Here is a 71,633-nt window from a genome sequence, read left to right as displayed (position 1 = left end):
TTGTCAGTCGAGGCATCGGCTACCCTCCCTTCTTCTGCCTTATCTCTCCGTTCGTCTATCTTTGCGTTGGGAAAGAGGAGCAGAGTGGGAAAGCCACAGCCTTCTCCGGCTCACTGATTCTCCCCAACCACGCATTTTTCCTCCTTTCCAGCTGGGTGGCGGGAGCGCCTGGGATCTCCCTAGGTCAAAGCCGAGAGGAAGGGGGGAGATTCCATATGAAGGCATCCCGAGGCTCTACTTTAACCCATGCGGGAAGTTGGGGGGGGGGGTTGCATCTTTTCCCTGGCTTCTCCGAGCTTCGTTCCTCCCGCTTCTGCTCCTTCAGCTGGAGACAATTACACAACACACACTCCAAAGAATCCCAGGCACACAAACAAGCAGCGTGCCGAGCTGTCATCGGGGCTGCTGAAGCTTGTGAGGGAGATCTAGAAGCAGATGGGATAGGACTTGGAGTCCTACGATCTTGGCGATTGGGGATTCCTGCGATGGGATTTGGAGTCCTAAGACACTGGCCATTGGGGGCTGCTGCGATGGGATTTGGAGTCCCCTGTTGACTTGGAAGCTGGGAAGGTCACACATGGCGATCACATGATCTGGGACACTGCAGCCATTGTAAATACATGTTGGTTGCCAAGCCCCCTTGATCATGAAGATGCTGCAATGGTCCTAAGCGAGAGCTGCTCGTGTCACTTTTTTCAATGCCTTTGTAACTTTGAATGGTCATTAAATGAATGGTTATAAGTTGATTCCCTGCAGGCTAATCAATTACGAATGTAATGGTCTAACTTGGTTTAAGAATGCAAGGGCAGACGAAAGTATGTTTAATAGGCTTCAAAGTCCTGTAAGAAGCTACAATTGTTAGATTGCAGCCATGTAACTTTGCTTGCTGCTAAGCCCAAACCCTAACCCTAACATACGCCTGAGTTACCGAATGTGTGAAGTTCTGATGGACTTACTGGAGGAATAGTTACAATGCAGATTCAATTTAACTGGAGTCAAATGAGCAAGAGAGGGTGTGCAGCATGGGATATGTTGCCTCAGCTACCCAGTTTTTCTTTTTTGGGATCTTATTCATGACTCTTAAGAAATTTGGATGCAACCATAGACCTGGGCTAAACCTCCATCCTTAACTGCACAAGGATTACCAGTTCTGGTCTCGACAAGATTTGGCCAATCATATGAATCCCAGAGGCTATATATATATATATATATATATATATATATATATATATATATATATATATATTCAAATATATATATATATATATTCAAATCACTGGATTAACTCAATTCATTGCTGGAGAATATGCAGATGTGCAGTGAGGGTAGCAAGCAGCAGCCAGGAAGGGAAAGGGTGTATGCATACACACACTTAACACATTTTTTGCTTTATTGACCTGGAGTCTGTGTTGATACCTGACAATTACTAGGAAAAATAGAAGTCTATTTTTTTTTTTTTTACAAATATACAACATAGGAATACCTATGGTTTGCTCAGAAGGGGGGAAGTGCCCAGCCAGATGCAAGCCCAGCGCCGGATTTAGGGTCCCACAGTCACAGATAGGGTGGAGGTGGTGGGCAGTTAGAGGGGCGGGCAGCTGGGCACCCTTCCTGATGAAAATGGAGCTTGGGAGGGCCGGGCACTGTTTTTGGCCTTGACAGCCTCCTGCAGCCCTCTGCCAGCAGCTCTGCAAGCCTCCCGGTGTTCTCCTTTGAGTTGCTCCGCCAATGGAACGCGGGTTGCGGCATTGTGCCACTAGTGGAACGAGGATCGCAACATTCTGCCTGGAGGCCTTGGACTCCTCCGCCCAATCCCTCTCACTGTCTCCCCCCCCCCACAACAAAATCTCCCACAACGCCAAACACCACATTCCGAAGTCTGAAAAACTGAAAAGAGTTTTCTTGGTTTTTGTTTTGGAAACTGGGGGTCTCTGCGTTCCAGTCATTGTTCGTTGCCGAAAAAAGTCTTATTTAGCTTTTGCCTGTCTGGAGTTCACAGTACTTCTCTCATCTGTCTCATAAGTCTTGAACATTATTAGAGATTCCCTAGCTTGCACACCCGTTCCTTCAAGTACAAGTATCCTTGCTTAAAGACCTTTCAAAATGCGGCAAGACCCCCCCCCCCCTAAAAAGTGCTTATAACCTAGTTCCCAAGTTCCAATAGTAATGTTTCCTGGTTAGGTGGCCACATTTCAGGAGCTCGGCAACTGGCCCGTATTTAGGTCTGTTTGCAGCATCCTGTGGCCGTGATTTAAATGTTTTTTTGCCAGTTTTGCTTATGGTTTCCAGCAAAAACGTGACTGAGCAAATAATGGGTTTCCCGCTGCAGCGCTCACTTAACAACTACTGCAAAAGGTGTCCAATTGTTTCAGACTTTTACAACTGTCCCAATTTAAAAACACGCTCCATTAATCCTCAGTCCAGGACTACCTGTATCCCAAGAGGTCCCTACGGGTTCACTATTGCAGGAGTAGAAGTTGCTCATTTAGGGATTGAATCTCACTTAGGGAGACTGGGTGTGCCAAATTCTGGCAACTGGCTGAGCAGTTCAGCACTTTTTCAGGCGATCTGCTTGAAAAGAGACATTGGCAGCAAGATTGGCATCTCCTTGGCCCTCCGTAGATCCAGTTGCAGCCGCTGATCTTTATTCGTTGTTCCTTGTATTATATTTTCCAATTTTTGATCAAAAAAATTGGTTATGATCGAATATTTGCCTCATCTCCTTATGTTGTTCCTTTATAAGTTCCTTAATGTTTTGATGCATCAGCTGTCAAGTTTCCAAAAAATGCCCTAATTGATTCATGAGCCCAAACTTCACAAGAAAATTAGTCATTCATTAGGATCATTTTTTTTGGCAAGATCTTTTTGCAGTCAGATCTTAGCCTTTTTTGAATTATAGCTGAACTTTACCCCTGTTCCTTCCCTCCTCTCAGTCTGTGTCATAAATCACATTCCCCAATGAGGTGCACCCCTCCCAAGCCTGCTGCAGTAATGAGATCCGACTCTAGCCGAAAGTATGCATGGAATGAGCTCCCCCGCTTTCCTCACCATGGCAACTTTAGGAGTTGACATCAGCTCCATTCCGTTCTCTCCACTTACTTCCAGTACGTCCTTGCTAACAAATCTCCTTTTGAGCCAATTGTCCAGAAATTGTTAAAATCACAATTTTTGGGAGCAGATTTTTTATTGTTTTTTCCTCCATAACATCTTAGAATCATCACATCGACATTGTTACGTCATCATACCTGTACATACCAATCTTATATTGCTTCTATATTTATATACATTTATCTACAGTTTTATACATTTCTCTATTGTTTCTCGGCTGAATTACTTGCATTCCTGTTTTGCAACCATTTGTACCAATTATCCCATAGTTCATAATATTCAGACTCCTCTTTGTCTTTTAAGTTTAGTGTTAACTTGTCCATTTCTGCACAATCCAAATTTTTCTGAATCACTAATTCATCTGGGGGAGTATTACTTTGTTTCCAACATTGGGCAAACGTTATTCTAGGTGTAGTCAGAAGATGTATGTCAGCCTCTGCTTCGTGCTTTGCTTTCGGCTGTCATTGAAACAGGGAGGGGGAGGCATGGTATTTGGGAGGGGAAGTTTTAAGTACAGGAGTGATTGTAAGAAAAGGGAGTTTTGTTCTCACCATCTACTGTGCATGCCTCAAGGCCAACTGTCCGGCATACCAATCTGATGATGCTTTCGAAGAAGGAACCCACATGACACCTGAGGGGTGTGCGGATTGGACTATGGGATGGGGTTACCAGGGGGAGGGAGTTTGGGTCACATTGATATCTATGATTACGCGCGCTTTTGCCTCAGATCTTGCTTTGCTTAGCTGTTATCTACTCATAACCAGTAAAAGTACTCTTTAATTCTGCAAAATGGAGTTGAGTGGTTTCTTTCTTGGTTACTGAGGGAGGCTGCCCTGACAATGTATTAGTATGTATTTAATTTTCTTTCTATATTTCCCCTTGGTTATTCCCAGCAGAAAGAGTTCAGGTTTATATTCTATTTGTTCCTCTGTAATTTGTTGCACCCATTTCCAAATTTTCTTCCAATATTTTTTAGTTTCCGGGCAGGTCCACCATATATGATAGAAGGTCCCTTGTGGTTTTTTTGCACTTCCAGCAAGTCAGATTCATGTTTGAGTACATTTTGGCCAAACTCATTGGTGGTAAATACCAACGATAGAACATTTTATACATGTTTCCTTTGAATGCTACTGATCGTGTTAGTTTATAATTTGTGTTCACAAATTATAAACTAAAATCACAATTTTAAATGTCAAATTATCAAGCTGTCAAAACCAATTTAGAAAGAAAACCAAGATGTTATCTACGTCTCTTCCAATCACTTATTTGTTCAATATTCAGGGGTCTCGACTAAATTTCTTGTTTGATGTTTAAATCTCCAGTGATTTTAAAGTAAATGCTTGTAATCTGATTATTCCCAGGGTTGCACAGTTCTCCTTTTAGCAGCAGATGGCGCTCTAGGCTTCAACTTGCCATAGTCTCTAATGTTATTGCTGACAATTCTGACTTTAATTATTTTAAATTGTAAATCCAATAAGTGGGGGGAAATTAATTTTTTAAAAAAGCATTAACAATGCCTTGTCGATACCACATCTCTTACTTTGAGAGTTCAATGTTTTTGTTTTTAAAGAAATTTTCTCTTCTTAATTCCTCCGGTATTTTTTCAATGTGCTTATCCACAGCTAGCAAATGGTTCTAAGTATGCTTCCCCCTTGGGGATTCCTTGGGATCATTTTTCAATAAGTTTTCTCTCACCCAGTTCACACAGCACTCACTTTCTCTGCTCCAGCACAGGTGTTCATGGCAGCCATTTTTGCTGCTGCTGTCCTAGTCAGGGAGGAGAGATGCGGCTCTCCTTGACCTGCCAGCTGGTCCCCCTTTTACTTCACCACCCCTCCAGGGTGACTATGGCTCAATTTGAGCCCTCCGATGAGAGAGAACGGGGCCATGGAGCTCGCAGTCCTTGCTTCCGAAGGCGCCAGAAGTACAATCAGAACAGCTGGAAATATATATAGTCTGGATCCAAAAACCACTCAGAGTGAGGGCTTCAGGACACCTTCCCCCCCCCCCCCCAGTCCTTGCTTTGTAGGTGGGAGGGGGCGCTTCCCATGTGCTTAATTCCAACTTCTTTTGTAGTTGTTGTTTCCTTGATGACTAGATTCCTTCCTGGCATGCTTGCTTGCTTTACTTTTAGATAGGGTGGCTTAGGCCTCGTCTCCCCCCGCCCCCCTTCTCAAGTGCCACGTTCGGTGCTGGCGAGTGTTCCAAACAAGCCCCCCATGCTTGTCCATGGGATGTTTCAGTGCTCTCCAACACCTGGCAGGAAGCTCCATGATCCATCTACAGGTGGCGGTTTGCAAAAGAGGGAAGGCAGCTTGTGGGTTGGGGGTGTCAAGCTTCGAACGGCTTACCATTTTCCCAAGGGGGGGAAACGAAGCTCAATTGATTGGAGATTGGAGGCCAGATGGAGACTGGAAGGCACTGGATGGTGGACTGCTTATGAGAAATGGAGTGCTGACTTCCTCTCAAGTGTCCAGTCCTCAGCCTTATGAACTCCGAAAACGAACACGCTCTGGAAACGGTTGGTAACGTTTTATTCAAACATGAGATCTGGCGCAAATGAGTGTTTGACAGTTGCAAAGTCAGCACTGGCAGTTACTGCCTCCCAGCGTTCTCTATATAGGCAAGACCACGTCCCTTCCCACCCGCCATGGGCTTATATCCCAATCTGATGGCAATCGGGGCGTTTTGGGGGGAATGACCCCCCCCCTGCATGCAAGGGAGCAGCTTCTCCAAACCTTTTCTTGGCTTCTCCCTCCCTCTCAGCCCCTGTTCGCTCCGTGAAGAAACCGGAGCCAGTTGTTTTGCTGCTTTCCAAGGATCTTCCCAGATGGGCTGCATTCCCACATCACCTGGGAGGTTGGGACATGGCTAGTCCAGCTGGAGAGACTCCAGACTTCGGTGTGCCGCCTTACTCCTCTCTCCGTTAGCCAGGGGTCTCCACTCCCCCAATGGCCTGTCTGGGAGCCTCTTTGGCCTCAAATGTTGCACTGGGCTCGAATCTTTGCTGGGCTGTTTCCATCTGCTGGGTTGGCGTTGACTCTGCAAAGCTTCTGGCTTTTTGTCTGCTGCTTTTTTTGTCCCCTGCCTTTTATCCTCGGAGCTCAGATGTGGCTTCGCTAGCAGTGGTGGCTCTTCCATCCCAAGGACCGGCCCATCGATTTCCACTGCTCTCCTCTCCTCTGCCTTCTGTGCATCCGTTTGTCAGGCACTGGACCGAGCTGTTCTTCCTCTTCAGCCACCTCCAGACCTGACTCTCCATCTGAGGGCTGATGGATGGCCCAGGCTATGCCTCTCTCTCTGCCAGCTCCATTCCCCCTTTCCCTCTGATGGTTTGGACGATGTTGCGGATGGCGAAAGTCATGAACATTATGACCAGTGCTCTCACAATGCAACACAAGGGCATCCTGAGCTAAAACGTCATCCGACAAAACAGCGATCGTCAAAATAGCGCCGTCATAAGGGCGCCCACAACTTCACATTGATATAAGCGCACCGACGAAACCGTGATGAAGGAAAACCACACACCATTTAGAAGTAAAAGTTTATTATGTCAGTAAATAAGTTAAAAAGTCAGCAGTAAAATGCAGTAATAAAAGTTTATTATGTCAGTAAATAAGATAAAAAGTCAGCAGTAAAACCTATAGAGCACTTGTTTCCCTTTCTGTGACTTTATAATATCCATCGAGTCATTTTACTTTAAAGTAATATTGAGTTGGTGAGTGTTGACTGCATTTTAACGTACTTAGATGCGTTCTTCCAGCACGCGATTTTGATTAAGATTTGATTATTCAGGTGGGGGATGTTGACTGCGTTTTAATGTTTTAAGGAGTGTTGACTGCGATTTGATTTTAAAGGCACAACGCGCGATTATGTTGGCGTTTTAATGAGTGTTGACTGCGTTTTGATTTTAAAGGCACAGCGTGCTATTGTGTCGGCACGCTACTGTCACATAACAATTAGCGGTTAAGACGGCATGGATTTGACCCCTGCGGTTCTGTCAGCGTGGAAAAGTCTTTCGCACATTTGTCGATGAACCGAGCTAAAAGAGAAAAAGAAAGTCCACTTGCCTCCTGAAAAACATCTTTGTGACATGACATCCTGAGCTAAGAAAATCTCTTGGCAGCCTAGTCAGATCTGCGGTGAATTTCCCACAGTGGGCATGATGATGATGTACGTCCATTGTGTTCGAAGAGCACCCTGACATCTAACAGGTTGTGGGCTATCCACTATGCATCCACAGGTGGCTGGTATACGGGCACGAAATATTCTGCCACACGTTGGGCAGACGAGTTGGCAGTATTTGCAGCTCTGGCTTTGCGGAGTGCTTGCTTCTCTTGTACTATGGTTGTTCTTCTGTCCTCAGATGTTTGGCAGCCTTGGGCATAAGGGTTATCTAGACGAGAGTCGGACAGCTAATATGCTCTCCAGGTGCCCCATCTCTACCTTGCCATCCTAATTTTCTACATGCCATCTTCTCCAGTGTTCGGTGGCTGTGGAAGTAAAACCCATATGCCATCCCAACACGCTAAGCGTAGAAGGGGATAACTGGGTCCCATTAATCCAGGCTGTATCTTTTAACTGGTTTATTGGCCGGGTGGACTGACTCTTGATTCCTGAAATCAAGACAAAATATGACAGTGTGTATTTCTACTGTGATATAGACACTTTTGCATTGTCAGTACACGGATAACCTAAAGGTGTAAAAAGAAACTTTCACCATTGATTCCACTCGGAGGAAAATTTCCCTCCCATTTGGTTTCCTAGCAATATAATTTATCTGTTAATATGCACATTGTCGAGAATTGGTATTCCTTGTGCAGTCAAGGATTGAGGCTGGAAACGTCTCTCTGGCTGCCTCCAAGCTCTCAGTAGCCACAAATTGGATCCCAATGAAGAAAAGTTGGGTAGCAGAGGTGGATAACAGGTACCATGCTTTACATTTCCTCTTGCTCATTTGACCCCCATTAAGGATGTGTTCTGACCCCCCCTCTCCATCCGGTGAGTAATGCCGATGCAAGCTTACTGTTAGGCACGCTTTATTCACAGTAATTACTCACAGACGTTAGCAGCAACCCAGACTCCCACACATAAGAGAGATACACAAGAGCTTCTCCAGCTTAGTATAAATGGTTGTGTCCTGCAAAAGGTCTCCTCCCAAAGTCTCTTCTTATATACTCTCTTGGGAGGAGCCAAATCACAACTACCTGGGCCTGATTATCTCCTCTGAGTCTGTCTCCGAAATTGCTGCCTTCGTTTCTCCGCCCTCCTCTGCCTGGTGTCAGGGACAAACTCCCTTTGATCTTCACCACTGCTCCATGCCTCAGGTGCCTCCTGGTGGCCAACCAACCTCTCTGGTCCCTGCTCGGAGTCTGAACCCTGCCCAAGGTCCTCAACATCTTCCACAGCCGACTCATAAGGTCCCTCGCTATCGGAGTCTGTCAGCAGCTCCAACGGTTCCTGCTGGGCCACAACAAGGATGTCTTGGGAAATGGCAGCCAACCCTGGGGATGACTCTATGCGGTTACCAAACAGCCACCTCCATCTTTTGTTCCCTTTGGAGGCTGGCGGAGAAGGTCGCTGCATTGCAAGAGTTCTCTGCAGGTAGCATGGGGCTACTTGTAGGAAAATGCAGCACTGATGAAAGGAAGAGGAGGGAGGGAAAGGTGGCAAGGCAGGGGAGGGGTGAGAACCCCTCCGCCGAATCAAATGAGTCTAGCCGATAATGCTTCCTAAATGGTGATGGTGAGGCCTGAATTGCCCAGGTGGCAGTAATGGCAGCACTACATGTCGAATGAGCCGTGATACGATGAGGGCCAGCCCTCAACCATCTACCGATCGTAGCTGGTGAAACCTCCTTGCACATTGTGGCAGGCTGGAATCAGTGCACTTCCTGAGCGCCTTCCGTCATTTCTCTTTCCTTCTTTTGCCAGCCCGTTGCGCCGGTGATGTCAGCCTCTGTTTTGCTGCTTGCTTTCGGCTGCCATTGAAACGGGGAGGGGGGGCATTGTGTGTGATCATGGTGTCTCCCCTGCCAGGTAAGTATGGGGCATTGTATGTGGGTGGGGCAGTGTCAGCACAGGAGTGACTGTAAAAGGGAGGTGTTCTCACCGTCTACTGCGCATGCGGCAGATAAAGGATTTGCCACCAAGGCCAACTGTCCGGCATACCAGCCTGATGATGCTTTTTGAAGATGTCTCCCACATGACACCTGGAGGGTGTACTGATTGGACTATGGGCTGAGGTTACCAGGGGGAAGGGGTTGGGTCACATATTGATATCTATGCTTACGCACGCTTTTGCCCCAGACCTTGCTTTGCTTAGCTACTATCTACTCATGAGCAGTAAAAGTGCATTTAATTCTGCAAACTGGAATTGAGTGGTTCCTTCCTCGTTTACTGAGTGAAGTGGCCCTGACAGGTGGATCCATTCATGTTAGAGAAGATTCCCCCCCCCCCCTTAGGGTTGCTCAGAAAAAGGAATTTGCAAAGCCACGGGAAAACTTGCAGGAGAGCAAGGAAAACCTGCTTCACATAGCAGCAGTTAGGCTTGTTGCGCCGGGGAGCTGCTCAGGGCCGAATGCCGTGAGGCTCGTTGCGCCATTGAAGCCGCTCGTGGTAAAGAAGTTTTTCCTTGGGTTGCTCAGAAAAAGCAATTTGCAAAGCCACGGGAAAAGGTCCCCGGGGTAGGGTCACAGAGTAGGTGGGGGAAGACGCAGGAGCACAGTGCTTGCTGCCCATGGCTTTCTGAGTCGAACATTGGCTGGTGTCTGGAGCAGGAGTGTGGTTTTCCTGGGTTAATTCTGGTCATGGAGGTTTTGGCAGTACTGTTCTTTTCGGCAATGGCTTTTGAAGTCGAAGGATGGATGGTTAGCAGTGGTTTTTGGGATAAATTGATGCCAGCTGGATGTCAGGGACCTTGCATAAAGGCATGTCCCAATGATCCGGTGGGGATCCATGAACGGGCGAATGGGGGGCATCAGAAGACGCATCATTCAGGGTTCTTCCCATGGGCACGGCTGAACTCCTGTGCTCTGCCAGTGGTTCCAGCCAATGTTTGCCAGCTAATGGCTGCTTCAAGTGGCTGGTGTGTTCCATTCAGCAGCCCCTAAGCTGTGGTCTTTTGAAGCCTAAAGGCTGTGGGATGCGGGTGAAGCATGTGGTGGAGTGGGTGGCCAGCTGAAGGTATTTCTGAGAGTCTGTCAGGCAGATGAAGCTTTTCACTTCTGAATGTGGAGTTTAGTGTTGGCAGAAGATTTTGTTGGGGGCGATGAGGGGGATTAGGGGGAGAACCTCTGGGGGAGCGTGCAGGAATCCAAGGCCTACAGGCTGCGGCTTTCGGTGTCGAAAGACAACTGGAGAGAGGTGGTGGGAGATTGTGGCAGGGGAGCTAAGAATCCCATGGTCTTTGTGGAAGGGTGCAGTACGGTGCTTGCTGCTCTTGACTTTCTTCCTTTAAAGATCACTAGACTCACTGGAAGTTTGGGAAAGTTTTTCTGGGAGGAATTCTTTGCTGTCCTTGGCTTTCTTTGTGAAAAGATTGCGGTGTGTGTGTGTGTGTGGAAGCTGGGGAAGTTTTTCTCAGGTTAGGTCATGAGCATTGAACTTGGTGGTTTTGCCAGCATGCTTTTTGTGGGGTTTTGAAGTCAAAGGATTGAGGATGGGCAGCGGTTCTTGGCATAAATTGCGGCCGAGTGGACAGCAGGGTTCTCACATAGAGGCGCCCCCCCAAAGATGCATCTTTCAGGGCTCTGCCCTTAGGCATGGCTGAGCTCTTTGCTTGCCCACTCATCCCCACTCAACGGATCCCCACCGGATCTTTGGAGTGTCCCTTTATGTGAGGCCCCTCACCCCAGCCTCAATTTATCCCAACAATCGCTCCATTTTCACAAGTAGGGGCACCACTGGCCCCCAGCATCAACATCATATATCAACTCTGAAGCGAACCTGGCTGAAGCCCTCTTGTGCTGCCTCAAAGTTGCCAGGAAGCCTTGAGAGGGGGGTCACAGATAGGCCTAGTTAACAGTCAAAACAAAAGGTTTTCCTGCGCGGAACCAAGGTCATTGAATTGTGACTGTTGAAAGAGAAGAGGAGCCTGCCTTCCATTTTCATTGGACAATGTGACCGATGATAACTGGGAGAGGCGGATTTTACTCTTAATTACATGAAAACCGAGGGAATTGTTAGAGTTGGTTTACACCAGCTGTGCCGATACGATGTATCTGGTGATGGAATTCAAATAATTTAACCACCGGTTCTCTGCCCTAATGACCAGCTGGGTAGGCGTTGCTCAGTGGTCATGTGACAGGGTGGGCATGGCCAACTCAACATCATTCAGCTTGATGGGCGCTTCGCCTTAGCTGTTACAATGTAATAAGGTTAAGTGAAGAGGCATTTTCTGTAAGCTTGTTAATAAAGATCGTGACCCAACAAAATAGCAATCAACAAAATAACGCCGATTACACCGCGATGTCATAATCGTGGCGACAAAAGCGTGATAAAGAAAACCGCACAACATTTAAAAGAAGTAGAAATTTATTATGTCAATAAATAATTTAAAAACTCAGCAGTAAAAGTTTATTATGTCACTAAATAAATTAAAAATTCTGCAGTAAAAATTTTCTTCCCAGTAATCATAAACATTCTGAAGATTGTCTGGTTTACTATCGTTCAATTCGTCGAAGGCGGACCCAACATCTTCCAGAGGAACGAAACTCGGTGCAATTAGCATTTTTGAGTACAGTTTAATGTTCACATTGTCGCGATACAAATTAGATAAGCCTTCATTTTGTATACGACGCCATAAGGACTGACCAAGGTGAAACAGACAAACAAGTACGGTAGCATGTGGAAATACAGTTGCCAGTGCATTCATAGTCCCTTTTTCAAAATCAATTAGAATGATGTCGGGCGCGACAGAAGATAGCAGTTCAATCACTTTGGAGAAAACCCTCATAGTCAGCCTGTGTTTTTGTTCTCATGAGCACATATATTAATAGAATTGAGCGATTGTCGTAAATACCTGTAGAAATATTTCAGGAGCTACCTTGAATGTTCCGTCCATAAACCAGTGTGGATATTGCTCCAACAATTGCAAATTTGTTGCAGTCCCGAACATGAACATTCTGTTTGTGTCTTGATCACCCGAATCCCACAGAAGAAAATTTTCACAACGTGTTGTCACCTTCAGAGTGTCCGGAAGAATAATGTCTTGAACAGATTGCGGCCTAGGATTGGTGACATCAGGCCTCTTCCGTTTATGCTCGACAGTCCGTTGGCTTGCTGAATACGACGGCAAAAGATGGGCTGCTTCCAGCGAGACTCCTGCTGTGCTGTTCACAATAATTTGACGAGGTTTTTCCACACCATTTTCAGCTCATTCGCGTGTAGTCGCTTTTATTTTTTCACTTTCATTTTTTGCGGTATCTGGAGCGTGCATGTGTTCAGTACTTTTGTCCTACAAGTCCTACAAATACTCAACCATCTCCTGGTTTTTGCTCCAAAATAACCAAGGGACCTTTCCTGTATGAAGTGAATTTCTGCAAATACTCACTCTCCTGGTTTTTTCTCTCCAAAATTACGTAGGGACCTTTCCTATATAAAGAAAATCCTACAAATACTCACCATCTCCTGGTTTTTTCTCTCCAAAATCACGAAGGGACCTTTCCTATATAAAGAAAATCCTACAAATACTTACCATCTCCTGAGGTTTTCACTATCTCCTGTGTCTTTTTCCCCAAAATCACAAACGGACCTTTCCTGTATAAAGAAAATTCAATCAAATACTCAACCATCTCCTGCGTTTTTTTCTCCAAAATAACCAAGGGACCTTTCCTGTATAAAGTGAATTTCTACAAATACTCACTCTCAACATCTTCCGGAGGAACGAAACTCAGTGCAATTAGCATTTTTGAGTACAGTTTAATGTTCTCGTCGTCGCGATACAAATTAGATAAGCCTTCATTTTGTATACAACGCCATAAGGACTGACCAAGGTGAAACAGACAAACGGTAGCATGTGGAAATACAGTTGCCAGTGCATTCATAGTTCCTTGTTCAAAATCAATTAGAAAGATGTCGGGCGCGACAGAAGGTCGCAGTTCGATCACTTTGTGGAAAACCCTCTCCTACTCAGCCTGTATTTTTGTTCTCATGAGCACATATATTAATAGAATTGAGCGATTGTCGTAAATACCTGTAGAAATATTTCAGGAGCTACCTTGAATGTTCCGTCCATAAACCAGTGTGGATATTGCTCCAAGAATTGCAAATTTGCTGCAGTGCCGAACGTGAACATTCTGTTTGTGTCTTGATCACCCGAATCCCACAGAAGAAAATTTTCACAACGTGTTGTCACCTTCAGAGTGTCCGGAAGAATAATGTCTTGAACAGATTGCGGCCTAGGATTGGTGACATCAGGCCTCTTCCGTTTATGCTCGACAGTCCGTTGGCTTGCTGAATACGACGGCAAAAGATGGGCTGCTTCCAGCGAGACTCCTGCTGTGCTGTTCACAATAATTTGACGAGGTTTTTCCACACCATTTTCAGCTCATTCGCGTGTAGTCGCTTTTATTTTTTCACTTTCATTTTTTGCGGTATCTGGAGCGTGCATGTGTTCAGTACTTTTGTCCTACAAGTCCTACAAATACTCAACCATCTCCTGGTTTTTGCTCCAAAATAACCAAGGGACCTTTCCTGTATGAAGTGAATTTCTGCAAATACTCACTCTCCTGGTTTTTTCTCTCCAAAATTACGTAGGGACCTTTCCTATATAAAGAAAAGTCCTACAAATACTCACCATTTCCTAGTTTTTTCTCTCTAAAATCACGAAGGGACCTTTCCTGTATAAAGAAAATCCTACAAATATTCACAATCTCCTGAGGTTTTCACTATCTCCTGGTTTTATTTCCCACAATCACGAAGGGACCTTTCCTGTATAAAGAAAATCCTACAAATACTCAACCCTCCTGCATTTTTTCTCCAAAATAACCAAGGGTCCTTTCCTGTATAAAGTGAATTTCTGCAAATACTCACTCCTGGTTATTTTCTCCAAAATAATGAAGGGACCTTTCCTGTATAAAGAAAATCCTACAAATACTCACCATCTCCTGGTTTTTTCTCTCCAAAATCACGAAGGGACCTTTCCTATATAAAGAAAATCCTACAAATACTCACCATCTCCTGAGGTTTTCACTATCTCCTGTGTCTTTTTCCCAAAAATCACAAACGGACCTTTCCTGTATAAAGAAAATCCAATCAAATACTCACCCATCTCCTGCGTTTTCCCCCCAAAATAACCAAGAGACCTTTCCTGTATAAAGTGAATTTCTGCAAATACTCTCTCCTGGTTATTTTCTCCAAAATAATGAAGGGACCTTTCCTATATAAAGAAAATCCTACAAATACTCACCATCTCCTGAGGTTTTCACTTTCTCCTGTGTCGTTTCCGAAGTGAAGGTGTGGGAGGAGTAACCAATGGGTATTAGTAACCCAGCCCTCTTGCCTAGGAGACTGAGGTAATCTTTTGAGGCCACACCTACGGTCCTCCTCTGACCTCCCCAGATTAACCTCGGTCTCCGTCCTAAAAGGAGTGTTTCTCTGACTCTCCCTTCACTTCGAAGACTCAGGAGCTTTTTCCAACAGGATTTCTTCCAGCAACCAAAGGATTTACCTTAGAGATCTACTTCGCTTCACCCCTCCTCTGTTGTGCTCTGCGCTGCTGGATACAAGCCCTGACACTTGCCAGTGTGTGCGTGGTGCGCACCCTGAGCGACCGGACGGCCGCGTAAGAGGGGCAGGAAGCCTCCACTCCGTGGGGGCGTTAAGAGCAACCGCTTGGCCTCAGGGGCCTGAAGAAGACCAGCGAGGCCCAGGTATCCCTCGGAGATCGCCCCACCGCTCCCCAGCTCCAGGAGGAGACTCAGACCGCAGGTCAGCGGTCACCATCTTGCCGCCGCCATCTTGAGCACGTGGGTGAGCGCTTGATCTGCGTTCTCCTACGGACGCTGAAAGCACTCAAGAGGCACCAGTGAAGCCAGAAGAGCCTTCCTTTAGGACCTACTCCACCGGCAATCGGGGAGGGCTCCAGAGCGGTAACTGCTGGCCATCCAGGCTGCAGATCAGCGGCAGAACAATTCAATTCAATTTATTGAACTTGTATGCCGCCCTATTCCCGGAGGGACTCAGGGTGGCAAACAAACACCTGGGGAAGGGGCCATACAAAACACACAAGACAAAAACAGAAAACAGACAATTTAAAACTACTCAACAGACGCAGCAATTCAAGTGGGGCTGGGAACTCATCAGCCCCAGGCCTGCCAGAACAGTTAGGTCTTGGCGGCTTTGCGGAAAGCCTGAAGGGTGGTGAGGGTCTGAATCTCCACGGGGAGATCGTTCCAGAGGGCAACAAGGAACAACGAGGAAAACAGATTCAAGAGCAGAAGACTGAATCCGACCTTTTAAAGCTGGCTGCAGAAAGGAGGAGGTTGGTGATCACTGCAACTGTGAGTAAATGGCGGAGGCGACTAGGAGCAGGGAGGCCAGGCCCAGAGCCCCAGGGGGTGCGGATCCGGATGAGGGGACCTCTGGGGGAGTTTCTCCGGTTCCCAGGGGGAGATCCCCAGCGAGAAGGGACAAAGTCAGGGCCCCTAAGAAGGCAGCCCCCAGGAAGGAGGCCAGGACAACCAGGGCCTCAGCCAGAAGATTCAGGGCTACCATCAGCCCTTCCCCCTCCAGATCCTGATCTCCCCACAGGCCTCCAATCCGGGATGAGGCCCGGGCAGCATCCCCTGGTTCCCCAAGGGGCTCAGGTAGAGTAAGGTGACCAGATTTTCAGATTGGAAAAGAGGGACACCCTTGATGGGGGGGGGGGGGGGGGGGGGGGGGGCTTGATTAAAAAAAAATTTTTTTTGTCAAAAGGTCACCCCAGGACACTGAAACCAGCATAAATACGAATCTGTTGCCAAACAAAATTTTGATCACGTGACCATGAGGATGCTGCAACGGTCGCTAAGTGTGAAAAATGGTCGCAACGGTCGCTAAGTGTGAAAATGGTCGCAACGGTCGCTAAGTGTGAAAAATGGTCATCAGTCACTTTTTTCAATGCCATTGTAACTTTGGTCACTAAATGTTTTCCCCCTCCTCGAGACTCCTCACTTCTTCCTTCATTCCTCTTGCTTATCTACCTTCACCTTATCTGTCTTCTGCTCTTTCCCTCTCTTCCTTCCTTCCTCCCTCCTTCCATCCTCTTCTTTCCTCACTCACTCCCTTCCTCCTTTTTTCTCTTCCTTCCTCCTTCCATTCTTTATACGATATAAAATTCAATGAGGGTGAAACACACCAAATCTGGCAAAGCTGCCTTGCACCAACCTGGCCTGCCCATAGAATAGCAGCCACTTTGAGACACATAAACCTGGTCTGAACATATTGCATCACAAAGATTTGCAAAGATCACATTTGCAAAAAGGAACATTTCTTGTAGTAAATACATTTTATAAACAATTTAAAAGTAAAAATCCCCCCCAAATAATAAAAAAGGTATTCTATAAATAAAAGAAATCCTTAAAAACCATTGTTAAGTATTACACCAGCAATAATTTATACTGTCACCATTTCAAACTATCATCAGAAATACGAATCCGTTGCCAAACATCAACATTTTGATCGCGTAACCATGAGGATGCCACAACGGTTGCTAAGTGTGAAAATGGTCGCTAAGTGTGAAAAATGGTCATCAGTCACTTTTTTCAATGCCATTGTAATTTTGGTCACTAAACAGCCATGTTCCTGACTTAACAACCACCATGATTCACTTAACGTGGCAATAAAAGGTCGCAAAATGAGGCAAAAATCATTTAACAAACGTCTCCCTTAGCAACAGAAATTGGGGGATCAATCCTGGTCGTAAGTCGAGGATTACCGGTAGCCAATTGCAAAAGGCAACTTTACTTGGAACAGGTGAGATTGTGCCCGGATCCCTTTCATGCCAACATCCCATCCTGTCCATGGGGAGAACTCCACAGGCGGACAAAAGCCCCAATCCCCTCTCAACCCCCAGCTGACTCTGCCATCCGCCATAAACACACATGCCCCTCAAAGGCAAAACTCAGGGGGCTGAATTCTACAGGGGGAGGAGTAAAGGGGGGATTTGAAGGGCAGCCCAAAGCACCATCTGTCTAAATTTGCATCAGGCAGGCAGTAACATTTTCATAGACCATGATCAGAGGAGCAGCTGATCCTATGGAGAGACTCCTCCTGCATTCAGTCCCAGGCCTACAAGTGGAAGTACCCTTCCTTCCTTCCTCCTTTCACCTTCCTTCCCTCCCTCCCTCCCTCTTTCTTCCTTCTAGCCTTCCTTCCTTTCCATTCTTTCTCCTTCCTTCCTTCCTCTTGCCTATCTGCCTTCTGTCTTTCTGCTCTTTAGATCTCTCTTCCTCCTTCCTTCCTCTTTCCATCCTTTCACCAAAAATCAGGATGTTTTATTAGCATCAGCATCATTCTGCTGAAAATGCCAGATTCTGTGGTACTTCTGGATGAGATTTAGAAAATTACAGAGACATGAGGAACCATTATATAATTTCACTTGGCAAAACTCTGATTAAAATAATAGCAACAAAATGTAAGGTTTTTTAATTTTAAAACTCTAGCTCTCCCAGGTGAATCTTGAGAGCTTTTTGGGCCACGTGCTTCCGAAGGGCTTGGGGGAGCTTGTGGAGACCTGAATCCTTCACAGAAGGTGACCTCTTTGCAACCTTCTCTTCCTTGCTCTCTGCGTCCATCTCCTCTACACTGGGGGGCATTGGCATGAACATCTGGAGAGACTTCACCCTTTGGGGAACCCCCCACTGCCTCTCAATGATCTTCCTCTTGGTGTGGTCCTCCAGCTTCCGGTTGGCCTCCAAGGGGATGAAAGGCAACATGCTTCTTGAGGCCACCTTGACGTCCACTCGGGGACCCTTTGGGGTGGCAGGGCTGAAGGGTGCGGCTGAGAGGAACTGCCTGAGGGATTGTTGCACAAGCTTCAGCTGCCCCCACTGGTGCTGGGCCGTCTTCCAGAGCACATGGGAGTCTAGGAGCTGCCGCTGAGAGCTGGGCAGGAAAGGGATCTCTGTGTGGCCAAACTCAGAGGGGCCAAACCCCCGAGGTGGAGTCACTGGCAGATTAAAAGTCTTGGGAGCCATCTTGGACAAGGACTGGGAGTAGAAAGTAGGGAGCTGCCATAAGGGTTGGATGTGCTTGCACTTGATGTTCATCTCCACACTGTCCGCCTTCCTCCGAAGACCGAGGCTCGGCCCACCACGTGCCTGGGGGCTCCTCCGGGATAATCTGATCAGCTTTGGAAGGACTGTTTTCTTCTCCTCTGAGGTGCTCATTTTCTGGGACTTCTCCACTCGTTTAGGAAAGGCTTCCTGGGCAATTTGGAATAACTTCTTCCCGATGTGAACCTGGAACCTGGGCTTGGAGTGGAGAAGGTAGTCCAAGGTTGCCTCTCTAGTTGTGGAGGCTAAATGGGGATGTTTTGTTGAGCGCGGGGACTTGTCTTCATCAGGCCCTTCCACCCCAGGAACAATGGGGTGGAAGTCAGTCTTCATGTGCCTGAGGGCCTCTTGGATCATCCTTGGAAGCCCCCAGCGCTTGAGGTGAGCCCTCTTTCTCAAGTGCTGCTCCAGTCTTCTTCTGGTGGCCACACTCTTAAATGAGAGGACCTGAGGCCTGGTCACCACCACTACTTCTCTCTTCAGGGGCCACCGAATAAGGGGACTCGGAGCGAAGGGCAGAAAGGCCTTGAGGGACCTGAGGAGGATCACGGGCAGCCCAATTGCGTTCTGAGTCCTCTTCACCACCAAATGTTGCTCCAACTTCTCCAGAACAGCTTCAGAGACAAACGGGAGCCCTATAGTCACAAATGCCGTCTTCCTGGAGCTGCTGGACATGGTCAGAGAGGCAGTCAGAAAATCCTGTTCCTCTTCGGAAAGATGTGTGCCCCACTGGCCTTCTCCTTCACTGCTAGAAGAGGCCTCCTTCTCACTGGAGGACCCATCATCTTCGTGATGATGGAAGGTTTTCTGATGTCTCCAAAGAGTACGGTGCTTCCGGCTGTGAACAGTGGAGGCACCAGAAAAGTGGCCATATCCTGCCCAGCTGGTGTAAGGAGGACCAGACACGCTTGAAGAACTGCTAGACTCATCTTCCTCATCCTCCTGCTCATCAATGGTCAGGAAATTATTCTTCCTTTGACCGGGCATCTGCAGGTGAGGTCCGTGACATGGTTTGGGGAGGGGTCTGCACCTGGTAATTTGGAAGGGCGGGGCTTCCTCCTCTGGGGTGCATCTCTAGGAAGGCGTTGCCTCTTCCTGAGTAAGGGGCTGCGTCTGAGACGCCCAATCTCAGGCACAGGGGGCTCACTCCTGCTGCGGGAGGAGATGGGACTGTCCTGCAAACCAGAAATGGCTGGCAGGCTGGAGCGTTCCACATAAGAGGTGGTGGGGAGTGATGGTTTACGTAGTACAAGGTTCTCAGGCTTCAGTCTTTGGATGTGCACCACCTTCTCTGCCTCCCTGGCTGCGTGAGCACATAAGGCACAGCTGGCATTGTCACACAGAAGTTTGCGGATGGTGCTAGCAGAGTAACCGCTCTCTTTCCATGGCGACTGGTGAAGCTGTGGTTGTCCTTCCCAGCCAGTGGAACCTGCCCAAGGAAAGAAGAGGGTTAAGTGGCCCATTAGGGAATCCGGTCATCAAGAAACTCTGGAGAATTATTGTAGCTCCCGAGTCCCGCCTGATGTTCTACCACAACAGCTGGCTGGGATTTCATTGCTGCAATGGCACAAACTGCCTACGTGCAAGGAAAATGCCACCTGAGGGCTCATTGGTGCTCTCTGGGCTGAGTTGTTTTCTTGCAGACATTTCATGACCCGACTAGGTAGCATCATCAGTGCTGGAAGGGAGGGAGATTGGAGGAGGAGGAGGACTGTGGGGTGCTTGGTGCTCTCTGTGCTTAGTTATTTTCTTGCAAATATTTCATGACACGACTAGGTAGCTCATCAGTGCTGGAAGGGAGGGAGATTGGAAGAGGAGGAGGAGGAGGAGGAGGAGGAGGACTGTGGGGTGCTTGGTGCTCTCTGTGCTTAGTTGTTTCCTTGCAAATATTTCATGACACAACTAGGTAGCTCATCAGTGCTGGAAGGGAGGGAGATTGGAGGAGGAGGAGGAAGAGGAGGAGGAGGAGGACTGTGGGGTGCTTGGTGCTCTCTACGCTTAGTTGTTTTCTTGCAGATGTTTCATGACCCAAAGTAGGTAAATACCACCCATGTTTTGCTTCTCCAGGAACATCCCCTCCTGGGCTCTTCCCTCCACTCAGCTAAGAACATGTGAACCTTTCTGGAGAACTTCCAGTCTTGGTGCAAGAAGCGTGTTCTTTGGTCCAGTCGAGGGAACAGTCCCTGTAGCCTCCATCATCTCTAAGGCCCTGCAGAAGATGTCGTGTCTGGAGTCCTGGCAAGGCTGGTGGGTCTCTAAGCTAAACGCCGAACCGGAAGGTCCCTGCCAGATAGGGCAATTCTGGCACCTTTAGGGTTCACTGACTTGGGTTGACTAGGCTTACCTTCGCCTTGGTCAAGAACTGCCTCGTGGGGTGGACCTCTGCCTTCCAGACGATGATCCTACGGAAGACAGGAGAGAAGGCAGTTACTCCATGGGAAGAGGCTGGATGTTCTTCTTTCCCTGGCTGGGTTTGTGTGGAACACCTTCTCAATCCCGGTCAAGGAAATGGCGATTGTGATGATGATGATGCACTAAGTTGGGGTTGACCTTTGGTGACCACCAAGGTGGATTCTCTCCAGGAACAGGAGGCAAGCAAGGTCATTTCACCTATGAGTCCACAAATAAAATGGACTTCTGCCCTCAGGACTTCTTAATGGGGTCAAAGTATACTGGCGAACAAAACTGACAAATTGGCAGTCTAACTAAAGGCAATCAGGATACAAACCTGTGTGTGTGTGTGTCTGTCTGTGTGTGTGTGTGTCTGCCACAATATTAAATAAGATGTTGAGACTGTGGAAAGAGTGCAGAGAAGAGCAGCAAAAAAGATTAGGGGGTTAAAAGATATGGAGAACAGTTGCAGGAATTGGGCGTGTGTCTAGTTTAAGGGAAAGAATGAGCAGGGGTGACAAGATAGCATCTTTCAATAATTGAGGGACTGCCATAAAGAAGGGGGGGGGGAGTGTTGACCTATTCTCCTAAGCAGGAGAAGGCAGGAGGAGAAGCAACTAATCAAGGAGAGAAGCAACGAGGAATGAAGAAAGTCCTAGCAGTGGGAACAATGAACCAGTGGAAGGGCACTAAAAGTTTTGAAAAAGATATTGGACAGCCATTGATCTAGAATGGCATAGGGTCTCCTGCATGAGCTGGGGGTTGGGCTAGAACAGTGGTTCCCAAACTTGGCAACTTTAAGACTTGTGGACTTCAACTCCCAGAGTTCTCCAGCCAGCTCTGCTGGCTGGAGAACTCTGGGAGTTGAAGTCCACAAGTCTTAAAAGTTGCCAAGTTTGGGAACCACTGGACTAGAACACCTCCAAGGTCCCTTCCAACTCTGTTATTGTTAGTCTCTCTCTCTCTCTCTCTCTCTCTCTCTCTCTCTCTCTCACTCACTCACTCACTCACTCTGTGTGTGTATATGTGTGTGTGTGTGTGAGAGAGAGAGAGAGAGAGAAGTGCAAGCTGGTTTTTTGTATTTTTTTTTCCCCAATGTTAAACCATAACATGTGGAAGGAACTACTGAGCCCTCAATTCCAATTCCCCTGCTCTGAATCCAAGCAAAATGGGATCCCTCTACCTAAAATTAGCTACTAACAAATAAGGTCAGCTGACGGGGCCTTTCTCCCCGGTGCTGGGTACCATTTCTTGAAATTGGGATGACCCCGTGCTGCAGCATCTCCTTCACACAGCCAGGCCACCGTAAGAGTGACTGATGCTGCCTCCCACACGAAAGAAAGAACCAAAATGTTTAGAAATTTAGCACCAAATTGTTGGAAACGTGATTACGAATCAGGCACATACTGTCATCTGTGGTGGTCGTGCCAAAAAGCAAAAGAATATTGGCGGAAAATTCAAAGGTGGCTGATAAGAGTTAACCAAAGAGGAAAGAGAATTCAAACCAGAACTATTTCTTTTGGGAATCATAAACGATAAACATAACAAGGGGTAATCTACTTCATAATACATATTATTACGGCAGCAAGAATAGTCTTTGCCCAAAACTGGAAAAACAGGGAAATTCCACAAGAAGAGGAAGTGATTAGGAAAATTCTGATTTGTGCTGAAATGGATAAATCGACGTAGGAATTGAAGAAGAAAGACGAATCAGAATATTACAAGATCTGGGATAAATTTTATCAATGGTTGGAACAAAAATGGGGAGACCCAAAATAAGCGATGACTAAGATTTATAGAATGGAGATTAGAATTGTCTATGAAATTATAATAGTGAAAATGTCAAAGCAACGTGGAGGGAAATACGATATCTTTATATTTGTAAATACTGACCAGACCAATTGTAAATAAGCATGGTGGTTATAATTTTAACTTTATATTCTAGTGTGTAAGGCAAAGAAATTGCCAGGACGGTTACACTCTCTCCAATGTTTTAATGTGTGTTTAATAAAAAAAAACTTTTTAAATAAAAAAATATAAGAGTGACGGATGCTGGGAGGCCCCCTCCCAGTCCCTGCTCAGTGGGGCAGCCCTAAAGGGGGGGGGCAGAGGACTCACCAGCCGCCTCCAGGAGGGCAGGTCCCTGGGGGCTCCCGATTCCGTGGCCAAAGGCCAAATTCTTTTCCAGCCCCGGGGAAGAGCCTTGTCCCAGGCCAAGAGCCCTCCTGGGCTGCGCTTGCTGAGGAAGAGGAGCAGGGCCAGGGTGATGGTGCTGCACAGGGCGAAGCAGCCGTCCAGCGGGAGAAGGACGCAGCTGGGGGGAGGAGGAGCCATCTTTGCAAGCCAGAGCTGGAGATCCTTGGAGCCTCCCTTCTCCACAATGCCTCTCCTCCTGCATTGGCCACGGAGAGCATTCCACACTGCATCACAAAGGATTTGTTTTTCATCCCTCTCTAGAACCAACAATCCAAAGGAACCTTTGGAAGCCTCTGGGTTCTCTGGAGCAGAAGCCACGGCTGGCGGAGCACCCTGGCGCTCCAGGCGTGGGGCAAACAAAGGAAGGCAGAGCTGATCCTTAGCCAGCCATAACCAGTAGGCACCTCCTGAATTTGGGTACCTTTCCTGAAAAGGAATCCCCACATACTCACCTCCTCCTTCTCATTTCTCCAAATTAATTTGGGTAAATTTCCTGAAAAGGAATCCCCACATACTCACCTCCTCCTTCTCATTTCTCCAAATTAATTTGGCTAAACTTTCTGAAAAGGAATCCCAACATACTCACCGCCTCCTTCTCATTTCTCCAAATTAATTTGGCTAAACTTCCTGAAAAGGAATCCCAAAATACTCACCTCCTCCTTCTCATTTCTCCAAATTAATTTGGCTAAACTTCCTGAAAAGGAATCCACACATACTCACCTCCTCCTTCTCATTTCTCCAAATTAATTTGGCTAAACTTCCTGAAAAGGAATCCCAACATACTCACCGCCTCCTTCTCATTTCTCCAAATTAATTTGGCTAAACTTCCTGAAAAGGAATCCCCACATACTCACCTCCTCCTTCTCATTTCTCCAAATTAATTTGGGTAAACTTCCTGAAAAGGAATCCCCACATACTCACCTCCTCCTTCTCATTTCTCCAAATTAATTTGGCTAAACTTTCTGAAAAGGAATCCCCACATACTCACCTCCTCCTTCTCATTTCTCCAAATTAATTTGGCTAAACTTCCTGAAAAGGAATCCCAACATACTCACCGCCTCCTTCTCATTTCTCCAAATTAATTTGGCTAAACTTTCTGAAAAGGAATCCCAACATACTCACCTCCTCCTTCTCATTTCTCCAAATTAATTTGGCTAAACTTCCTTAAAAGGAATCCCAAAATACTCACCTCCTCCTTCTCATTTCTCCAAATTAATTTGGCTAAACTTCCTGAAAAGGAATCACCACATACTCACCTCCTCCTTCTCATTTCTCCAAATTAATTTGGCTAAACTTCCTGAAAAGGAATCCCCACATACTCACCTCCTCCTTCTCATTTCTCCAAATTAATTTGGCTAAACTTCCTGAAAAGGAATCCACACATACTCACCTCCTCCTTCTCATTTCTCCAAATTAATTTGGCTAAACTTTCTGAAAAGGAATCCCAACATACTCACCGCCTCCTTCTCATTTCTCCAAATTAATTTGGCTAAACTTCCTGAAAAGGAATCCCCACATACTCACCTCCTCCTTCTCGTTTCTCCAAATTAATTTGGCTAAACTTCCTGAAAAGGAATCCCCACATACTTACCTCCTCCTTCTCATTTCTCCAAATTAATTTGGCTAAACTTTCTGAAAAGGAATCCCAAAATACTCACCTCCTCCTTCTCATTTCTCCAAATTAATTTGGCTAAACTTCCTGAAAAGGAATCCCAACATACTCACCGCCTCCTTCTCATTTCTCCAAATTAATTTGGCTAAACTTTCTGAAAAGGAATCCCAACATACTCACCGCCTCCTTCTCATTTCTCCAAATTAATTTGGCTAAACTTCCTGAAAAGGAATCCCAAAATACTCACCTCCTCCTTCTCATTTCTCCAAATTAATTTGGCTAAACTTCCTGAAAAGGAATCACCACATACTCACCTCCTCCTTCTCATTTCTCCAAATTAATTTGAGTAAATTTCCTGAAAAGGAATCCCCACATACTCACCTCCTCCTTCTTATTTCTCCAAATTAATTTGGTTAAACTTCCTGAAAAGGAATCCCCACATACTCACCTCCTCCTTCTTATTTCTCCAAATTAATTTGGCTAAACTTCCTGAAAAGGAATCCCCACATACTCACCTCCTCCTTCTCATTTCTCCAAATTAATTTGGCTAAACTTCCTGAAAAGGAGTCCCGGATGAAGTGGCACCTAACGGGCAGAGTACACCAGTGAGAAGCTGTTTGGAATGGCGCTGGATCCTATCCTGGTGGAGGATAAGAACAAGCAGAAGGTCTTTCCAACGACAACCAAACGCTCAGACTTCCGTCATGCGCCATATCCCAGGAGAACCTCATACAGGCCGCCTGACGTGGAGAACCAGAGGTATCAGAACCCCAGATTCCACAGGCAGGGGGATAGGCAATTCCATAGAGACAGGTTCAGAGGCCAGCAGCAGGCAAGCGGCCCTTTCGAGGAGGAGGTGGTCTCCCCTTCCGCAGGTTCAAGTGATCCACCCCCAGATCACCCTATTGGCGGTCGCCTCTCCCTTTTCGCGGATGCTTGGGAACGTGTCACCTCGGATGAGTGGGTCCTCCAGACTGTAAGGCTTGGGCTGCAGCTGGAGTTTCGCTCTCTCCCCCCTAGTAGGTTCTGCACCTTCGCCTCCTCCACAGACCCGACGAAACGGATCCTTAAGGCCAAGGCCATCAAGCATCTGCTAGACATCAGGACCATTGAAAGGGTCCCAGAGGGGGAGAAGGGGTCTGGCTTCTACTCAAACCTGTTCCTTGTCCCCAAGAGCTCAGGGGGGTGGAGAGCCATCCTGGATCTTAACTCCTCAATTCTAGGGTGATCTACCGCAAGTTTAAAATGGCCTCCTTAAAGTCCATCTTAGAGGACATCCGTCTGAGCGATTTCCTAGCCTCTATTGATCTCACAGAGGCATACCTGCACATCACAATCGCCCCGGAACACCGCAAATTCCTTAGATTTTTCTCACGAGGGCAACCACTTTCAATACAGGGCTCCCCTTTGGGCTGGCCTCAGCCCCCAGGACATTCACCAAGGTGTTAGCTGCAGCCGCAGGCCACCTGCGCTCCCTCCCTGCGTGTCGGATTGACTGGAGGTCTCCGGGGGGTGGCGGCGCCTCAGTTGATCCAGGTGGCGCCGCCACTCACTGCCATCGGGTAGGTGGACCCTGTAGGAAACGGGGCCGGTTACAGCGGTGACGGTGGCAGGCACCCACCTAGGGTCCCCCGGGTAGTTGCGGGCCCAAACTAAATCCCCAACCGTAAAGGAACGGGAAGGGGGCCCAGGTTGCCAGGCTGAAGTCCTGAATAGAGGGGGTGTAGTCTATCCAGGGTGGTCCGCAGGCGCTGACCCATCAACAGCTCCGCGGGGGTTTGCCGCGTGAGTGGGCAAGAAGTGGAATGCTGGGCCAACAGGTAAGCATCCACCCTTGCCTGCCAGTCGCCACGGTCGATGCGGCCCAAAGCCTCCTTGGCTGATCGGACCGCCCTTTCCACCTGGCCATTGCTGGCGGGATGGTAAGGGGCGACTGGGGCATGGCGGATCCCTTGGGCGGCCAGGAAGGCCTGGAAGACTGTGGATGCAAATTGCAGGCCGTTGTTGGACACCACTGTGTCCAGCAACTCGTGGGTAGTGAACAAGCATCGCAGAGCCCGCACCGTACTCTCCGCCGTGGTGGAGCGCATGAGGACTAGCTCCACCCAGCACGAGTGGGCATCCACAGCGACCAGGAAGACCTGGCCGTGGAAGGGACCTGCGAAGTCGAGGTGAAGACGGGACCAGGGTCTGCGAGGCATCTCCCACTCCCGAGAGGAGGAGGAGGGGGGAGCGGGGCGGGACACCTGGCAAGGGTCGTACCTGCCGACCCAGGCCTCAATGTCATTGTCAAGGCAGGGCCACCATACGTAGCTCCGGGCCAGCGCCTTTATGCGCGCGACCCCGGGGTGATCGGCATGGAGCCGCTGGAGGACCTGGCGGCAGAGGGCAGAGGGGATGACCACCGGGTCGCCCCATAGGAGGCAGCCGCTGTGGAGTGATAGCTCCAACTGACGGGTTTTAAAAGGGCGGCAGTCAGACGAGACGCCCCCTGTAGGCCACCCTCTAAAGACACCCATGCCATGATTTGTGAGAGGACAGGGTCAGCTTGAGAGTGGGCGGCCATGTCAGAGGCTGTGAGGGGGAGGTCCAGCTCAGCGATGGAGAGGACGAGTGGCAAGGGACCGGCTGGGGGTCGGAGCAGGGAAGGGGGCAGCGGCTAAGGGCATCGGCATGCCCCAGTTGCTTGCCCGGACGGTTCGAGGTTCATTTTATTTATATGCCGCCCTATTCCCTGAGGGACTCAGGGCGGCTCACAAACCCAAAGGGAGGGGGAAGGTAAACACAAGGAAACTACAACAGAAAAGGTACAGGGGAATTTAAAAAACAACCAACAGTCACACGATTCGAGAGGGGAAGGGAACTCATCAACCCCAGGCCTGCCGACACAGCCAGGTTTTAACGGCTTTTTGGAAAGCCTGGAGAGAGGTGAGGGTCCGAATCTCTGTGGGGAGCTCGTTCCAAAGGGCCGGAGCAGCCACAGAGAAGACCCTCCCCCGGGTAGTAGCCAGATGACATTGGCCAGTAGATGGAACCCGGAGAGGCCTAATCTGTGGGATCTAATGAGCCTTTGGGAGGTAATTGACAGCTGGCGGTCTCTCAAGTACCCAGGTCCAATACCATGAAGGGCTTTATAAGTGACGACTAGCACCTTGAAGCGTATCCGGAGACCAATCGGTAACCAGTGCAGCTCGTGGAAGATAGGTGTAACGTGGGTGTACCGAGGTGCACCCACAATCGCTTGCGCGGCTGCATTCTGGACGAGCTGAAGTCTCCGAATGCTCTTCAAGGGCTGCCCCACGGTAGCACAGCGCGTAGGAATATGCGGCTAGGAACTCCGTCCCGCGGGTCATCCTGGGAGACAGGATGGGGGAGTCGGCCTATCACCGGCGAAAAGCCCAAGGAGAGGCTTATGGTCAGTGTAGAGGGTAAAGTGCCGACCATAGAGGTGATCGTGGAACTTTTTAACCCCGGACACAGCAGCCAGAGCCTCCTTGTCGATCTGGCTGTAGTTCCTCTCGGCTGAGGATAGTGTCCGGGAGTAAAAAGCAATGGGGGCCTCTGAGCCATTGGGCAGAACATGGCTGAGGACCGCCCCCAAGCCCACAGAAGAGGCGTCACAAGCTAAAGTCAGGGGCATCTTGTCGCTATACTGGACTAAGACTGCCTCTGACGTCAGCAAGGATGCGCTTCGCGGCTGCCCCATTGCCAGGCCACGGATTGGTCGAGCAACCGATGCAGCGGCTCAGCTAGTGACGCCTTGTGAGGGAGGAACGGCGCATAAAAGTTTAAAAGGCCGAGGAACGCTTGCAGCTGCACCTTGGAGGTCGGGGCAGGGGCGTTCTTGATGGCTGAGATTTTAGAAGGGGTGGGCTGGATTCCCTGGACATCAATCATGAAGCCCAGGAACTCCACCCTAGGCACAACAAAAGAGCATTTGCTGAGCTTTAATTTGCGACCCGCGCCCTGGTCGAGGACCTTCCGAAGGACTTTGATGAGCCCTGACCGGCTCCTTGCAGCGATCAGGACATCATCGAAGTGGGGGCCAACACCGGGGAGCCCATGGAGCAAGCGCTCCATGAGGCTCTGGAAGATCCCCAGGGCAACGGAAACGCCGAATTGGAGGCGGCGACAACGGAAAGCCCCGTGGTGGGTAACGATGGTCTGAGCAGCCGCCGCATCGTCATCCACCGGGAGCTGCTGATAGGCCTGCGCCATATCCAGTTTGGTGAAAATGCAGCCCTGCCCCAAGGAGGTGGAACGAGTGCTGCACGACAGGGACTGGATAGGGGTTTGCCTGGAGGCCAAGGTTGATAGTTGACTTGTAGTCGGCGCAGATCCTGATGGACCCGTCGGCCTTCATGTGGACCACTATGGGGGGGTCTCCCAGCGTGAATGGTCGACGGACTCCAGGATGCCCTGCGCCAACAGCTTATCGAGTTCGGCGTCAACCTTAGGCCTCAAGGCAAAAGGCACCCTGCGACCCAACCTGGGGGTCTAAGTTGAGGGAGATAGGGGTCCCCTTATACCGCCCAAGCTCGCCATTGAAGACATCAGCGTAGTCCTGGAGGACAGCAGTGATGTCAGGGGACGTGTCCACCATAGAGTGCACCCCAGATAGGGATAAGCCCAGAGGGGTGAACCAGTCAAGGCCCAATAGAGATGGGAGGGTTTTTTTTTTGTTTGTTCCTTTTATTTTATCAATTTCATATATACATTCACAATTATATGATCTCATAACTGTTATTAATAATATGTATTTATAACAATTTTTCCCTACAGTTGACAATATACTTGAAGATTGCTTTCTTAACATCCCATAGATCCATCTTATCTTACAACAGTCCTATTTCTTCTTCCCTCCCTCTCTCTTTCCTTCCCTCGTTTCTTCTCTCCTACTCCCCTTCCTTCCCTCCTTCCTTCCCTCCCTCCTTCCCCTTCCCTCCTTCTCTCCTTCCCTCCTTCCTTCCCTCCTTCCTTCCTTCCTTTCTTTTCTCCTTCTCTCCTTCCTTTCCCGAGATGGGAGGGGTTTTTCCACCACCAGAACCTGCAGGAAATAACTCTTCCTCCCATACTGCACCTGCACCCCATAGCAGCCCAGGGTATGAATGTTAGTCCCCTGGTAGTCCCTGAGCAAAGTGTCCGCGGGCGAGACCTGCGACTTGGGGACTTGAGGGCACAGACGGGAGAAAGTGGCCCAGGACAGAAGGGATCGGGAGGAGCCCGAGTCGACTTCCATGGGGCAGGGAGAGCCCTCAATGGAAACGGTTATGGTGATTTTCTGCGTACCAGCCAAGGCTTGGCTGACTGACACTGCAGGGGTGGCAGGGAGGTCTTCCTCTAGGGCGTAGCAGTCATCTTGGCGGGCTTGCTGGCGTCTGGGCTGTTGACTTCTAGGCGGCACAGGAGGACCGTAGGCAGGCAGCGGCTGGTCAGCTGGAGGTGGCAGGGTGGCCCGGCAGACCTGTGCCAGGTGGCCTTTCTTGCCGCAGCGGCGGCACACCGAGGTTTTGAAGGGGCAGGACGCCCGGGCGTAGCGCGGGCTTGAGAAGGCTGAGGGCACCGAGGAATGGTCCTCAGGCGATCGACTTGGCCTTCATAGAACGAGTCAGGCAAGGGAACCAGTTCGTCAATGAGGCAAGTCGAAGGTGAAGAAGGCAGCGGAGGTGGAGGGGTTGGTGCAGGTAGAGCAGGTACTGGAGGCAGGGTAGGCGCAGGAGGCAGGTAGCGGGCCATCTCCAAGGTTGACAGCTCTGCGAGCTCCGTGGCCCGCGCCTCTTTGATTGCGATGGTCAGCGTGATGTTTGTTTTATCGAGGAGGCGCCGCCTGAGGAAAATGTCTTTAAGGCCGCAGACGAACTGCTCGGTCAGATTGTCCCATTGGTTATTCCTCCCACACCTTTCTTCTAAACATGCAGTTCAATACCAACTGCCATTTTTCCCAAAAATCACGAAGGGACCTTTCCTGTATAAAGAAAATCCTACAAATACTAACCATCTCGTGAGGTTTTCACTATCTCCTGGTTTTTATTTCCCAGAATCACGAAGGGACCTTTCCTGTATAAAGAAAATCCTACAGATACTAACCATCTCCTGACTTTTTCAATATCTCCTGTGTCTTTTTCCCAAAACACAAAGGGACCTTTCCTGTATAAAGAAAATCCTACAATACTCACCATCTCCTGAGGTTTTCAGGATCTCCTATGTCTTTTTTCTCTAAAAATCATGAATCACGACCCCAGGTTATAAGTTGGTCGTGGTTACGCTGCAGATGAAGATCTGCAAACAAAACAAGCTGTGTGGATTCCAGGCCGGTGTGTTCGTCCTTATCATAGAAAAACAAATGAAAAATCCAAGGATGCAACGTCCTCCAATCTTGCCTTGGAATCGCATTGAAGATCAACCTCAATTGAAAAAATTCTTTTTTCTTATGTATTGGTTTTTCTTTTGTTTTCTTTCTCCAGTTTCTACTAACTCTGAGACAACTCCTGCTTTTTCTCTTAGTCCTAATCTTTGGATTCGTCATGCTCAATATATGTTTTTGATTCATGGTTGTAATATAAGTTTATATTATGAACCTCCTATGGCTCTTGGTCAAGTTGCTTTTATTCCTAATCTAATTCTTCTGCTTTCATTGTTTTGCAACTTCAACATATTACTTCTATTCTCTACTCCTCCACATGAATTAAATTTAGTTAGATGGAATTATATTCGGATTAATCAGTTTACTAGAGGGTTATGTTTTTATTGTTATGCTCATCATAATTGGTTTAATCAATGGTCTGATTACCCAAAAGCTAAATGTATTTTAGATAAAGTAGGGAATTATAGTTATTGTACTCAGAAATATTGGTTATGGGGTACTATTAAAACATCACAGGGTCATAACACTATACCTGATATGTATCCTGAAAATTTTCCTATTTTTCAAACTGACTCTTCTAATATTGGAATAGGTGAATCAATCTGTGCTGGATTGCAATTGAAACATCCTGCAATGTGGTTTTTCTTTGATAAATATGCAACTAACGTACACCCTCAGAACTATCAATGTGCTGCCATTGGATATTTGTCTTTACCCGTACAAGTAGGTGTTTCCGGAAGTTTATCAACTTGAAAAAGACGTGCAGCCTTGGGGTCAAAATGTTCTGGTGAAGTTATTATTGATACTCAATTTTCTCCATTGGCTACTTTTGGATGTGCATTAGTTGGAGCCATAACTGGAACTATTACTTTGGGATCGTACCCAGGAATAATAGCTCAAGAAAATAGACATTCTATTTTAGGTCTCACATGTCGATTGGAGAAATCTATGAATGCTACTGCTGCAGTTATTAGAGATTTGCAAAATGAAATTGAAGAACTTAATCAAGACTTAATTCAACAACGCTTTGCTATAGACTATTTGTTAGCTCGTCAAGGTGGATTTTGTACTTTAGTTGGTCAACGTGCTTGCGCTGTGCATTTTCATTCACTTAATAAAACTATTGAAGATGAATTAGCTAATTTACAAGCTTTTATAAAAAATAATGTACATGATGAATTTTCTCCTTTTGCTTGGTTAACTAATTGGTTACCTGATATTTCTTGGTTAAAACAATTGTTTTTCTATGGTGTGAACATAATCGCATTACTTATACTTCGCTGTTGCTGTGTGCAATGTGTTCCTTCATTTTTTGCCATGTTTCGTAAGTCTCCTGCACCTACTTTGAATGTGATTCAAATGCGTGCTCTTGAAAAATCTCTTTCTTCGTCATTAAAAACAAAAAGCGAGGAAATGTAGGGTTTTTACAGTAAATCATCTGGAGGGTCCTTAGAACTGTGGTTACACGTGTAAGTACAAACTGCAGTAATCTGCAGCAATTCTTCTTTGTCAGCTATTCTTTGCTGTTTCAGTGTTTCCCAGGAATGTACAAAGACACGGGATGATACAAAGTATAACCTGTAACATTCACTCATTTAAATGTATAACACTTGATTCGTTCAGTGTGTGAGAACATGCACATTCTCACGAACACCAATGATGTAATGACTAACCAATTATTGTGCCTTGGAGACTTGTTAACCAATAATGTAATAACATGTAAAGTAAGTGAGAACTAAGAAGCTGCAAATACTATAAAAATGATGTCTCATGATTAATAAGCTGCTGTTGGAAATTGGAAATTGGAAAGTTTATTTATAGGCCGCCCTTTTCCCTGGGGGGACTCAGGGCGGCTTACAATTCATGGGGGGGGGGGAGTACAAACAGTGAGACATAAAACAATACATAATTAAAAATAGAACACAGCATTCATCATTCGGGTGGGGACGGATTACAATGTAACCCCAGGCCTGACGGGATAGCCAGGGCTGTGCGGAAGGTCTGGAGGGTGGTGAGGGTACGGATCTCCATGGGGAGATCGTTCCAAAGGGTTGGAGCTACTACCGAGAAGGCTCTCCTCCGCGTAGTCGCCAGTCGACACTGACTGGCAGATGGGATTCGGAGGAGGCCTAATCTGGGTGATCTAATTGGTCGTGAGGAGGTGATTGGCAGGAGGCGGTCTCTCAAGTACCCAGATCCACTACCATGAAGGGCTTTATGGGTGGTAAGTAGCACCTTGAAGCGCACTCGGAGATCAACAGGTAGCCAGCGCAGCTCGCGGAGGATAGGTGTTATGTGGGTGAACCAAGGTGCACCCACAATCGCTCGCGCGGCCGCATTCTGGACTAGCTGAAGTCACCGGATGCTCTTCAAGGGCAGCCCCATGTAGAGCACGTTGCAGTATTCCAGCCTTGAGGTCACAAGGGCATGAGTGACTGTTGTGAGAGCCTCCCGGTTCAGGTAGGATCGCAACTGGTGCACCAGGCGAACCTGGGCAAATGCCCCCCTGGTCACAGCCGACAGGTGGTGATCAAAGGTCAGCTGTGGGTCCAGAAGGACTCCCAAGTTGCGAACCCTGTCTGAGGGGTATAGTGTTTGACCCCCCAGCCTGAGTGATGGAACACTTGCCAAATTATTGGGAGGGAAACACAACAGCCACTCGGTCTTATCCGGGTTGAGTACCAGTTTGTTAGCCCTCATCCAGTCCCTAACGGCTTCAAGGCCCCGGCTCATCACGTCCACCGCTTCATTGAGTTGGCACGGGGCGGACAGATACAACTGGGTATCGTCCGCGTATTGATGGTATCTTATCCCGTGCCTCCGAATGATCTCGCCCAGCGGTTTCATGTAGATGTTGAATAGTAGGGGGGATAAGACCGAACCCTGTGGCACCCCATATGTTAGGGGCCTAGGGGTCGATCTCTGCCCTCCAACTAACACCGACTGCGACCTGTCCGAGAGGTAGGAGGAGAACCACTGCAAAACAGTGCCTCCCACCCCCACCTCCCGCAGTCGTCGCAGAAGGATACCATGGTCGATGGTATCGAAAGCCGCCGAGAGGTCAAGGAGAACCAGGATGGAGGCATGGCCTCCATCCCTGGCTCTCCAGAGGTCATCGGTCAATGCGACCAAAGCGGTTTCTGTGCTGTAACCAGGCCTGAAGCCGGACTGGAATGGGTCAAGGTAACTAGTTTCCTCCAAGGTCCGCTGAATCTGGGAGGCCACCACCTTCTCAACAACCTTCCCCACAAAGGGGAGGTTGGAGACTGGACGATAATTGTTGAGAACGGCTGGATCCAAGGATGGTTTCTTCAGGAGGGGTCTCACCACCGCCGCTTTAAGTGCGGAGGGGAAGAGTCCCTCCCGAAGAGAGGCGGTAACAACCGCCTGGATCCAGCCCCGTGTCACCTCTCTGCTGTTGACAACCAGCCAGGAGGGGCACGGGTCCAGTACACAAGTGGAGGCACTCACAGCTCTCATGGCCTTGTCCACATCCCCAGGGGCAACATCCTGAAACTCAACCCAGCGATGGTCTGCCAGATTATCCTCCTGTGCCTCGGCTGGATCTGCAAAGTCGGAGTCCAAATCCGATCGAAACCGAGCAACTTTGTCCGCTAAGAACTGGACATAGTCCTCAGCCCTACCCTGCAAGGGGTCCCCTGTATCCCTCCTATTTAGGAGGGAGCGGGTTATCCTAAACAGGGCGGCTGGGCGCGACTCAGCGGACGCAATCAAGGTGGCGATGTACGATCTTTTTGTTGTCCTAAGTGCCCTGATATACTCCTTGGTGCAAGATGTTGATTCTGCTATCCATGGAATGCTTAATGCTGTTGATTCTTATGTCAAGTCTGGTTGCTCAATAAACTTCTGTTGGTTCAGCTATCCGTGGATTGGATTATTTCTTTCATCTTCAGCCTCGGGACCTTAATGCTACACCCCATGCCCTGTTTTGGCCTCCAGAGTGCTGCAGGAGGCCATTCTTGACTCAGAAGGTTATAAAATGGAGGAAAAGTAAAATATTTTTACCTTTCAGGCTTGCAGGATTCTGCTGTTCTAGCCTAAGTCAATAATTTATAGTGTCTAGTCTTCCTATGGAGTCAGTTTCTTGATCTGGACTCTGATTGGGTGATCAAGTAGATCAAGTAAGTATTTAAAAAAATCACAGAAAAGTATGCGTCACTATAAGTGTATAAAGCCATGTGTGCAGAGGTGCGGTCCCATGTCACACCCACTATAACCACGCCCACCCATGACCACGCCCGCCTTGGCCATGCCTCCACATACCCCGGATGTCAGCCTCTGTTTTGCTGCTTGCTTTTCGGCTGCCATTGAAACGGGGAGGGAGGGCATGGTATTTGGGTGAGGGAAGTAGTCTGTACAGGAGGACTGTTAATTGGGTGTTGTTCTCACCATTGTCTGCGCATGTGGAAAGGAGGGGAGATTCCCGTCAAGGCCAACTGTCCAGCATACCAACCTGATGATGATTTTTGAAGATGTCTCCCACCTGACAGTTGTGGTGATATGCAATTGGACTATGGACTGGGGTTACCAAGGGATGGGGAATGGGTCATGTATTGATATCTAATGCTTTTGCGCGCTTTTGCTCAGATCCAGCTTTGCTTAGCTTCTATTCACTTATAATCAGTAAAAGTACTCTTAATTCTGCAAAATGGAGTTGAGTGGTTTCTTTCTTGGTTACTAAGTGAAGCAGAAATTGACACCGGTGCTCCAAGGTCAAACACAACCCTGATGTTCTAGTCCAACCCCGTTTGAGTACGGCTGTCTACGACAACGGCTGACTAATCTCTTCAAAACCTCCAATGATGGAGCACCCCAGCTCTCGGACACAAGTTATTCCATTTGTTAATTGTTTGCAGTCAGGAAATTTCTCTAGGTTGGATCTATCTCTGAGGAATTTCCACCCATTGCTTCTTGTCCCCTCTGGCGCTTTGGAGAATAAGTTTATGAAGGATTCCTATAATATAATTTTATTAAACTTAGCGCACAAAATACGATGACGATGAAAATACTATAATCAAGGAGAAAAACCCTTGTAACTTCAGACTCCTTTCAGAACAGTAGAATGAACATTATAATAATGCTTTGCTGTAGCCCCAACCTTTTAACTTTACATAGCAATAGCAGTTAGACTTATATACCGCTTCATAGGGCTTTCAGCCCTCTCTAAGCGGTTCACAGAGTCAGCATATTGCCCCCAACAACAATCCAGGTCCTCATTTTACCCACCTCGGAAGGATGGAAGGCTGAGTCAACCTTGAGCCGGTGAGATTAGAACCGCTGAACTGCAGATAACAGTCAGCTGAAGTGGCCTGCAGTACTGCACCCTAACCACTGCGCCACTCAGCTCATGACCTTTCTCTAACAAAAAAATAATACACCTGCAGTAAATCCCCCAAATCAATGTTTCATTTTTTTTCCTATCACAAGCACAAAGTCCAGAAGCGGTTTCCAGAGAGAAAAACGATGTTAGACGTCGTCTTCTCTTCGATTAAGGCATTTAATTTGGCCATCTCTGCTAAGCTGCTAGTTTTCCCAACTATTCTTCCATTGTAGAAACAGTTTAGGAAGGATTCCGAGAAATTGGAAGAGGCTCAGAAAAAGTCACGGGGAATGAGCAGGGAAATGGAAATGAGGAGAACCCAATTTATACAGAAGACAGAATCATAGGGCTGGAAGGGACCTCTGAGGTCTTCTAGTCCACCCCTCTGCTCAAGCCAAGAGGCTTCTCAGACAAACAGCTGTCCAGATTATTTTTGAAAACTTCCAGCAATGGAGCATCCACAATCCCAGGAGGTAAATTGTTCCATCCATAATTGTTATTGTTAATTAATTGTCAGGAAATTTCTCCTTACTTCTAGGTTGGATCTGCCTTTGACCAGCTTCCACTTCTTGTCCTGCCCTCTGGTGCCCTAGAGAATAAATCAACACCCCTCTTCTTTGTGATAACCCCCTCAAATACTGGAAGGCAGCCATCATGTCTCCCCTAATTCTCACCTTCGATTGAGGGACGTATTGAATTTCATGAACAATATTGAAGGGGATAGGGAATGTGCCAGCCCACCTTCCGTTTCTAAAGGCAGAAGAAGGTCCAGACTTGGGTTCGTTCCTTCCAAGAACAAAGGATGCCTTCAAGTGGTAGGAAGGCACCCAGGTGAAGGTCAGAAAGGACTTCTAAATAAGCTGACCGAGGCTCCAATGGTGCAGAGCAGAGATGGGCTTCTTTCCAAGGAGTTGAGGAGCTGACGTTGGCCAGTTTTCTCAACTAGGTTGCTTTCACTGGTTTGGACAGGCAGGGTGAGAGTACATGGACTCAGGGCTCCTCCCAATTAAACAGTCGGACAAGGGTGGAAATGAGCCCAGCAGCGGTTCAGAAAGAAGACTGGGACATTTCTTGGCTTGAGGCTCTTCCCAGCTTCACCCCCAGTACCAGGACCTGGCGACATCCAGCTCCTTCTTCTGAAACGGGGTAGCCGCCTTGGGATTCCGCACAGCAAACATGTTCTCCGTGTCCAGCAGAAACATGCTGTACAGGTTGAAGAGCAACATGGCGACCAGGGGGAGGAAGGTCAGGCCGAATCCAAAGCCTCGGAACGAACGGCCCATGGCGTATGCCAGCCAGTAGAGAAGCCTGGAAGGGCGAGAAAGAAAAATGGTCAAAAAAAGTCAAAATAGCAGCCACGATGGTGAATGTCAACTCATAAAGCATTTGCATATCTGTTATCAAGTTGCCAAGGTGAGGAAAGGGGGGAAGAGCATTCCATGCATACCTTCGGCTAGAGTCGGATTTCAGATTATTACAGCAGGCTTGTGAGGTGTGCACCTCGTTGGAGAATGTGATTTATGACACAGACTGAGGGGAGGGAAAAACGGGCAAAGTTCAGCCATAATTTAAATGAGCTCAGATCTGACTGCAGTGGGTTATTGCCGAAATGGTGTTCCTAATAAATGACAGGATTTCTTTTGAAACTTGGCTCGAGGCTCATGAATTAATTAGGGCATCCAAGCATCACATCCATGATCGCATGCTAAAAAGGCACCGCGTGCTCATCAGGGATGCACCCAGGAAAAGAATCTGCCAAGTGAGCATACATGTGCCGGGAAATGAACTTCTGGCTTCCTGAGCGCGCATGCCCACTTGTCAGCTTCTCTACTGAGGGGCCTCCCCAGTGAGCATGTCCACCTCCTCTATATACCATTTTGGACAGATGGCTATCCAGTCTTGTCTTAAAAGCCTCTATGAATGAAGCATCCACAACATCTTATATTTATGCTTGTTAATTGGGTTATGGTGTTGTTGTTGTTTTTTGTTGTTGTTAATCTATGTTACATTTTTGCAAGATTTCCCCACTCTGGAGCTCAAGACAGCTGAGGCTTGCAACGACCACCCTGCAAGGTAGGCTGGGTTAGATTCTCCCAGTGCACGAGACGAGGCAGTTGTCAGTTTGGGGCAGTGGTGGGTTTCAAAAATTGTTCGAACATACTCTGTGGGTGTGGCCTCCTTTGTGGGAGTGGCTTGCTGCCCATGTGACCGGATGGGAGTGGCTTGCTGCCCATGTGACCAGATATGACGACACTTGTCAGAACCACCTTAAATGACCTCACACACAGCACTGGCATGCATAAGAATATGATGTAAACTTGTTTTTTAAAAGGCATCTTTGGTTTGCATTAAAACAACTTCAACACACGCAATGTTCTGATTGCACCACAAACGCAGTAGTCATCCTTACCTTTCACAGAGGCACTGAGTTTTATAAATACGAGCATGATAGTGTAGAATAATCATATCCAAGGACCAGTGGTGGGTTTCAAATTTTTTTGGAACCTCTTCTGTAGGTGTGGCCTCCTTTCCGGGTCCACTGGTGGAACCTCTTCTAACCGGTTCGGTAGATTTGATGAACCGGTTCTATCGAATAGGTGCGAACTGGTAGGAACCCACCTCTGGTTTGGGGTTTCTATAAGTGTCGTCACTTATAAAGCCCTTCATGGTATTGGACCTGGGTACTTGAGAGACCGCCTGCTGCCAATTACCTCCCAAAGACCCATCAGATCCCACAGACTAGGCCTCCTCCGAATTCCATCTGCCGGCCAATGCCGATTGGCGACCATTCAGAGGAGGGCCTTCTCTGTGGCTGCACCGGCCCTCTGGAACGACCTCCCCGTGGAGATCCGGACCCTCACCACCCTTCAGGCTTTCCGCAAAGCCGTTAAAACCTGGCTGTTCCGACAGGCCTGGGGCTGATGAGTTCCCAGCCCCACTTGAATTTGTGTGGCTGTTGGTTGCTTTTAAATTGTATTTTGTTTGTTTGCCTTTTGTTTTTGTCTGTATTATCCCTTTCCCCTTTGGTTTGTTAGCCGCCCTGAGTCCCTTCGGGAATAGGGCGGCATACAAGTGCAATAAACCTTATAACCTTAACCTTCTATCTTGAGGAAATCCAGCTCTTGTCTTAATGAGCGAAAGCAGCCTCCTGGAAACTCAGAAGGACCCAATGACTTTTTAACACACATTAAAACTCTTAATTGCCTGTGATCTGCTGTATCTCTTTTCTAAATCTCTAAATCCACGCACCCCTCCCTCAGATCTGCCCAGCAGTTGCATCACACTAACTTCAATGTAAAATCCCAGTGGAGATTTCCCAGCTGGCTGGGAAATTCTGGGAATTGAAGTCCACCCCTCTGCCAGTTGCCAAAATTGGGAAACACTGGTCCAGCCACTACATGTATCTGATGAATGGTGTTGCAACTCACAAAGGAATACGCCCAATTGTAAAATCTCCATTTAGAAAAAAATGCCACCAGACTCCAATCGGATTCTTTTTGCCAACAGAAACGGCTGCAGTTCTCCTTTCAGGGCACCAAAATATATTAAAAGGCTTTTTAATCAGTGGTGAAATTCAAAATGTTTTACTACTGGTTCTGTGGGGTGGGGGAAGGATACTGCAAAATCCCCATTTCCTCCCGATCAGCTGGGACTCAGGAAGCAGAGAATAGATGGGGGGGGGGGTGTCCAGCCAGAGGTGGTATTTGCCCGTTCTCCAAACTACTCAAAATTTCCGCTATCAGTTCTCCAGAACCTGCTGAATTTCATCCCTGCTTATAATATACCTGGGTTTCCCCAAAAATAAGACTGCTCATTTAAGGTGGCAGGCGAAACCAAAGTAGGCCTCAAGCCTGAACCAAACTAGGGTTTCATGATATTAAGCTTTAACTGTTCACATAGAAATTGCAAGGTTTGCTTTTAGGACATAGTGCGTGAGACACGGGTTAGAAGGAAGTCTGCACATGAAATATGCTGAAGTAAAACATCTATTTTAGCCCATCTGCTGGCTTGGCTGTTTGGTAGACACATATTGTTAGTTCCCCAAAATACAAGCTATGCATGTCTGTTAGCTGACCCATGTATTATGACATCCTGTAGACATACTTTCTGTAACTCAAGGGCAACTCTTGAGGGGTGTTTCCAAAACTAACAGATGGCTTTAGCTGAAAGTGATAAACTATATAAGGAAGTTCCTGAACTTCACTCAGTGTTCAGGCCATTTATTCATTGCTATGAACCTGCGCAAATAAACTGTTCCTTCTCTGAAGAGCTGGCTTGTATGTCCTGTCATTTTCAACAACACATTGGCCAACTAACTTGGCTGTTTTTCGCACTCCGGAGCCTCCGGAGAGCAAAAAACAACCCAATGAGCAAACCAGAAGTTCAGGAATAGACTACCAGTTTGTGCATTGGGCCATTTTTCACGCTCCAGAGGCTTCAGGGAAGCTTTCTGAAGCCTCCGGAGTGCGAAAAATGGCCCTATGGGTCATAGGGCCATTCCAGAACTTCCGGTTTGCCCATAGGGGTGTTTTTTGCCCTCCGGAGGCCCTTGGGGGGGGCTGTTTTCTTCCTCCCCAGGCTCCTAGAAAGCCTCTGGAGCCTGGGGATGGCAGAAAATGGGTTCATTGTGCGGCAAAAGCGAGGGGGCACATGCAGAACATTATGGGTGTGAGCACGCCTATGCATGACCCCCCTGCGCTCCCCCCGCTTTTGGCCTGCGATGGGAAAAAGGTTATCCATTATTGACTTAGGCCATCCACGCCCCAATGCCCTGCCTCACAGCCCCAACACACCACTCAGTCGCCTCTGCGAGCAAGCAGAAGTGGGCCAGCGGCCACGTGGGCTCCTGCTGCACGTGGCTGCTGGTGCTGCTGCCACGAGGCAGGTGTCAGGGCATGGATGGCCTGGCTACAGGGACCGTGCATGTGGAGCAGCTCCACCACCCTCCATCACCTCGCGGCACTGCAAGCAACATGACAAAACGGGTGGGAGGCTGTCTGCAGGTTTTAAGTAGGGCTTATTTTGGGGGTAGGGCTTATAGTAAGTAGCATGCGTAAAAACATGCTAGGGCAACCTTAAACACTCAAAGAGCCAGAAAGATCCAAACCGGAAGCCCCCCCGACCAGAAGTCTGGTTCCCCCACCATAGAGTCTCCTTAGCAGCACTGTTCCCTCTAAGGTGCGCGGCTGCGTGGCCGCGCACGTGGCAAGAAATCCCCGCGCAGCAGTTTCTCACTGCCGCGCACAGATTTCTATCAAAGCAAACGTGGGGAAGTCCTTTGCAGGCGGCTAGAACTGGCCGCCCGCAAAGAACTTCCCCAGACTGGGAGAGATATTAAAAAAAAACGGCGGTCCTTCTAGCTCGCTTTGTTGCTTCGTTTGCTGCAGCCCTGGGGAGCCATGGAGAGGGCGAGTCAGAGGCAGCCCAGCATCTGGCGTCCCCCCCCCTCCTCGGCGGCACTGAGATGGCTCTCCTGGACGCCCGACCTGCCAGTATCTCCCCCCCCCCCGCTTTCCGCCTTCCGGAAGCCCATCGCTTCGGGCGCTTCAGGCTCTTTTCTTTCCTCCCTTCCCTTGCCCTGCTTTCTGCTCGAACAGAATATCTGCTGCTGCCTCCTCCTCCCCCAACAGCACTGCCGGATTTGCTGCCCAACGCTGCGGCTGAGGTGAAGCCGCCAAAGTTCCCGCCAGCACCCCTGCTTAGGTGAGGTGTTCCGAGCGGAAGGGGAGGCAGGCACCGCCGCCGCTGCCATGGGCGGGGGTGCCAGCGGGAGCTTTGGCGACTTCACCTCAGCTGCAGCGCCGGGCAGCAAATGTGGTGGTGCTGTTGGAGGAGGAGGAGGAGGCGGCAGGAGTTATTCTGGGGGCGGGCTCGTCACAGCATTGATAAGTCCATAGATCAGTCATTTTTAGATGCAGGACATTTTCATACAGTAATGTAGAAAAAGCAATGCTGTCTGCCAAAATGCTGTCACTTAATGAATATGTATAAACATATCAGTGAAAAGTGTGTGAATGAAAGGCAGTAAAAATAGGAGATGTTTGCTGAAAGCGATGCAAACAGAAATGCCTTCTTGTTAAATTCTTCGAATACAAATTTTAAAGATTGTCTTAAATTTCTTGCTGGTTTACAGGCATTATTTTTTTTCTTCCAAAAATTAAGTTAGCCTCAAGGAATTTCATTCCCAAGAAAATGAACACAGAAATGAATGTAAAAAGAAACTATTAAAAAAAACCCTGTTCATTAATTATATAAAGCACTATTTTACTTACACTATTTTCTCCAACTACCATTCACCCTTCGAAGTTCCTATGTTTCCCTCTCTCTCTCTCTGTGTGTGTGTGTGTGTGTGTGTGTGTGTGTGTTTAAAATGCAGGAATAAAAATGCTCCTAACACACCACAACTTTAAAGGCTATTTTTTGTTTCAAATGCCAGACTTTCTGAGCCAACATTTTGGTTGCTAAGCAGGAGCGTTGTTAAGCGATACTGATATTATGTAACACTTTTAATTAAGCGGATCCCTTGAATAAACATAACTTTGAGTTTCAAATAATACTGATTTTGTTGTTGTCTTAGGTGACATCTGTGAAAAAAATTCAGGTGCTCAGGCATGAAAATGTGCCGTTCAAACACTATACTTTTCTGCTCACACTGAAAAAAAATTAGAGGGAACATTGCTTAGCAGTGCATCCTTTTTCCTTTTGCCAACAGGAAGTCCGGTTCCCCTGCCATAGAGTCTCCTCCTAGCAGTGCATTATTTTTCCTCTACTTGTCCTAACCAAAAGCCCTATCAACTGTGGAGCCGACCGGCGACAGGAATAGCAATAGCAGTAGCAATAGCAGTTAGACTTATATACCGCTTCATAGGGCTTTCAGCCCTCTCTAAGCGGTTTACAGAGTCAGCATATTGCCCCCAACAATCTGGGTCCTCATTTCACCCACCTCGGAAGGATGGAGCAGAGAGATGAAAGAGCCACATGCGGCTCCAGACCCGCAGTTTGCTGACCCCTGTGCTAGGGCTTATTTTCATGACAGGTCTTATGTTCGGGAAAACGATATTAAAAGTCAATTGTACTGTCAACAGAATGGAAGTTTCCCAAGAATTGTTTTTTCCATCTTAAAACAAAAAACCAGGAGCCTGTTGACAGATTCATCTCACTAACACATTTCAATAACATTTGTCTGTCAAAATTGGCCCCTTGAACACTCTTGTTATTCATCCATTATTTAACCTTGTTTTTCAACCCTAGCCCCTTGAAGAGGGCTGGACTTCAACTCCCAGAATTCCCAGCCAGCATGCTTTGTAAACGTGGACCTCGTTCGAACAGCTTAGGCCGGCTAGGGTGGGGGTCAGCAACCTGCGGCTCTGGAGCTTCATGTGGCTCTTCCATGCCTCTGCTGCAGCTCCCTGTCGCTCAAAATATGTGCCAGAACCTCCAATGTGCGACACCTGCCGGCATGCAATTTATTGAGCTTTTACACCCCTATTAGGTTTTGTGGCTCCCGTTTTTTTCTTTTGTGTGGAAAATGGGTCCAAATGGCTCTTTTAGTGTTTTAAGTTTGCCGACCCCTGGGCTAGGGAATTCTGGGAGTTGAAGTCCAGCCCTCTTCAAGGAGCCATGGTTGAAAAACAAGGTTAAATGATGGAAGAAGGACAAGAGTTGGAAGGGACCTTGGAGGTCTTCTAGTCCAATCCTGTGAAGGTCACACAGCCAGCTGAGAGTTCAAACTCAAACTTTAATGCTCCAGATTTTTCCCCAAATGCTCCCACCCTCTTGACAAGTCCCAGGGCAAAACGCGCACGCACGCACACATACCCGGCAGCCTCTGGCTGCACCCAGTCCAGCAAAGTAAGGAACAAGGTGCACGGTCACAGTCAGGAAGTCAGGAAGAAGCAAGCAGTCCTCAAACTCCAAATGTCTCCACAGGCACACCAAACTCTACCAATTCCACATTTGTTCCCGACAAACGCCCCTCCCCGTAGTGTCTCCTTAAATCTCACTCACCAAGTGTGCCTTGTGAGGAGGGGCGGGGCATTCTCCTCCCGAGTAGCCTGCTCAGTCTGCAATGTTCTCACCTTCTCTCCAGTCTCCGTGCTCGGGGATCAGGAGGGGGTGGTCCTTGCTCATTGCCTGAGCTCCGTCGCTCCTCATGTCCACTGCTTGCCCTCTCTCGGCCATCCTGCCCCAGTTCCTCCCTGCCTACAAGCTGTCCTAATCCTGAGGAGCCCTGGGCTACCTCGGCCTGCTCCTCCCCACATTCCTACGAAGCCACCCCGTCGATCTCCATCAGCTCCAGCTCCGTCTTGTCCTCTTCAGGCTCCGACGGGGACATGACAAACCCGCCACTCAAGCAGGAGACCCTATACCAGACAAATGGATCCCACCCAGAGGAAGGGTCCAGAAGTGACAGGAGAGGTAATCTGCCTGTTTCTTACCGTGAGATGGCAAAAAGGCCCGTCAGCAGCGGGATCAGCTTGAGCCCTTCCTGGGACAGGTAGGTGGAAAGGACAGCGATGTTGAAGAAGTAAAGAATGAAGAGGTCAACTGACTGGGAGACGAAATGCCGATGGATCTCCACCTCCCGGCTCAGCTCCTCAAAAGGCTGCAGGGAGGAGGCACAAAGGCGGGACACCCCGTAAACCATCATCCCTGCAGGGGAAGAGGGACAGGAGGAAGGGGTCAAGAAAGGCTGGCTCGGTTGTGGTCTGCCAGCGGCCTGCAGAGCTGGCAGCAGATTCAGACAGTGAGGAGGTTGGGGAGGAACCTGGGCCAGTCCTGGTGTCTGGGGAAGGCTCTGAGGAGGGCTCTGTGTCGGAGGCAGAGAGGGGGCCAGAGCCGTCCGACAGTTATCAGCTGCCTTCAGAGTCAGACATCAGCAAGGCAGAGGAACGGGGGAGCCTGTTCCCAGTGTGTGCATGCGCAGAGCTGCCAGAAGGCAAGAACAGTTAAGACAAAAGGAGTGACTCGGGAGTAAGGCTTGGAGATGATTGGTTCCTCCCGTAGGCATAAAGGAGGAACAAAGGCACACGAGACTTTGCAGGAAACAACTTTGTTCGTTCTGGTTGGTTTAAGTTCTGAAGCTTCATTTTGACTCTGCTCCGTGTGGCCTTGGAAAGCTAATTGCCAGTTAGGTCTCTGGCAGCGTTTCAAGGGAAATAAAGGTGGGTGCTTATCAGCCTTATCCTGAAAGACTTTGGCAGACTTCTGTCGGACTCTTTGCAAACTATTTGTGGCTCATTACGGGCTATGAATGAACATAATTCACAGCAGTTGAAATAAAAAAGGGATTTGGGGACTAAACATGGGTGTTGTATACTGCCAGGAAGCCTAGGTCAGAACAGACTGAAGAGGGACCTTATTGAATCACAAGAGCTGGAAGGGACCTTGGAGGTCTTCTAGTCCAACCTCCTGCTCAAGCAGGAGACCCTATACGATTTCAAGCAAGTGGCTATTCAGTCTCTTCTTAAAAACTTCCAGTAATGGAGCACCCACAACTTCTGGTGGCAAGCTGTTCCACTGGTTAATTGTTCTCCCTGTTAGGAAGTTTCTCCTTAGTTCCAGGCTGCTTCTCTCCTTGATTAGTTTCCATCCATTGCTTCTCCTGCCTTCAGATGTTTTATGAGTTGTACGCAATGAAATTTCATTTCCAATTAGGTACATTCAAAGTGTCAATACAGTCATTATTCTATTCTATTCTATTCCTATTCTATTCCTATTCTATCCTACCCTATTCCATATTTATTATTCTATGGAGCCAAGGTGGCGCAGTGGTTAAATGCAGCACTGCAAGCTACTGCTAGATCAGCAGGTCAGCGGTTCAAATCTCACCGGCTCAGGGTTGACTCAGCCTTCCATCCTTCCGAGGTGGGTAAAATGAGGACCCAGATTGTTGGGGGCAATATGCTGACTCTCTGTAAACCGCTTAGAGAGGCCTGAAAGGCCTATGAAGCGGTATATAAGTCTACTGCTATTGCTATTTCTAGTCCTCTTTCTATTCCTATTCTTATTTCTGCTCTGTTCTGTTCCATACCATACCGCATTCCATTCTTTTTTATTCCATTCTATTCTATCCTATTCTATCCTATTCTATTCTATTCTTATTCCTTATTCTATTCCTATTCCATTCCATTCTTTTTATCCTATCCTATCCCATATTTATTATTCTAATCCTATTCCTATTCATTCTATTCTATTCTATCCCATTCCATTCCATTGTATTCTTTTTATCCCATCCTATCCTATTCCATATTTATTATTCTATTACTATTCCTTATTCTATTCCATTCCATTTTCTATTCCATTCTATTCTTTGGAAAACAGTTTGACCTCTTCTTCCTTGTGGAAGCCCCTCAAACATACTTACTGTATTTTTGGGAATATAAGATGCACCTTTTTTCCTCAAAAAAAAAAAAAGGCTGAAAATATGGGTGCGTCTTATACACTGAATACAGCACTTTTTGCCTCCTGAAACCCCGCCCCTTCCCCAAAATGGCTGTGCTTGTAGAAGGCTTTCAGAGAGCTCCTGGGGGCTGTGGAGGGCAGAAATGAGTGAAATGGACTGTGTTTTGCCCCCCCACAGCCCCCAGCAGCACTCTGTAAGCCTCCATAAGGCTATGCATGCATTTTTTTAATGAAAAACAGGCCGTTTTTTGCTTGCTTTTGCCCCCCACCCCCCAGGAGCACTCTGCAAGCCCCCCAAGGCTATTCATGCCTTTAAAAAAAACAATGGGCCCGTTTTTGTGAAAAACAGGCCGTTTTGGGGAGGTTTGCAGAGTGCAAAAACCTTTTTTCCCCCTTTTGGAAAGCTCTTTAACTGGTTGATGAGAATTACATTGATCAAGTGCTGTGCCAGCAGAAACAAAGTCTTAAGTGCTGCAGATAGTCAGCGATTTCCTTCTCTAGCACATGGATAAATACACCTGGAAACATCTACCTATTGTTTCTCTCTCCCTATCTACCTACTGTATTTCTCTCTCTTTCTCTCCCTCTCTATCCCTCTATCTACCTACCTACTTTTTTTTAAAAAAATGCCTCTTCAAAAACTTGGTGCATCTTATACTCCAGTGGGTCTTATACTCTGAAAAATACGGTAGTTCCCTGAGCCATTCATCTTATGATTTAGCCTTCAGACTTCAAGCAGATCATTCTGCACCTGGGGTAGAGTTATGATGGGGCGGAGGCAGAGATGGATTGCTACCGATTCGGCCTGGAATAGGCAAGCGGGTAGTAGCGTCAGTGGGAGGCTCTGCCCACCCGTCCGGACCAGTGGTGGGTTCCGGATCCTGTTGCAACCGGTACAGGCCTGGCATTCCACCACATGAATGCGTGCAGCATCTATGCAGCGCACGCATGCATACTTAGTGCCCTCGATGCTCCAGCTGCTCGGCGGAGCGTCAAGCAGGCGCTGTATGCTACGTGCGCATGCGCCAACACCCGATCAGCTCAAATAGCGGTAAGGCGAGCGTGCGGGTGTACTGGAATGATACCTGGTGCTCCCAGCAGGCACCAGTACGCTCATACTGGGGCGTACTGGTCGTATCCCACCACTGGCCCGGACACTTCTGTGCATGCGTAGAAATGGTGCGTGAGTGAGCGCACCTGAACCAGTAGTAAAAAAATTGGCAACCCACCATTGGGCTGAGGGGCAATTCCCATCATCCTTAAAGAAGGCCTGACTTTATTTTTAGGGGGGGGGGGGTAGCAATCGACTTATCTCCAAGCAACTGAAGGCAGAACAAGAAGCAACGGATGGGAATTAATCCAGGAGAGAAGCAACCTGGAACTAAGAAATTTCCTAAGAGTGAGGACAATTAGCCAGTGGAACAGCTTGCCACCTGAAGTTGTGGGTGCTCCGATTCTGGGGAACGAACCGAGGGGACTCTGTGCCGACGATGAACGGCGGCTTCCCCTGCCTGGCACCTTCTCCATGGCAAGCAGACCCCACTCACCTAAAATGATGGGGAAAGTGGCAAATGCCCCGCAGCGCAGCGTGTACACCAGCCGGGCGCTCATGCTCTCCATGACGGGCACGTCGAAGGGCAGGAAGACGTAAGCGCTGTAGACCAAGCCCGGGAAGACGATCAGGGCCGTAGTCATGGAAGCCACGGCTTTGAGGTTGGCCGAGTTGCAGCAACCTTTTGTCCGGCAACAATGAGTCTGTGACGGCTCCCCAGCAGGATCGGGGAGGTCGTGCGAACAGGCCGAGTAGTCTCGGGCGAGGAAGGTCTGCTGTTCAGGGTCGGCCTTCTCCTCCTGGTACGGTGCCCTATCCTGCAGTGGCACGTCCAGCTGCCATGGCTGCTTCTTGTGGCTCCTGGGGCGGCGTTCGATGCAGAGCGGGTCGATGGGGACGAAGGCGTGGGCCGCCACGGCAGACATGCCACTGCACTCCTCGTCCTCCAGAGGCTTCAGGAAAGCCTGATGGTCCATGGCTGCCTTCATGCTCCCTTCAGGGCTCGGCCGGGTGTCCGTCTCCAAAACCCCGGGCATCTCACCCACTGTGTCATGTTGGGCTCGGTCCCAGGGTAAAGTTGCCTCGGTATCCTCTGAACTCGGCTCCTGGGTGTGAGTTTGGGTGAGCTGGGCAGCAGGGGACGTGTCCTTCCCCAGGGGCACCATGGCCACGTCTTCCGAAGGCGCAACGGCCGACATCTTCAAACTGTTTCAGAAAAAGTTTGTTCCGTATCTGCCGAGCTTTTTTCCCTCACCCCTGCTAAATCTTTGCAGTCTCCATTCCTTCTTCCCCAGCACAGGAGGACAATCAGGGGAAAGGGACCATGGAAATCTCGCGATGTGCTGTGGGCGGTTCTTGCCCTGTAAAAGGGATGGAAAAATAGAAATAAATTGGTTTGGAGACAGCCAAGGGATACCGGGGATGGCTCCAAGGCTTCCCCGCTGAACAAAATTCGGCAAGAAGCAGCAAAAAGGAAATCTTTTGTCGCTCGTCAATCTTGAAAGGGGAATTACCCATTTTAAGAATTTTAAAACCATTTTGAAACAAAGATGTGGAGACTCTGGAAAGAGGGCAGAGAAGAGCAACAGAGATGATTAGGAGCTGGAGGCTAAAACATACTACAAAGAACAATGGCAGGAATTGGGTATATCTAATCTAGTGAAAAGAAGGACCAGGGGGTGACATGAGAGCAGTCTTCCAATATTTGGGGTGGGGGTGGGGGCTGCCACAAAGAAGAAGGGTGGGGGTGGTTAACTTGCTCTCCAAAGCCCCTGAAGGCAGAAACAATGGATGGAAACCAATCAAGGAGAAAAGCAACCTAGAACTCAGGAGGAATTTACTGTTGACAAGAACAATTAGTCATTGGGACAGCTTCCCTCCAGCAGTTGTGGGTTCTCCATCACTGGCTGCTTTTAAGAAGAGATTAGACAACATTTGTCCAGGATAGCATAAGGCTTCCTGATTGAACGGGACTTGAAGACCTCTACAGCCCCTCCCAACTCTATGATTGTATGAGACAGATAAGATGATAGAGGGAGGGAGGGAGGGAGGGAGGGAGGGAGACAGACAGACAGACAGACAGACAGATAGATAGATAGATAGATAGATAGATAGATAATGGATGGATAGATAGATGATGGATGCATGGATGGAGATGGATGGATGGATGGATGGATGGATAGATAGAGATAGAGATAGAGATAGAGATAGATGGAGGTAGGTAGGTAGGTAGGTAGGTAGGTAGGTAGGTAGATAGATAGATAGATAGATAGATAGATAGATAGATAGATAGATAGATAGATAGATAATGGATGGATGAATGGATGGATAGATAGATAGATGATGGATGCATGGATGGAGATGGATGGATGGATGGATAGAGATAGAGATAGAGATAGATGGAGGTAGGTAGGTAGGTAGGTAGGTAGGTAGGTAGGTAGATAGATAGATAGATAGATAGATAGATAGATAGATAGATAGATAGATAGATAGATAGATAGATAATGGATGGATGAATGGATGGATAGATAGATAGATGATGGATGCATGGATGGAAATGGATGGATGGATGGATGGATGGATGGATGGATGGATAGAGATAGACGTAGGTAGGTAGGTAGGTAGGTAGGTAGGTAGGTAGATAGAGAGATAGATAGATAGATAGATAGATAGATAGATAGATAGATAGATAGATAGATAGATAGATAGATAATGGATGGATGGATAGATAGATGATGGATGGATAGATAGATGATGGATGCATGGATGGAGATAGAGATAGATGGATGGGTAGATGATGGATAGATAGATTGTGATGGAGTCTTCAGAATCCAAAATCAGATGGGGCAGGACTAAACCGTCTGGGCATTTTCACCAAGGCTGGGCTAACTTGCCACCTGACAAATGTGAAATCAGAACCTAGTTCGACCAGAAAATGATGGTCCTGGATCACTGCGAAACTGGTTTGCTGAGCTGAGATGTGGTTTATTTAAAGGATGGTTTATTGTTTTCATTATTATTATTATACAATTGTATCACAGCGGCCAGTTGTTTTGCCGGATTTGGCATTGGTTACTAGTCGGGCCCCACCCAGGGGCCTAGGACATTGTATTTTCGTAATATGCGTGCAGATCCAAGCAGTGCGGCTTTTTGCATTTGACTGATGGTGATTTTGTCAATTTTTAACTGTTTTAAATGTAATTCCAGTGCTTTTGGAATAGCACCCAGTGTGCCAATTACCACTGGAATTACCACTGCTGGTTTGTTGTTGTTGTTGTTGTTGTTATTATTATTATTATTATTAATGAGAGTACTTCAAAGCACAATTTTGAGCGAATGGTTTGCAGCACACTGAGAGCCAGCCTCCACGTACGTGACCATGTTGGCACCAAAATGTAGTAATACGAAGATGATGGCGTGTGGGTACAGATGCCATCACCCAAAGATGCCATCGGGAGAGGGGACAAATAATCTCACCAAAATGCAAATAATCCTCAGTTGAGAACCACAATCAGGGCCAGAATTTACCCTGCTAAGCAATGTGGTTTTTAAGGGAATCGTCTCCAATTTTGTAACCTTTCTCCCCCCCCCCCCCCCCCCAGGCACGGTTGTTAAGTAAATCTCTCCAGTTGTCAAGCGAATAGTGTCCTTAAATGAAAATGGCTTCACCTATTGATTTTCGTTTCTTGGAAGCCAGTCAGGTGGTTGGAGAGGACGACCACGTGAGCCAGAATGTGTAAGTGAATTTTCAATGTCATTTGTGACTAAACAAAAAACTTGTATGTCGAGGATCACCTGTAAAGCTGCATAAACCTCTAAGGTCCTACTGTAGATACAGATTGGCAGACTTGGAAGGGACCTTATGGGTCATCTAGTCCAACCCCCCTGCCCAAGCAGGAGACCCTACATCCTTTCTGACAGAAGGCAATCCAGTCTCTTCTTGAAAGCCTCCAGTGATGAAGCTCCCACAACCTCCGAAGGCAAATTCTGTTCCATGGGTTCATTGTTCTCCCTGTCAGAAAATTTCTCCTTTATTTCTAGGTTGAATCTCTCCTTGGTCAGTTTCCATCCATTGTTCCTTCTCTGGCCTTGGAGAATAGCTTGACCCCTTCCTCTCTGGGGCATCCCCTCAAATATTGAAAGATGCTCTCCTGTCTCCCCTGGTCCTTCTCTTCCCTAGACTAGCCAGGCCCAGTTCCTGCAACCGTTCATTGGATGTTTGAGCCTCCGGTCCCCTAATCATCCTGGTTGCTCTTCTCTGCACCCTTTCCAGAGTCTCAACCTCTTTTTTATAGTGTGGAGACCTAGTGTGGAGTGTGGAGATTCTAGGGTGTGTTTGGGATTGCGTAATTTCTTAATTAGGTGTTAGTTCCTTGGCCACTTTACGACGTGAAGACTTCAACTCCCAGAAATCCCTAGCCAGTCAACATGAGAGGAGAAGGAGTGGAGTGGAGTGGAGTGGAGTGGAGTGGAGTGGAGTGGAGTGGAGTAGAGTAGAGTAGAGTAGAGTAGAGTAGAGTAGAGTAGAGTAGAGTAGAGTAGAGTAGAGTAGGAATGTCAACCCTGAAGCTGACCTGGCTGAAGTCATCTTGGAGCTTCAGTGTTGCTGAGCGAGGGATAGGGAGGGTGGGATTAGAGATAGCTGAGACTTTGGAGTCAAAACAAAATACTTTCTCTCGAGAACCAAGGACGTTCTCACACCTGGCCAAAGGAAGGAGGAGTGATGTCACCAGACCTGAGGATGCGGCATTGATTGGACCATGTGACTGGTGGCTTGGATTAGAGAGGGGAAACTTTTGCTTTTAATTGGGTGAAGACCAAGGGGTTCCTTAGAGTTGGTTTTCACCAGGTATGTGCCCATTTGATATTTCCAACAAAGCTGTTCTTTGAGGAATTCATCTGCCTTGCAGTTTTGCTTGCAATGGATTTATTACTTGGAACCCCGACAAGGAATAAAACAGAAGAAAAGAGAAGAGTTGGAAGGGACCTTGGAGGTCTTCTAGTCCAACCCTCTGCTCAGGCAGGAAATCCTATACCAGTGATGGCAAAACTTTTTTGGCTGCCGTGCCAAAAGTGGGGGGAGCACAGGGGGGTCGTGCGCCGGCGTACCACACTCATAATGCTATGTGCATGACCCCCACCAGCGCGCGCATGCACACAATCAGCAACCTTTCCCCCCATTTTTGCCGCATTTTGTTCGCCTTCCCCAGGCTCCAGAGGCTTTCTAGGAGCCTGGGGAGGGCGAAAACAGCCTCCCCCGCCACCACAGATGCCCTCCAGAGGCCTCAGGAGCTTCCCTGAAGCCTCCGGAAGGCGAAAAACGAACCTACTGGGAACCCGGAAGTTCAGGAATGTTGACTTCTGGTTTGTCCGTAGGGCCGTTTTTTGCCCTCCGGACCTTCAGGGAAGCCTCCTGAAGGCCTCTGAAGGCTCCAGAGGTTGAAAATCGGCCCTTACCATTCCCGAACCTCCGGGTTTCCCCGTAGGGCCAATTGTCGACCTCCGGAGCCTTCAGGAGGCTTCTCACCATTGAATTTCATTTTGTTAGGCAGCGCCCCATTTTCAAGTCTGTCAAGATCCTTCTGGTCTTCTTCGGGTGTTGGCTAGAAGTCCAATCGTCTTAAAATGACTGAGGTTGAAAAACACTCAAGTATAAATTACAGTGTATTGTTATTGGGCCTCATGTTAGGTTAGCTGCTTGTTAATTTAATAACCAGTTGCGTTAATTCCTTGGCAACAACATAAAAGTAGTTTGTCATAGTTGACCATGGAGGTTCTCCGTCACCCAGATCCTGGTTGTCCCAAAGGTGCTTTTTTTTTTCTCAAGAGGCAACTGGACTTTCTGTTTTTTTCTTTGAAGACATTTCGCTACCCATCCAAGACGCTTCTTCAGCTCTGATTGGATGGTGGGGAATGGAAGGATTTATATTCCTTGCAGACAGCTGGTCATTTGCATCCTTTTAGAGGGTCGTTGAGGCACTTGGAGATTTATTTGTGTCTTCTTTAAGGACCTTTCGCTTCTTATCAAAGAAGCTTCTTCAGCTCTGGCTGGATGGTGGTGAAGGGAAGGATTGATCCTCCTTGCAGAAAGCTGGTCATTTGCATCCTTTTTAGAGGGTCGTTGAGGCCACTTGGAGATTTATTTGTGTCTTCTTTAAAGATGTTTTGCTTCTCATCCAAGAAGCTTCTTCAGCTCTGACTGGATGGTGGGGAAGGGAAGGATTTACACTCCTTGCAGACAGCTGGTCATTTGCATCCTTTTAGAGCAGTGGTCCCCAACCTTTTTATCGCCGCGGACCAGTCAGACGAGCCTCCCTCGGCCTTCCGGACCGGCGGGTGGGAAGGCGGCCATCCTGGGCGCGCGTTCCGCAGGGCGGGTGGGGGGCTTCCTTCACGCCAAGGCTGACAGCCCGCGAGGCCGCCCCGCCTCCTCCTCCTCGGCCGCCGGGGGAAGGGAGGGGGAACCGACCCCGCGATCCGCTCGCTCGGGCAGCCCTTTTTCCTCGCTGCAGTTCGGCAGGGGAAAAAGATGGCCCTGTGTCCTACTTCGGGCGGGCTGGCGCGGCGGAGGCCGGCTGCTTCCGAGGGGGTGGGCCTCCGCGCCGCGCTCCATGAAGGGAAGAGGGGGAGAAGGCGGGCTGCGGCCGAAGGGCCCCCGAGAGCCCCGCCGGCCTGACACAAAAAGCGCTGCGGCGGAGGGGAGGGGCGGGAGGCAGGTGACACTCCAGGAGGGGGGGCAGAGCTGCGCCGCGAGTCTTACGTAAAGCCCCCCCTCCCCGCCTCGGCGGAGGAAAACATCTCCCACCTGGGTGGGGCTGCGCGCGAAGCGCCTCTTGGAACGGCGAAGCTCCCCAAGTTCCCCCGAAACGGCCACGCTGCGCCCCTCCCCCCCGCAACCTTAGTTTCTCCTTGGGAGGAAAATGCAGCGCCGCCGCCCCCTCCTGCCCCCCCTCGTCATTCCACGGGGCAGGCGGGCCGGGCGAGTCCGCGGACAAAGTTTCGCCTCCCAGGCAGCCTCCGCCAGCAGCATCCCAAGTTCGGGCCGAGGCCGCCGCCGCCGCCGCCCCCTCCCTCCCGGGGCGAGCAGAGCAAGAGGGCAGGGGGGAGATCGGGCCTCCCCTCGCCCCCCCAGCCCCGCACATCTGGGGCGGCGGGGGGGGGGCAGAGAAAGGGCGCGTTCATGAGGACTACAAAGTTGCAAATATGGCCCCCGGCCGCTGCAGCGATCATGGCCCCTGGCCGCTGCGCGGCCCGGTGCCAGGTACTCCACGGCCCGGCACTGGTCCGCGGACCGGGGGTTGGGGACCACTGTTTTAGAGGGTTGTTGAGGCCACTTGGAGGCTTATCTGTGTCTTCAGGGTCCCCTGAGTGATGCAAATGGCTCCTGTAGTCTGCAATTTTTCCCCCTCTGGAAATCCATTCCTATTCCCACACCATTCCAAGGGTGTCCATCCCAAATTTCATAGCTAAACGTCTGTAGAGATTCTCGGTCATCCAGGTCCTGGTTGTCCCAAAGGGGCTTTTTCAGGAGGAAACTGGACTTTCTGGTTTTTATTTCGAAGATGTTTCACTTCTCCTCCAAGAAGCTTCTTCAGTTCTGAATGGATGGTGGGGAAGGGAAGGATTTATATTCCTTGCAGACAGCTGGTCCTTTGCATCCTTTTAGAGGGTCGTTGAGGCCACTTGGAGGTTTGTCTGTGTTCTCAGATAAATGGCTCCTTCTACACCCCACTTGCACCACTCAGGTGACCCTGAGGACACAGAAAAACCTCCACGTGGCCTCAACGACCCTCTAAAAGAAGGGTGTCGAACTCGATTTCATTGAGGGCCGCATCAGGGTTGCATTTGACTTCAGGGGGAGATGTGTCTGGGATGGGCGTGGCCAGCATGACGTCATTCATGTTGGAATGCGCCTATGATGCGCCCTGCCAGTGAAAATGGGCTCTCAAGCTCCGTTTTCTGCAGCGATGGCATCGTGCAACGCTCTGCCAGCAAAAACAGAACTCGGGAAGACCGCGCATGACCCTCCGTTTTCACAAGCAGAGGCACTGCGAGCCGGTCCTTCACTGTTACCAGGGCAGCCACGGGCCAGATTTAAGCACCCTGTGGGCCAGATCCGCCCCCCCCGGCCTTGAGTTTGACGCCCCTGCTCTAAAAGGATGCAAATGACCAGCTGCCTGCAAGGAGTATAAATCCTTCTATTCCCCACCAACCAGTCAGAACTGAAGAAGCTCCTTGAAGCGAAATGTCTTCAAAGGAAAACAAGAAAGTCCAGTTGCCCTCTAAAAGATCACCTCAGCAGGTGGCCTCAACGATCCTCTAAAACAGTGGTAGCCAACCTTTTTCTACCTACCGCCCACTAATGGATCTTTCTTGATGGAAAAATTTCCTTACTGCCCACCAGTTTTTGCCCAAGTGCGGAATATTTTTTAGAAAGGAGGGTGTTTTTTAAAAAAAAAGAAATGTACGTACATTTATCTTTTTATATTTAGAGTCACAACCCCTGGTAAGCCCCAATTATGGGAGGAAGCTAACTGCTTCCATCATCTGTCAATCGGCTCGTCACAAGAGTCCATCACGACAGAAACCCAATATTTTTACTGTTGCCTTTGTTATATATGTGTTTTTTTTTGTGCTGATAAATAAATAAAGGGAGACTAGTATAGATCTATATCAAGCTATTTAGCTCTCATCAGCTAGCCATACCCTTAGGTATTTTCACAGGCTCGATTCCCAGTAAGGGTATGGCTAGCTGATGAGAGCTAAATAGCTTGAAATAGATCTATACTAGTCTCCCTTTATTTATTTATCAGCACAAATAAAAAACACATTTATCTTTTTATTTCTACTTTATGCAGGCTTATAATGTTTTTAACTTTATAAAGTTTAATTAGAAAACAACAAAGTAAATTGAAATTAGCTTTACTAGTGATTAATGAGATCGTTGAGGCTGATGCTACGAGGCTAAATATTTGATATCTGGTTCGATTTTCATAAGGAACAAACGAAGGTCTCCTCTTTCGGTGATATTCAGACGGTTTCTCTGTTTGTTCACAATATGATTAACAGCTCTAAAGCCTGATTCTACAAGATATGTGGTAGCTTCTGCCTGTCCCTGCTATCAGTTTCCACTCCTCCCCTTCCTCTTCCCACGGGTTTGCTTGTTTGCGTGCACGCGCACTTTGGTTTATTGATTTGTGCACTCGCGCCTGCCCACTCGCCCAAAAGGAGGTTTTAACCTCCAAAGTCCCTACCGCCCACCTGGAATCCCGAAACGCCCACTAGTGGGTGGTAGGGACCAGGTTGACGACCCATGCTCTAAAAGGATGCAAATGACCAGCTGTCTGCAAGGAGGATCAATCCTTCCCCACCATCCAGTCAGAGCTGAAGAAGCTTCTTGGATGAGAAGGGAAATGTCTTCAAAGAAAAACAAGAAAGTCCAGTTGCCTCCTGAAAAAAGCCCCTTTGGGATAACCGGGACCTGGATGACGGAGAATCTCTACAGGCTTTTAGCTACACAATTTGGGATGGACGCCCTTGGAATGTTGTGGGAGTAGGAATGGATTTCCAGAGGGAAAATTGCAGACTACAGGAACCATGTGCACCCCTCAGGTGACCCTGAGGACACAGATAAGCCTCCAAGTGGCCTCAATGACCCTCTAAAAGGATGCAAATGACCAGCTCTCTGCAAGGAGGATCAATCCTTCCCTTCACCACCATCCAGTCAGAGCTGAAGAAGCTTCTTGGAGGAGAAGCGAAATGTATTTAAAGAAGACACAAATAAGCCTCCAAGTGGCCTCAACGGCCCTCTAAAAGGATGCAAATGACCAGCTGTCTGCAAGGAGGATCAATCCTTCCCTTCACCACCATCCAGTCAGAACTGAAGAAGCTTCTTGGATGAGAAGCGAAATGTCTTCAAAAGAAAAACCAGGAAGTCCAGTTGCCTCTTTGGTTTCTCATAGGTTTCTTCTGGCATGTTTTTTTTCCAACTTCCACATCCAAATAACAGCCAGTTTTTGGCCCTTATCTTCGTTTTGATATCCAACAGAATTTGCCTCCTGCTCTAAAACCAGGAAGGACCTAACCGCTCCTTTGTCAAACCTAGTAAAAACATTTTATCAGATAGACCAAGTTTTATAAGCCTCATTCATCACTCATTACTTCCTCAAATGTGATTTTCTGCTACTGTTGGCTAACCCACCACTCCTCCTACAACTAACCGGAGGTAGAATTGGGTTACAAAGTTTTCCGTAAATTAGGATTTACTTCATTAGAAGTGTGGATGTGTTACTTTAAGTTGCTAGACTTCATCATTCTGGATCTGATTGTATTTATACACAAAGACACAGAAATGTGAAGGTTTACTAGCTAACATGTTGTAACCTAGCCACTGTGTCTTAAACGTAGATTAGTCGGCTCCTGAGCCAACATGACTGGAGGAGGAATTCTGGGAGTTGAAGTCCACAAGTCTTAAAGCTGTCAAGTTTGAACACCTCTGGGGTTTTTTTTCTAAAGAGTTAGGGGTGCGAGGGTCTTGTAACTTGACAGCTTTAAGACTTGCACACTTCAATGTCAGAGTTTCTGAGCCAACATTTTGTTTGCTAAGCAAGAGCGTTGTTAAGTGAGTTTCACCACATTTTACAAGTTGGCCATGCCCACCCAGTCACATGACTGCCAAGCCACTCCCATAAAGCAGGACACACGTACAGAAGAGGTTCTAAAAATTTTTGAAACTCACCACTGAGATATAGATAGGTATGTATGTATGTATGTATTTATGTAGAGATAGATAGATAGATAGATAGACAGACAGATAGATGATAGATAGATAGAAAGAAAGATATAGATAGATATAGTTAGATAGAAAGAAAGAAAGCTAGATAGATATAGACACACACGCACACAACACACACACAAAAATCCTATATATATATATATATATATATATATATATATATATATATATATATATATATATATATATATATATATATATATATATAAACCGAACAGAGAAAAACACAAAAAGTGAAGTTGTGTACAAAATGCAGTGAACCCAACTGACTGTGTTTGAAGAAAGTAACTATAAAACTACATACCAGTGTAGTATTTCAGTCCCCCTCTTCATCAGGTATGTGGGAGGGGGGAGGGAGTGAAGATACAGATAATCTTGACTTACCACAATTGATTACAACATTTATGTTGCTAAGCGAAAAGTTTTGCCCTGTTTTACAACTTTTCTTGCTATGTTTAAGTGAATCACTGCAGGTGTTAAGTTAGTCCCACGGTTGTTAAGTGAATCAGGCTTCCCCACTGACTTGGCTTGTCAGAAGGTCGCAAAAGTGGATCGCGCGACCCAGGGAGACACTGCGGCCGTCATAAATATGAGTCAGTGGCCAAGCGGCCAAATTTGGACCACAAGATCGCGAAGTGTGGGGAAAAAAACCTTCCTGTGACTTTTTTTCAGTAGCGAGGCAACTTTGAATCATCACTAAATAGACTGTCGTAAGTCGAGGACTACCTGTGTTTCAATAGCGATTACACATTTGGCTACCGGATCAACAAACTTTTCTGGATTTGCACAACACTTTGAACAATTCGCGCGAAAACGACGGGAATCAACGGTGTCACAACAGAGGCCAAAAAATCCAAGCAGGGAGCAGGCAGAAACCCAACCGGTTGAGCCCCAGGAAGGATCCGGCTGTATTTAGGAGTAAAGAAGAGACGGAAAGTGCGAGAGAAGCCAGGTTAAAGTTGTGGGTTTTAAAAAAAAGAACCTACCAGGGAGACGGAGAGAAGAAATCCTGGGTCCTTTACGTGGTCCTCCTCTCCCACGCCTGGCACACTCGCTTGCTCACCCTGTGCGGGGAGAGGGGAGGGCAGGGGGAGTAAAGCAGAGCGGCTGTAGATGCCAGGAACTCCCCATCCGGGCGGCCCTTCCGCAAGTTTGTCAAGTGCGCAACTTGGATTTTCCAGCTTTCTGTCCTTTGGACTCCCAAACCTGTTTGACCAGCCCAGGTGGAGGCCCTGGAAAGAGCTGCGGAGGCCAGTGGGCTGAACCCGCCCTGCCCGGTTTCTGAGTTGGGAAATACACACACACATCCACACTCGCAGAGACACATACACACACACACACACACACACACAGATACACACAGACACACAGGGAGGGGACACAGAGAGAGACACACACAGAGAAAGACAGATACACACACGCACACACACACACACACAAAGATACACACAGACACACAGGGAGGGGACACAGAGAGACACACACAGAAAGAAAGACAGATACACACACACACACACACACAAAGAACCACACATACACAGACACACAGGGAGGGGACAGACACACACACACATACAAACACACAGAAAAAGAGAGACGGAGAGAGAGATGTACACACACACACACACAAAGGGAGACACACATGCACACATACAGACACACAGGGAGGGACACACACATACAGACAGAGAGAGACACACACACAGGGAGGGGACACACACACACACACACACACACACAGAGAAAGAGACACAGAGAGAGAGAGACACATAAAAAACACACAGAAAGAGAGAGAGATACACACACACAGGCACAAAAGGAGACACACATGTACACATGCACAGGAGGGACACACATATACAGACACACACACAGACACACAGAGGGAGGGACACACACACACAGAGACACAGAGAGACACACAAACAAGAAGAGAGACACATACACAAACAGAGAGAGAGAGAGACTTAGAGAGACACACACACAGACACATACAGGCACACAGAGGGAGGGAGACACACACACTGGGGGAGGGAGAGATGGACAGGCAGACAGACAGACAGAAAGAAATGTGGGGAGAGACGAACCCACACACACACACTCAAAGACACACAAGCCCCCAGGAGGGAGACAGACACAGAGGGAGAGAGGGAAAGACACACAGATAGACACACAAGAGAGTTGGAAACCCCCCCACACACACACACACAGATACAGACAAATACAAAAATGTGGGAAGGGGGACACACTGGCATGCGGGCACATTGACCCAAACACCTTATTTGTAATCTGCGCTCCCCACCTGTCTCAGCCCAGCTTCACCACTAGAGGGCAGCGCAGCAGTTGCCCTAACTTTCAGATGTGTGTGTGTGCACGTTGTGTATTTAAAACTCTGGAAAACACACACACAGACACACACACACACACACACACACACACACACACACTCCAGACCAAGAAAAGAAGAACTCTTAATGTTAGGTTTAGCTGATTATTGATTCAACAGGTAGTCCTCGACTTATGGCCACGAATGAGCCCAAAGTTTCCATCACCGAGCAAGACAGTCGTTGAGTGAGTTTTGCCCGTTTTCCGACCTTTCTCCCCACAGTTATTAAGTGAATCATGGTAGTTGTTAAGTGAGTAGCCCGGTTGTTTAAGTGAATCTGGCTTCCCCCCCACCTTGGCTATCAGAAGGTCGCAAAAGGGGATCGCGTGACCCCCCCCCCAGACACTGCAACCGTCATAATTATGAACTTGTGTACAGAGGTTGTAAGCGTGAAAAAAGGTCACTAAATGACCTTTTTTTCAGTGCCATAACTCTGAATGGTCACTAAATGAATTGTTGTAACCTGAGGATCCCCTTTATTAGCCATTTCTGGATCAAAAAAAATTGTTAAATCAAAGTTCTCTATTTTCTGATCATCTTTCAACTTCATCTGTATTTTATATTATGATAAAGTGGAGAAATGTCTCTGATCTCACAATTGTGTTGATTCTCATTTCTTGGTAGTCACACATTTCCCTTGGGTGTTTTTTTTTCCTCTCACATTCCCTCCACAACTGCCCTGCCCACTTTACAGCCCCATGGAATTTCCTGGTGGTCTCCTCTCCTTTTTATTAGCAAAAAGTCTATGGAGATGCTCCGTCCTCCAGGTCCAGGCTGTCCCAAAGGGGATTTTTGTCAAGAGGCAACTGGACTTTCTGGTTTTTATTTGAAGAATGGAATGGAGTAGAATAGAATAGAATAGAATAGAATAGAATAGAATAGAATAGAATAGAATAGGAAATAGTAATGGAGTAGAATAGAATAGAATAGGAAATAGGAATGGAGTAGAGTAGAACAGAACAGAATAAAAAATTAGAATAGTATAGAATAGAATAAGGAATAGGAATGGAGTAGAATAGAATAGAATAGGAAATGGGAATGGAGTAGAGTGGAACAGAACAGAATAAAAAAATTAGAATAGTATAGAAGAGAATAAGAAATAGGAATGGAATGGAATAGAATAGAATAGAATAGGAAATAGGAATGGAGTAGAGTAGAACAGAATAGGAAATAGGAATGAGTAGAATAGAATAGGAAATAGGAATGGAGTAGAGTAGAACAGAACAGAATAAAAAATTAGAATAGTATAGAATAGAATAAGAAATAGGAATGGAGTAGAATAGAATAGGAAATAGGAATGGAGTAGAATAGAATAGAATAGAATAGGAAATGGGAATGGAGTAGAGTAGAACAGAACAGAATAAAAATTAGAATAGTATAGAATAAGAAATAGGAATGGAGTAGAATAGAATAGGAAATAGGAATGGAGTAGAATAGAATAGAATAGGAAATGGGAATGGAGTAGAGTAAAACAGAACAGAATAAAAAATTAGAATAGTATAGAAGAGAATAAGAAATAGGAATGGAGTAGAATAGAATAAAATAGAATAGAATAGGAAATAGGAATGGAGTAGAATAGAATAGGAAATAGGAATGAGTAGAATAGAATAGAATAGGAAATAGGAATGGAGTAGAGTAGAACAGAACAGAATAAAAAATTAGAATAGTATAGAATAGAATAAGAAATAGGAATGGAGTAGAATAGAATAGGAAATAGGAATGGAGTAGAATAGAATAGAATAGGAAATGGGAATGGAGTAGAGTAGAACAGAACAGAATAAAAAATTAGAATAGTATAGAATAGAATAAGAAATAGGAATGGAGTAGAATAGAATAGGAAATAGGAATGGAATAGAATAGAATAGAATAGCAATAGCAGTTAGACTTATATACCGCTTCATAGGGCTTTCAGCCCTCTCTAAGTGGTTTACAGAGTCAGCATATTGCCCCCAACAACAATCTGGGTCCTCATTTTACCCACCTTGGAAGGATGGAAGGCTGAGTCAACCCTGAGCCAGTGAGATTTGAACAGCCGAACTGCAGAACTGCAGTCAGCTGAAGTAGCCTGCAGTGCTGCATTTAACCACTGCGCCACCTCGACTCTAGAATAATGAAGAATAGAATAGAATGGAATAGAATAATGAAGGATATAATACAGACTAAAAGAGAATAGAGAATAGAAAAGAATAGAGAATAGAATAGAATAGAATAGGAAATAGGAATGGAATGTAATAGAATAGAATAGAATAGGAAATAGGAATGGAGTAGAATAGAATAGGAAATAGAATAGAATAGGAAATAAAAGGAGTAGAATAGAATAGAATCTGGTGTTTTGGAGAATAAGTTGACCCTCCCCTCTTCTTTGTGGCAGCCCCTCAAATCCTGGAATACTGCTGGAGAGGGCAGGGCTGACTTCACAGCTTGACGACGCATCTCACAAGAGCTCCCTGGGGTCGTCAAAATCCCAGCTGCCAAGTGGATCCTATTTGACCCGAAATCATCTCGAAGGGGAGATAAACAAGGGTAGCACACTCTGTTGGTCTGAGGAAGCCCGCAACTCCCTGATGGATCCAGAGAAAGCTTCCTAAATTGACAGCTGGGAAGGCAGCCAGTGCAAGCTGCTATGAAGCTGGGGCAGTTGCCGGAAGAGTGAGAAGAGGGAAGATGTGACCAGTTTGGGTAAGAAACTATTATTAAAGGACTTTTAAGTTTTAAAAAACTTTTTTTTTTTGAGAAGAGCCAAAGTGGAAGTGGTATCAGATGATGCAGTATTAAATGAGAAAGGGGGAAAAGAGGGGGAATATAGAAAAGAAAGTACTAAATATACAAGTATACACTCAAGAGCGAGACATAATAGCAATAGCAGTTAGATTTATATACCGCTTCATAGGGCTTTCAGCCCTCTCTAAGTGGTTTACAGAGTCAGCACAGTCTGGGTCCTCATTTCACCCATCTCGGAAGGATGGAAGGCTGAGTCAACCTTGAGCCGGTGAGATTAGAACCGCTGAACTACAGATAACAGTCAGCTAAAGTGGCCTGCAGTACTGCACCCTAACCACTGTGCCACCTCAGCTCTTAAAGTGTGGGGGAAACATAGTTAGGATTAGATTAGCAAAGGGAAGGGAATAAGAAATGATACCAAATTATATCTGGGTTTGCAGAAATACCATCCCAAGGAAACATAAACTGAGATTTGAAAGAGACACCTACAGTGATAGAAAAAGAAAGGGAGCGAGGAGGAAAGAATGAGAGGAAGAGGAGGGAAAGAAGAAAGAGGTAAGGAGAGGAGGATGGAAGGGAGAGGAAGAGAAGGAGGGAGGGTAGGGAGGTAAGAGTAGGAGGAGGAGAAAGATAAGGGAAGAAGGAAGGGGAGGAGAAAGGAAGGAAGTAGAGAAGGGAGGGAGGGAGAAAATAAAGGGAGAGAGGAAGAGAGAATGAGAGGAAGATGGGAAAGAAGAAAGAGGTAAGGAGAGGAGGATGGATGGGAGAGAAAGAGAAAGAGAGGGTAGGAAGAGGAAGAGCAGGAGTAGGAGAAAGGTAAGGGAAGAAGGAGGGGAAGGAAAGGAGGAAGGAAGGAAGTAGAGAAGGGAGTGAGTGAGATAGGAGAGGATGAAAGGAAGACGGGGTAAAAAAGAAAGATGAGAGGAGGATGGAAGAGAGAGAAAGAAGGAGAGAGGGTAGGAAGAGGAAGAGCAGGAGTAGGAGAAAGGTAAGGGAAGAAGGAAGGGGAAGGAGAGGAGGAAGGAAGAAAGTAGAGAAGGGAGGGGGGAGAAAAGGGAGAGAGGAGGAGAGAATGAGAGGAAGATGGGGAAAAAAGAAAGAGGTAAGGAGAGGAGGATGGAAGAGAGAGGAAGAGAAGGAGGGAGGGTAGGGAGAGGAAGAGTAGGAGTAGGAGAAAGGTAAGGGAAGAAGGAAGGGAAAGGAGAAGAGGAAGGAAGGAAGTAGAGAAGGGAGGGAGGGAGAAAAGAAAGGGAAAATAAAGTGGTGTTAAAAGAGGCGGATGGGATGGTAAAGAAAGCAACCCAAACTGTATATTATAACCTGTTAAATGGAATAACAAATGTATAAGAATGACAAATGTAAAGAACAAGAATAATTATATGAATGTATACTTAAAATGGTAAGAGAATAAAAAATAAAAAAAATTGGCAAAAAAAAAATGTGGAGATAGTATCTGGTTTCCTTCCAGCTCCGGAATAAAAGTTGTGAAGAAAGCATTAAAAAAAAAAGAATTGGCTTGATCAAGAAGTTATACAACTTATTGAATTACAGAATGGAGGAGAAGGTCGTTAAAGAAATTATGATAACTTGCACCGAAATTTTTGACTACAGTATTGATTTGGTGAAATGGGAAATAATTTGAAATGAAAATTATAAAGTGACAATGGCTGTAGCTTACAAGGAAAATATATATAAAATGCTCTATAGATGGCATCTCCCACCAGCGAGAATGGCTAAAATCTACCCAAATTTGTCACAGGTCTGTTGGAAATATAGGCAAAATCAAGGGAACATAGTGGTTATGCTCAAAGGCTAAACAATATTGGAATAGAAAATGGCTCCAATAAATTACTAAACAGTAAATAAATATGAAACCGGAATTATTTCTATTGAGAATATCTACAAGGAATTATGACAAAAAAACACAATATTTAATTATACAGATCATAATGGCAGCAAGACTAACATGTGGCCTCACCACTGTTGTCATGAAAAGAAAAAAAAACGTAAAAGGAAAAAGGCTGAGCTAGTTGCTGCCAGAGTCACGGTGGATGACTCTGCTTAGTGCTGAACTGTTTAAAAAAGCCTCTTAAAAAGCGCCCTCTACAGGAGGAGGCGGGAGAACCACGTGCCCCATTTAGTCTGACTTTATGACCACTCGAGCAGAGTTAAGCAAGGGTTAAAAGCCGAAAAATTCCTTATGTAGACGAGGCACGTGGTTCTCTCGCCTCCTCCTGTAGAGGGCGCTTTTTTAAGAGGCTTTTTTAAACAGTTAAGCAGAGTCATCCATTGGGGATTCTGGCAGCAACTAGCCCAGCCTGACCAGCAGCTCTTGCCTTTTTCCTTTTACATGTTTACATTTTCATCATGGCAGGCAAGGGCAGAGTTGAAATCCCCTGTGAAACAGCTGGAAAAGGTATGTGGGTCGGAGGGAGGGGGAGGAATTCAAAATTAATGTAATTTGTAAGTAATTGTATTGTAAGTAATTTGTGTGTGTGTGTGTGTGTGTGTGTGTGTGTGTTTTACCCGCCTCTGCTGGCACGCAGGCTGGCACTTTTTTTTTATGTTGGACATAGCAGCAGGGCTTTTGGACATAGCGGCAGGGCGGCTTGTGTCTCTAGCGCAGGGGCGCCGGGCGGCTTTGGTTCCATCCAGCATTGATTCTTTGAAGCTTTCCATAGGTCCTCTCTGCTTTTAAAGTCTTCCGTTGGTCTAAGGAAGTTTTTCCTCTATGGCGGACACAGCGGCGGGGCTTTGGGACGTCCAAAAGCCCCGGCGCTGTGTCCGCCATTAGAAGTGGGACGCGTCCTGCCTCTATGTCGGACATAGTGCGGGGGGCCAAAAACCTCTTTCTTGACAGCGGCCAAAAGCCGTTTTCTTTCTTTTTGCCTCACCAGCCATAAACCTCACCGCACGTCACTGATACCAACAGAGGGGAATGTTATCATGAAAGTATTAGCGTTGTGCAGAGATTAACAAACTTACAAAAGAAATAAAAGGAGGAAACTGTCAGCCTCTGCTTTGCTGCTGCTTCGGCTGCCATGAAACGGGGCGGGGGAGGGCATGGTATTTGGGAGGGGTTATTAATTGTGCTGGAGGAAGATTCTGGAGTTCTGCTGCCTGTCGGACTACGCATGCGGAGGAGGTTCCCGCCAAGGCTAACGGCACCAACATTTTATCTTGGTGATGCCTTTTGAAGTTATCTCACACCTGACACTTAGGAGAATTATGATTGGACTGTAACTGGGATGCCAAGGGGTGGGGAATGGGTTATTCTATATATCAATCGCTTTCGCGCCTAAATAATCAGTCTTCGCTTCGCTACGCCTTTAATCATTTATAATTAGTAAAAGAACACTTGATTTCTACCTATGGAGTCTCGTGGTCTTCTTTCCTAATTACTCAATGAAGAGGTGCTGACAGAAGCAGAATATTATATGGTATGGAATTGACAAATGGCTACAGGACAGGAGTAAAGCTTAAGGAAAGACTAAATGAAGAAGTCACAGGAGCTAGAAATTAGCAATGTATGGTAGAGATGAATCAACCTGTATAAAATGGAATGAAGGATTGTAAATTAAAGAATGTATATAATAGTATCATATGTAAAGACAAAGAAACTGAAATAAGGGGAGAGAAGTACATGTACAATGGATGTACACCGAGGTGAAAATGTTGTACAGGAGAAAATTGCAAAAAAAAAAATGTTTTTGGTTTTTGAAAAAACTGTTTAATAAAAAAAATTTTTTTTAAGAAAAGGAAATTGGCTTATAAGAGTTCATTTGAAGAGAAAAGTCAAGAATCTGGACTGGGTATCCTTATTTTTAAAGTTGGCGCTTTTGGTAAAAATGAAGGAGACTCTTACGAACTTGATTTTTCTTATAAATATAGCATTTTACAAATTGCTTGGAGAAAGAGCTTAAAAGAGAGCAACAGTGACATCTAGAGGCCAAAGGGAAAGTTGGAAGAGATAAAAGAGAAAGGGGAATCAGGGGAAGGGTGTTAAGAGTTTCTCAGGGCCTGTGAACTAATTTGATAACGAAGTTGTTTTGTCTGAAGAACTAAGATAGAGTGGAACTTAGAAATCCTTTTTTTTCTTTTGTTTTAATAGTGCAGCTTTTGGAACTTGAATGGAAAAAAAAACAGGCAAAGCAACAGAACTCTTTGTGAACTCTCTTTAGACAGAAAACACCTGATTGTAATTGTATATTTTTTTGGAGCCTGGTGATCTGTTCTGCATTACAAATTATTATTTCATTGGTTTCCTTTCCTGTGATAATTGTTATTATTGTTATAGAGGATTGTTATAGCGTTAGGTATGGTATACATTCGTATCAGCATTAAGAATAGATAAAATAGTAGATATGGCTGTAATTGCTTTTGTATAAAATATTTGCACAAAATAGATGTATCCAGACGACACACTCTATTTAATGGAAGATATTAGTCTGCTGGTGGACGAAAATATGCCAAACTAAGGAATATTGAAGGCCAGACTTTTGGTGGTCTTCCCAGAATCCCCCAGCCAGCCTACTTCAACATGGGGGGGGGGGGGGACTTCCATTCCCAGAACTCCAGCTAACGATGTATGATTTAAAATGGGTGGACTTCTTCAACTCTCCTAAACTCCCCAGCCAACATGCTTTAAGATGAGTGGACTGCAAGTCCCAGGATTGCCTGGTCATCATGGGGAATTCTGGGAGCTGAAGTCCAGACATCTTAAAGTTGCTGTGGTGGAGAAACATTGCAATAATGCATTCAAGAGCTTTTGGATGCTGGATTGAATGATTCTAGTGCAGTGTTTCTCAACCTTGGCAACTTGAAGATGTCCGGACTTCAACTCCCAGAATTCCCCAGCCAGCATTCGCTGGCTGGGGAATTCTGGGAGTTGAAGTCCGGACATCTTCAAGTTGCCAAGGTTGAGAAACACTGTTCTAGTGAAAGAAAGTGGCATTAAATTAAAAGCAGTTAAAAATTCTTTCTTTGTCCAAAAAACAAAAATCACTTTTCACTTTGTGTGTGTGTGTGTGTGTGTGTGTGTGTGTTTCTCCAGTTGGTGATGTTATATCCCTGTTGACGTGCTAATTTCACTGTCACATTTTTATCCCAAAATAAAGAAATAAATCTGTATTTTAAAATTTCTTTTTGCGTTTGTTTCTTAGCCAGCTCAGCTGCTTTTATGCGATTCAGGGAGCCCCCCCCCCAAAAAATGTTCGGCTTAACTCTCAGGGGGGGGGGCATGCTCTGAGTGCAGCCAGGGGGGTTTCCTGGGCTGGGGGGTCAGCTTAGTGTATTGTATGAATCCCTCTTGGGTGATGGTCAGTTCCTTCTTGTGACTTTGGGGAGACCCTGGGGGGGTTAATCCCCCCTTCTTTCCCCCCCATGGCCTTCCAGCCCCTCCCCAACAAGGCTCACTTGTCTGTCCCCTCTCCTCCTCCAGCAGAGGCTCCTGGGAGGACAGCTGGTGCTTCCAGGGGGCTTTGGACCCCCCACCAAAAAGGACATGAGCAAGACGAGGAAGATGTGACCATGAAGACTTTGGGCAGCCATGTTGGTGCCAGCAGGGAGCTGTCCTAGGTGCTGATGGCTGGGGCTTCCCTGACAGCTGGAGCCCCTCCTGCCCCCTCCCTTCCCTCCAGTGTGACATCAGAGATGACCCCCCCTCCAGGTCACTAAGCAACAGCCACTGGCAGGGCAGCCACGCCCTTTGCAGGCAGGTTGCCAAGGAGATGCCATCTTGGCTCAGTGGGTTCTGACAGTTGGGACCTAAATGGCAGCCAATTTGGTTTAGAGGTCAAGGTAGCGAGCCAGAAACCGCCAGATTGGGAGTTCTAGTTCTCTAATAGCCAGGCGACCCATGTGAGTGCCTGGCCCCAATGACACAAGAGGGTGAGTTCCAGTCGTGAGTTCCAGTAAAACAGGCAGTTCAATGACATTGCGTGGAATAAACAAGAGACGTTGAGTTCCTCACAAATCTATACAAAAAAGCGAGATTTGTGACGTTGGGCAAATAACTAAGAGAAGGTGAGTGGTTGTGCAACAAACTTATATGGAAAAGTAAGGCTCAAGAACATGGGCCATTTAAACAGGAAATGGTAAGGACTTGTGCAACCTGATACAAAAAGGCAGTTGGAGATTTAGGGCCTATAAAAAGGACATGGTGAGTATTTGTAACATTTTCATTATGCAGGAAAGGTCCGTTTGGGATTTTTTGGGGGGGAAGATACAGGAGATTGTGAAAAACTCAGGAGATGGTGAGTATTTGTAGGATTTTCTTTTCATAAAGGAAAGGTCCGTTTGTGATTTTGGAGGGGAAAAGATACAGGAGATTGTGATAAACTCAGGAGATGGTGAATATCTGTAGCATTTTCTTTATACAGGAAAGGTCCCTTCGTGATTGTGGGAAATAAAACCAGGAAATATTGAAAAAGTAAGAAGATGGTGAGTATTTGTAGGATTTTCTTTTTACAGGAAAGTTCCCTTCGTAATTGTGGGAAGTAAAATCAGGAGATATTGAAAAAGTCAGGAGATGGTGAGTATCTGTAGGATTTTCTTTATACAGGAATGTTCCCTTCGTGATTGTGGGAAATAAAAGACACAGGAGATTTTGAAAAAGTCAGGAGATGGTGAGTATCTGTAGGAATTTCTTTTTACAGGAAAGGTCCGTTTGTGGTTTTTCTGGAAAAAAAGACACAGGAGAGCGTGAAAACGTGAGTATCTATAGCATTTTCTTTTTACAGGAAAGGTCCCTTCATATTTGTGGTAAATAAAACCAGGAAATATTGAAAAAGTCAGAAGATGGTGAGTATTTGTAGGATTTTCTTTACACAGGAAAGTTCCCTTCGTGATTGTGGGAATAAAAACAAAGAGATATTGAAAAACTCAGAAGATGGTGAGTATTTGTAGGATTTTCTTTACACAGGAAAGTTCCCTTCGTGATTGTGGGAAGTAAAATCAGGAGATATTGAAAAACTCAGAAGATGGTGAGTATTTGTAGGATTTTCTTTACACAGGAAAGTTCCCTTCGTGATTGTGGGAAGTAAAATCAGGAGATATTGAAAAACTCAGGAGATGGTGAGTATTTGTAGGATTTTCTTTACACAGGAAAGTTCCCTTCGTGATTGTGGGAAGTAAAATCAGGAGATATTGAAAAAGTCAGGAGATGGTGAGTATCTGTAGGATTTTCTTTATACAGGAAAGGTCCCTTTGGATATTTTTGGAAAAAACGACACAGGAGAATGTGATAAACTTAGGAAATGGTGAGTATCTGTAGGATTTTCTTTATACAGGAAAGGTCCCTTCGTGATTGTGGGAAGTAAAATCAGGAGATATTGAAAAAGTCAGGAGATGGTTAGTATCTGTAGGATTTTCTTTATACAGGAAAGGTCCCTGAATATTTTTGGAAAAAATGACACAGGAGAATGTGATAAACTTAGGAAATGGTGAGTATCTGTAGGATTTTCTTTATACAGGAAAGGTCCCTTTGAATATTTTTGGAAAAAATGACACAGGAGAATGTGATAAACCTAGGAAATGGTGAGTATCTGTAGGATTTTCTTTACACGGGAAAGTTCCCTTCGTGATTGTGGGAAGTAAAATCAGGAGATATTGAAAAACTCAGAAGATGGTGAGTATTTGTAGGATTTTCTTTATACAGGAAAGGTCCCTTTGGATATTTTTGGAAATAACGACACAGGAGAATGTGATAAACTTAGGAAATGGTGAATAATCGGTAGGATTTTCTTTATACAGGAAAGGTCCCTTCGTGATTGTGGGAAGTAAAACCAGGAGATATTGAAAAACTCAGGAGATGGTGAATATTTGTAGGATTTTCTTTTTACAGGAAAGGTCCCTTTGGATATTTTTGGAAAAAACGACACAGGAGAATGTGATAAACTTAGGAGATGGTGAGTATTTGTAGGATTTTCTTTTTACAGGAAAGGTTCCTTCATGATTGTGGGAAGTAAAACCAGGAGATTTTGAAAAAGTCAGGAGATGGTGAGTATTT

General features: G+C 46.9%; 1 protein-coding gene across 1 annotated transcript; it reads right to left on the bottom strand.

The window, feature by feature from the left end:
• Positions 1–36,861: 36,861 nt before the first annotated feature.
• On the bottom strand, positions 36,862–59,874 carry TMEM79 (transmembrane protein 79). The gene is made up of 4 exons (XM_032234133.1): positions 59,505–59,874; positions 48,220–49,084; positions 44,707–44,920; positions 36,862–37,576 (listed from the first exon to the last, which is right to left on the bottom strand). Exons 2-4 carry the CDS (start codon positions 48,920–48,922, stop codon positions 37,363–37,365), a joined length of 1,131 nt encoding a protein of 376 aa, XP_032090024.1. The 5' UTR covers positions 48,923–49,084; positions 59,505–59,874; the 3' UTR covers positions 36,862–37,362.
• Positions 59,875–71,633: the final 11,759 nt, after the last annotated feature.

The sequence above is a fragment of the Thamnophis elegans genome, chromosome 17 (genome assembly GCF_009769535.1).
Source record: "Thamnophis elegans isolate rThaEle1 chromosome 17, rThaEle1.pri, whole genome shotgun sequence".
NCBI classification, from domain to species: Eukaryota; Metazoa; Chordata; class Lepidosauria; order Squamata; family Colubridae; genus Thamnophis; species Thamnophis elegans.
The sequence above is the reverse complement of the archived record's forward strand: the minus strand, read 5'-3'. Positions and strand labels throughout refer to the sequence as shown.

Excerpts from the sequence above, each read along its gene's own strand:
- TMEM79 (XM_032234133.1), bottom strand. The coding sequence starts at position 48,922 with ATGTCGGCCGTTGCGCCTTCGGAAGACGTGGCCATGGTGCCCCTGGGG. Across the intron at positions 44,921-48,219 it reads CACTTTCCCCATCATTTTAG|GGATGATGGTTTACGGGGTG; the intron begins GTGAGTGGGGTC and ends CTTCCCCTGCAG. Across the intron at positions 37,577-44,706 it reads GGCCTTTTTGCCATCTCACG|GCTTCTCTACTGGCTGGCAT; the intron begins GTAAGAAACAGG and ends TCGCCCTTCCAG.